The sequence below is a fragment of the Microtus pennsylvanicus genome, chromosome 20 (genome assembly GCF_037038515.1).
Source record: "Microtus pennsylvanicus isolate mMicPen1 chromosome 20, mMicPen1.hap1, whole genome shotgun sequence".
Lineage (NCBI taxonomy): Eukaryota > Metazoa > Chordata > Mammalia > Rodentia > Cricetidae > Microtus > Microtus pennsylvanicus.
In genome coordinates this window covers 35,410,402-35,482,103 of record NC_134598.1, presented here as the reverse complement: position 1 = coordinate 35,482,103, position 71,702 = coordinate 35,410,402, and the positions used below count along the sequence as shown (strand labels likewise).

Here is a 71,702-nt window from a genome sequence, read left to right as displayed (position 1 = left end):
TGCCTGGCGGGTCGGTGGCAGGCGACTGGGAGCAGAGCCCGCTGGGGCCGTGTGCTGGCACCGCTAGAGAGGGGGAGGCGCCTGCGGCGTCACCCTGCTGCTGGGACAGTGCCTGCCCAGGCGCCCTTCCTGGGCTTAGGCCTGGCACTCTCTGTCCCAACCAAGTCCAGCTTCGAAACCTCAAGCACTGCAGGCAAAGGTCTCAGACTGCTCTGGTACACCCTGGGCTGGTCTCTGGTCGCGTCTACATAGGCAGAATCAAGACTTTGGCAGTCCTCTGGTGGATTTGTCCGGAAGTCCTCTGGGTTGATGATCAAGGTCTGGAGTGCAGTAATGTCTATGGTGAAGTACCAGGATAATGGCTTCTAGTTATTGTGGTTATTCTTATTTTAGTTATTATTGGAGCCATTTATTTCAGTGTCTCACTACATAGCCAAAGCCTTGAGCTCTTCCTCCCTTAGCTTTCCCAGGACTGAGATTTTGAGTTTTGGTCACAACTTCCGGTCAGGATAATTGCTTCATAGGGTCCACAAGGATGTTCCAGAGAGATGTCCTACACATGCCTGGCTAATTAAGAGTGTTCTTGGTGGAATAGTGGTAACCACGTGCAGAAAGAATGGCCGACTTCCTAACTGAATCCCACATCTTACCTTGACTATCTCTTTGTAGAGAGGAGGTTTGGAGGAGCACAGGATGTGACCACACCAATTCTGCAATCCTTCCCATAGGCTCTACCATAGCCGGCTTATTGACCTCTGGGAGTCTCAGTTCCCTCACCTGTGCCATGCCCCTCCCCTGCCCACAGAAGCAGAGACTGGATTCCTAGACACCCATCTAGGACGTGAGTTGTGAGAGGGTGTGTAGGTCATCTTCCGGTCACAGCTACAAAATGCCTGAGATGCTCCGCCAACAGGAAAGGTTTGTGTAAGCTCACAGTTTTAGAGGTCTCAGTCTGTGATCAATCAGCCCCTTTGTTCTGAGCCAGTGCGAAATGGCGTATCATACTGAAATGCATAGAATGGCAAAACTGCTCCTAGTATGGCCAGGGGAAAGGGGAGCAAGAGAAGAGTGCCGGTTGGTTGCTGTTGTTTGTTTGTTTTGTCAACCTGACACATTCAGACTTACCCAGGAAGGCAGAATCTTCATTGAGAAAAGGCCTCCATCACATTGTCAATTCACAAGTCTGTGGGGGAATTTTTTTGATTAATGACTGATGTCGAGTGGAAGAGTCCAGCTCACCATGGGTGCTGCCACCCCTGGGCACATCCTCCTGGGGTGTGTAAGAAAAGAGGCTGAGCAAAACCACTAGGAGCAAGCCTGTAGGCAGTGCTTCTTCCTGGCCTCTGCTTCCTTTACTTCCTGGAGCTGCAGCCCTGTCTGTCTTTCATCCATTATGAACTGCAACTGTGAAGTGAAATAACCCTTTCCTTACCAAGTTGCTTTAGGTCACGGTCTTTATCATAGCAATAGGAACCCAACTACAGGGCTGTGACAGACCTGCCTGTACTGTTCTGGGAAGATTTAGGGATGGCTTTGGAACGTCAGGCTTGACAAGTCATTGAGTGTTTATAGCTTCATGCCCTGTTGTGGGAGCTTGAAAGACAGGGATGCTGGAGAAGATGGAGATGATGGAGACCTGGCTTGTAAAACTTTGCAGGGAAGCAAAGACAATTCATGAATGAGTTTGAATTAAGAATCTGTGGCTCTAGTCAGCTGGGGCTCAAATATCAGCTGTGATGAACAAGAGGCCAGAAACACCAAAGTGAACTTCTGTTTTGCCAGGACAATCCATGTTGGTCGTCTAAAGCCGGAGCTTAGAAGTCTGCTGCAGCTAAGAAGAGACCAGCATCATCGAGGAACAGGACAGCACTTGGAAACTGGGGACCAGAGGGAGCCAAGGCTGCTCACTATGCTGGCAGCTAAAGATGGTGATGCGTAAGAGCCACCCAGGCTGTGCTGGTTTTCGGGTCATGGTTGGGCACTGTACAGCAGGGCCAGAGTTTCTGAGGAGAAGCCTTTGGTGCAGCCTCACCTCCAGTGGAGACTCTGGCATGTTGACGGTATCAGTAGCATGATGTCACTGTCCAGGACAGCAGCAGCTGTGGCGTGGAATCCACCTGAGCTTATGACACAGGTTGCGTGTGCTGTGTATGGCGGAACAAGAGAAGTGGGCAGCTCAGGCTCTTTGGAGACCAGAAGATTATGAGTGAGTCCCAGACGCTGAACACTAAGCTATTTTATATTTACTAAAGTTTGGCTTTGCTCTGATTTGATTAGGATGGCAGTGCCCAGATTCTTCTTTCTTGGAGCAAGTAATTATTTAACTTACGTTTTTATTTACAGGAGTCCACAGTTGAGAGACTTTGAACTTCTAAAGGTGTTTAGGGAAGAGCACACTGGCTGTCCAGTGCCGCAGGACCAACCCTGAAAACATACATGCAAGTAGCACTACAGACTAAACAGGTTAGCATATTTGTATTTGTATGCAATAACAATTAATGAAAAAAGAGGCTATAAATTTGAATAAGAATGGGGAAGGGTATATGGAAGGGCTTAGGAGGAAGAAAGGGAAGGGAAAATTGTTGTCATTAAAGTATAATCTCAAAATAAAAAATAAAAAGATGTTAGGTTTTTTTCAAGAAAACTTGGGCTTCTAAAGTATTGAAAATTTTAAGGCTGGAACTTATAAAGCTATACTATGCTTATACGGTGTTATTGTGGGAGCTCTTGGTGATGAACAAGGAAGAAAAGGCTATGGTTTAACGAATAGTGTGTCCAGTTGACAGCAGGTCAATTGTGCTGGTTGGTTTCGTCAACTTCGCACAAACCCAGACATACCTGGCAAGAGGAACTGTGAGTTGAGAAGAGGCCGCCATCATATTGCCTGCAGACAAGTCTGTAGGGCATTTGCTTGGTTAATTATTGATATGGGAGGGCCCAGGCCACTGAGTGGTGCAGCCCTGGACAGGTGATGGGGGCGGGGGGAGAAAGCAGGCTGAGCAAGCCATGGCAGCAGGACAGTAAGCGGTGTTCCTCCACGGCCTCTTCAGTTCCTGCCTTGAATTCCTGCCTTGGCTTCCTTCTGTGGACTGTGACTCAGGCTATGTGAGCCAGAAAGACATATTGCCTCCTTAAGTTTCTTTTGGCTGTGATATTTTATCACAACAATAGAAACCCCAACTCATCCTAACTCATGCCACAGTCTCCTTCAGGCTTCCAGGGACCTTAGAAGCTCTCAAGAGGCCCTACCTATTGAAGACTCTACCATCTTCATTTTCAGAAACAATGGAAGGCCAGATAAGCGATACTTTTGTTCATATACAGCTCAGAACCCTGTGACCTCTCTCTGTGGGGATGAGGTGCGCCTCATCTCTTTGGAAAATTCCCACTTATGCTACATTTTTGGGGTGGGACATTCAATACTAAAGACTAAAAGGTTTTATTTTGTTTTAATTATACTTTTTGTTTGTTTTTTTTTTTGTTGTTGTTGTTGTTTTGAGACAAGGTTCCTCTGTGTAGCCCTGGCTGTCCTGGAACTCGCTCTATAGACCAGGCTGACCTCAAACTCAGAGATCCTTCTGCCCCTGCCTCCCAAGTGCTGGGATTAGTGTATGGCTAAACTAGGTTTCCCATGGACTATATTTTTAATATTTATTTATTTTTTAAAATATTTATTTATTTATTATGTGTACAGCATTCCTTCCATGTGTGCCCTCAAGGCAGAAGGGGGTGCCAGGTCTCATTATAGATGGCTATGAGCCACCATGTGGTTGCTGGGAATTGAACTCAGGACCTCTGGAAGAGCAGTCAGTGCTCCTAACCTCTGAGCCATCTCTCCAGCCCCCTATTTATTTATTTATTTATTATGTATACAATATTTTGTCTGTGTGCATGTCTGCAGGCCAGAAGAGGGCACCAGACCTCTTTACAGATGGTTGTGAGCAACCATGTGGTTGCCAGGAATTGAACTCAGGACCTTTGGAAGAGCAGGCAATGCTCTTAACCACTGAGCCATCTCTCCAGCCCCTGACTATTTTTTTTTTTAAATAAAGTTGTGTGTATAGTGGATCTTAAATGAGGGGCAAAGAGGGGAAAAATGCAGTTGAGTCTTGGACTCTGATTTTAGTGCCGCCATCAATTCGAATCCCTGAACTTCAGGAGAAAAGAGGGTGCAAATAGACTCAGTTGCACAACACAGGGCCTCGTTCCTGCAGGATAAGCTGCCCTACCCCGATGCTGGGGTCTATCCTGAGGGAAGATGCTCTCCTACCCAGGGAAAAGGTAAGTCCCTGAAGAAACTCTCCATGTTGGGCACCCCCTTTCTGAGGCTGCCTTGGGAAACCACTGGGCCTGCAGCAGAGGCAGCAAGGGCCCTCAGGACAGAAGACAAACCTCACTTGTGCCTTGGTTCTGCATCTTGGTCACAACAGCCCGGCTTGCACCTGCATCAAGAACTCCAGACTTCTAATGAATCAATTCACTTATTCAATATGTCTTAAAAAAGAAAAGTTGGAGAAAAAAAAAAACAAGCACCAAGTATATTTTATTGTGGCTTTTTGGATAAGGAAGAAAGGTGGGGGCGGAGTAATTTGCAGGCACCCTCACAGGGTCTTTTGAAGTTCTCCAAATAAGAAGAACTAATGCTAACTCTTTATTTTTTTTCTAAAGCCCCATTTACATTATGATTAAATACCTTCCTTGGGCAAGCATAAAGAAAGTCGTTAATCTATATAGCTCTCCAAAGAATCAATACATTCTAAACTTTTGTAGGATTTGTTACACTCTATTTTGTTGTTACAGTAGGCTCGCCCAGCTCTGTCTAGGCACATGGTTCTTCTTCTTCCCTCCCCCTCAGCACCTCCTCCAAGAATGAAAACAAAGCCAAGGTCTTTCACCATAAACAAAACCAGCTGATTCTTCACAGAGAACCCCTGAATAGCTTGAGAAGGGGGAGAAAACTTACAATAAATGGTGCATTTTTTTTCTCTGCTGGGTATAGCATTCAAGGATCAGGGCAGTATTCAAACAGAGGTCCATTTTTTTGCTCAGCAAGCGAGTTTAGAAAAGAAGCGTGGAGTCCATTCAGAGCGCCCCCGCACAATCACGGGGCTCTGTGAAGACTATCTTCCATGCCTTGTCAGACTGTTTCTGGGGACCAATTAGCGCTTTGTTGCACGGCTTCTTTTGCTGCGTCTTTGAGCAGCAGGAAAAAGCGCTCTTGAGTCTCCCCTTATTTTGACCATTTCAGTCATTACTCAGTGTAATAATTAATATGACAACTGGACGCTCCAGTTTGTATAGAAACACCTCAGCGACAGGAGCGAGTTTGCAGTGGGTGGTAACGAGCCGCACATCGGCCCCAGAAGCCACACACACAAAAAGGGAATGAATGGCGACAGAGAAAGAGAAGGAATAAAGATAAAATAGTTGGCACAACGCAGAGCGACATAAAACAGCCTGGGACAGAGAGAGGGAGGAGGAACCTGGACAATTAGAAGGGGAGGGGTAAACACCCTACGGAGGTTAACTTAGTTTGAAACTGTTTTGTGAATAGAACCATGGACGTGAGTGGCCAGATTTCAGCCCATTGCCCCCACCCCGCCCTTTTATGAACCATTTTGGAGGAGGGGGTGGGGATAGGGGCTGCTGCAATCTTTAGATTGTTCGGACTCCTAGAAAGTGCGTCCACCGGCTACCGAGCTCAGATCCCAGCAGCCCCTCGCTTAGTGTTCTAAAAAGCTGGGTCACCTTGACAGGACCAGATATACCGACCTTTTTGGGGGATGAGTTTGGGGAAAAATACATTCCAAACTTCCAGACACTGCATCAACTCTGCACAGTCTGCGTCTGCGGGACTCCGGAGCTGGGAGGGGGCTCCAGAGTTGCAACGCAGCTACCGCATGTCAGTCTTGTGCTGTGCGCCCCGGGCTGCGACCCCTATGGGACCGCATAATAAATAATTAGAACGTTTAGGTCCGTTGGCCACAGCTCATGCTAATAGGCAGATAAGAACTCACACTAAGCCAAAGCGACAGTTTGCATTTAAGACAAACAACAACAACAAACCCCACAAAAACTCCCCAAACTTAAACCCTGCTCTTTTCGCCCCAACTTGCTCCTTCTGTAATTCCTGTTCCCAAACCTTTTACTTAATTCTGATTCCTCTCACACACCTTCCCTCCCTCACCCACAGCCTCAATATCTCTTCCACCCAGAGGGGCCTCCTTGTGAAGACTGCCCAAACCTCTGAGAGTTCATTCCCAGCTGCCCTGTCCGCTGGTCATCTAGGGATGATTTTCTTTGTATGGAACACAAGCAAGCAAGGAAACCCGGGGCTTCTGTACGCCTTGGATGCTGTCCTGGTTCAAGGAGCCAGAGGAGCTTCCAGATGGGTGAAGAGCTGGGGGACAAGGAACAGGGAAGTTCCTGAACTGCTTCTACCGCCTCCCCGAAGCAGGGACGTTTTACCAAAAGTGTCTGAGGTCAGTCGTGTGTCCCCATTGTGTGGCCACGTGTCCTGTGTCCATCAGCACCTCCCCAAGCCCGGAATCAGCCTGACTCCTTGCTGTGCAGTCTGGGAATACTGTGGCTGATCAATCAGTGGACTGGGGGACATGGATACTGGCACAGAAGGCCAAGGACAAAGTTTACTGGTAATAGGTTTCAGAGGAAGCAGAAGCCAGGCCAGCCACCTAGAGAGACATCTAGCCTGCCTGATTCTGTCAGTCTTCCATGGCTTTGTAGAGCTCAAACAAGGAACAGCACCCAGCAGGATTTTCAGTCCTTTGTGGGGGTGGGGGAGAAGAGGGTGGGGGTGGGGTGGGGACAAGGGTCAGGGAGTAATTTTGAACATGGATATTCCTTAGCATGAAACCTGAAAGAGCAACAAAGACAAGATTTAAGGACTTACTCTTTGTAAAATTCAGACAGGAGTGCCAGGCACACGGAGAGCCAGAGATGTGTGTTGAATATAACACGCACCCTGAGATATGGAGCGAGGGGACACACTGGTCCTGCTAAGTACTAGAAAATACTGTTGAGTTCTAAAAGTGACTACAGCTGACACGGCCATCGATCCATCACATAACTGGCAAGTCTAGTCCCATGAATCGTCTGCGTGGAAGGAAAGACAGTCCATTGGCACAGGGCAGGACAACAAGGGACTGTCCTGATTCTCTCTCTCTCTCTCTCTCTCTCTCTCTCTCTCTCTCTCTCTCTCTCTCTCTCTCTCTCTCTCTCTCTCTCTCTCTCTCTCTCTCTCTCTCTCTCTCCTCTCTCTCTCCTCTCTTTTCATGGGTAAATGATGATGTTGTCCTCAACCTGCTGATGCTCAAATTATGGACCTTGCTAACCCTCACCATCCCAGAGACAAGGATTACTGTTAGGGACTTGGGCAAACTTTGGGACTTTGGTGCATCTTGATTAACATGCAACGGAATGAAACGCCGCTGTTGCCCACAGCCTGACTGGAGAAAAAAGACAGTCTGTGACTGGAATAGTTTCTCCGCTGAACATTTGGGGACCTGCTTGGCCTCTGTTGCGGGATATGTGGATCGCTTGCCACCTGCTGGTCGTTTGTCGAACTGCAGCAGGGATGTGTTGAAAATCTGCAGTGGGATTCATTCCACTTCGTTCAGTTCAAGTCTGTTAACTCTCTGCTCTGTAATCAGGTGTGTCCCCCCCCCCCCCCGTTCCCCACGATGGCCACAGTAGTGATATCCGAGGTGTTCTATCTGTGTGTGTGGTACACGTGTGCACACGTTTCCTCGTCTGCGTGCGTGTCCGGAAGTCAGAGGGTGATAGCCCAATACTGAACACGTTCCTCCTCAGTCACGTGTCACCTTATTTTTGACCCAGTGTCTCTCACTGAACCAGTAGCTCATCCATTTGGCGAGACTCTTTGGCCATTGAGTTCTAAATATCCCCCTCTTCCCTTCTTCCCATCACTACCATGACTGGCTTTTATTTTATTTTACTTTTGCTAATCTGAACTCAAGTCTGCATATTTGATCTGCAAGAACTTTATCCACCGAGCCATCATCTTCCCAAACACTGGAGTGCGTTTAACATTCAGGTTCTGGAGCTTCATCCCACACCCCTTCAAACAAGACCCTGGACCTTGTTCTCTCAACAAACCCCGTTTCCTATGCCAAGGATGGGACTGCCTCACCGGAGGTGCACCTCGTGGGAAGGCAGTGAAGACGGGACCTTTTCTGGTAAGAAGTGGGTATTTGTCCTGGAAGGTTGGGAACCCTGGTGGTTTTGACGGAGGGGAAATGGGTAAGTTAATACTGAGATGCTTGTCCTGCTGGGCCTAGGGAGTGGTCAGAAACCTAACTCTGTAACCAACCAATCACTGATGTGACCTAAGACCCACTCCACAGGATGTAACTCATACCTGAAGCCCTGGGACCTAGGGGACAACCACATAATATTGGTCTAAAGAAAGAAAAAAAAATGTAGTGATAAAATGACTCTGAATGACATTCTTCTGTACTCCTAGATGGGTGCCTTGTTCAGCCGCCATCAGAGATGCTTCCATGCTGCAGCAGATGGGACAAGTGCAGGCTGGTACTACAGAGAGATGGAGAGACCCTGAAGCACACAGCCCTACCTGGGATGCCCCCGTCAAATCTTTCTTTCTCTTAACCCCATGCTTATACCTGCAACATCGGTTCAATATCTTTATTAAGCCACAATTATACTCGTAAAACAAACGAACAAAAAAAAAGGTTCGTCATCCAAAAAGGAAGTCTACCCATCCCGCGACCTTATGACTAGCTTCACCCCGTTTATTTCTCACCCCGCCAATGTTTACCCTTTACCAAAGGTCCTAGTTTTGATGGTTAAATTTATGTGTCAACTTGACTGGGCGAGAGTGCCCAGAGATCCAGCTAAATGTTTTTAGCACTTGTCTCTAAGGGCGTTTCTGGATAACTTTAACATCTGAATTGTAGGTTGAGTATGGCATTACTCTCCCTTTGTTGGGACCCATCCATTCTGAAGAGGACAGACAGGGAGGAGTCCATCTCTGCTCAGCTGTTTTCTCACTTTCTGCCTCTTGCCCCCAGACTGGGGCTGAAACAAGAATTCGTGCTGCAGGAATCTCTCTGGAATAGCACCCCAACATCAATGAAACCAGAAGAGAGGAAATGTATTCGCCATGCCATAGATCCGAGTCAAGATAGTTCCTGAAAGCCCTTGGTCCTCGCTCCGTTTCCATTCTTGTGTTATACTCTCGAACCACAAGGTGGGGTAAACAAGCAAGTGAGATTTTACGGATGCACACCCGGCAGCCAGCCTTCTGTTTTTGAAGGCGTATATTATAGTGCACAGGTGTAAGTGTTTGTGGTCAGGTTGTTAAGGGCAACAGCCCATGGTTTCAGCTGTTTCTCCAGGTCTTTTTGTTCCAGGTAGCAGGTGAATTCATGCTTGGAAATGCACACGACAGCAGCACTTAAAGTAAGTCATGAAATCACTAGCTAATAATTCTTTTTCGACATTATTCTACTTCACCTGTTCCTGGATCTCCAAGTTTTCGAACTTGAGGCTGAGTGAAGTAATCCCCCAAATATAATGTCTATCAACTCATCTTCCCCCTCTTCCCCTCCCTCCCTCCTTCCCTCCCTCTCATCTATCCATCCATCTATTATCTGTTTTTCCAGTCTCCTCTTGGTTCTGATACTCAGGAGCACTCACAAGCGATACAGTTGCCAGTGACTTTATTTTGCTCAATGTCTCCCTCTGATGCTTGAAACACTTGACTGGCACAATGCATTTGGCTCTGCGGGCCTGTGATGTTTAGACTTAGATGTCAATATAACTGTATCTGAGGTCAACTAAAAGGCAAGACCTTGGGCACTCCCGTGAGGGAATTTTGTGGATCAGGTGATTTGAAGTGAGAAGAACCTACCCTACGTCTTGGTGCCGTTTTCCAGTGGCAGCCTAGATAGAAGAAGACAGAGGAAGCTTTGCCTTCATTCTCACAGGCAGATTCACATGCTTTGTTCTGTATAACTTTGTTGACATTAGAGCCCAGATTCTATGGGTTTCCAACATGGACTGAAGACCAGCGGCCCTCCACGCACCCTCTATTCTTTTCAGTACTATGCTGGAATTGCTGGGGCACCCTGCCTTGTGGGTTGAGAAGTTACCAGGTTCTTATCTTCTCTAGTGTGAGATCTCCATCATTGGACTATCCAAACCACACAGTGTAAGTCAGTCTAATAATTCCCCTTTAATATATCTATTCATTCTCTCCAATCTGTTCCTCTAAGGATATAATTTTTGGTTTTTTTGGGGCAGGGTTTCTGTGCAGTTTTGGAGCCTGTCCTGGAACTCACTCTGTAGACCAGGCTGGCCTTGAACTCACAGAGATCTATCTGCCTGCCTCTGCCTCTCGAGTCCTGGGATTAAAGGCATGTGCCACCACTGCATGGCAGGATAGGATTCTTTTAAAATATTTTAAATTCATTTTACATACTAACCACAGTTCTCCCTTTCTCCCCTCCTCCCACGGGGAGTCAACAAAGTCTGGCATATCAAGTTGAGTCAGGACCAAGTGCCCCCCCCACCCACATCAAGGCTGAGAAATGTATCGCAACATAGAGAATAGGCCCCAAGAAGCCAGTTCATGCACCCAGGATAAATGCTGGTTCCACTGCCATGGGCCCCACAGAAAGATCAAGCCACACAACTGACACCCATATTCAGAGGGCTTAGTTAGGTCCCATGCAGGCTCCCCAACTGTCAGTTCAGAGTCCATGCGCTCCCACTAGCTTGGGTCAACTGTCTCTCTGGGTTTCCCCATCATAATCTTGGCCCCTCCTTGCTCATATAATCCCTCCTCCCTATCTTTGATTGGACTCCAGGAGCTTGGCACAGTGCTTGGCTGAGGATCTCTGCATCTGCTTCCATCAGTTACTGGATGAAGGTTCTATGATGACAATTAGGGTGGTCACCAATCTGATTACAGGAGAAGGCCAGTTCAGGTACCCTCTCCATTATTGCTAGGAGTCTTAGCTGGGGTCAAAGGATATGATTCTTAAGAAAGGTATCTACATATGGATACACAACCCTCATAGCCTCTTGAATTCTCTTCCTTAGGATGCCCCGCTTCTTATTCCTTTGAACACAGCAAAAGAAAAATAAAAGAGTGTGTCTACATTTATTTAAGCGTTATTGTCAAGAGTACTCCTGGCAAAGAAATGCTGGCCAAGAGTTGAAGAAATGTGAATCGTGTAGAACAGAAGATTCCTCGAGACTGTAAAATCAGATGACTGAGAGGCCTGGGTGCTTCGGGAGCCCTTTTCACACCCGAGGTCCATGAATGATGGAATCGCATCCTCTGAACCTACGTGAAATGGATTCTTGTCTGACCTTACCAGCTGGCTCTTGGAGTCTGCGGCCTCTGGATGTGAGCAGTGGAATGGGTGAGCAGTGACGTTCAGGGGCACATGGTGTAGTTCCTCTCCCATACTCCCAACCTCATGAGCGTGGATTGTGAGAAAACAGTGAGGTTAGGGAGGAAGGGGTTGGGTGTCATAGTTTTGATATGCATACTTTATTCAATTGTGAGTTTATGAGATTCATTTTAAAGTTACAGTTTTTAGCATCAGGGTTACCAAATGCTTGAAAACTTGTTCTTGAAAGCCTGGATAAGCTGTCCCTGGTCTGCTGTGGATTATAGCGCACCAGATGCGTGGACTGGCCTTGTCCACCTAACCTCAGGTCGCACCTTTCTTTCCAGCTCCAGGCACACATTGCTTAGGTATAGTCCTGAATGTATAATCCTGAGACGTGTCCCATTTAGTTCTAATCTAGATGTTTACATGGGTGTCCCTTCTACTTGAAACCCCCTTTGCTCCCAAATCTGTGACTCTGTAACCTTCTCCTGACTCAGTTCTCAGCTCAAAGTTTCTACGTTCAATAAGTTGCCTCTTGTTTTAACAAGTCCCCCTCAAAACCTTTTATTTTTTTAAAAAAGAAAACAAACTTTTTTTCCCATTTTACATACTAATCCCAATTCCTAATCTCTCCCCTCCTTCACTTTATCCCTCATCCCTCCATCCACTCCACAGAGAGGCCAAGGCACATAGCTCCGAGAAAGAACCAAGACCCTCCCTGTTATGTCCAGGCTGAGCGTGGTATCCATCCAAAGAGAATGTGTTCCAAAAAAGCCAGTACAAGCAGCAGGGACAAATCCTGGTGCCACTGCCAGTGGCCCCGCAGTCTGCCCCAGCCATATAACTGTTACCCACACTCAGAGAGTCTAGCTTGGCCCTATGCTGGTTTTTTCCCAGTCCAGCTGGAGTTGGTGAGCTCTCATTAGCTCAGGTAAGCTGTTTTAGGGGGTGTCACCATCACGGTCTTGACCTCTTTGCTCATATTCTCACTCCTCCCACTCTTCAACTGGACATTGGGAGCTCAGCCCAATGCTCCGCTGTGGTCTCTGCTTCTGCTTCCATCAGTTGCTGGATGAAGATTCTATGGTGACATTTAAGATAACCATCAGTCTGACTAAAGGGCAAGGTCAGTTCGGGCACCTTCTCCACCATTGCTTAGGCTCCTAGCTGGGGTCATCCTTGTGGATTCCTGAGAATTTCTCTAGTGCCAGGTTTCTTGCTAGCCCCATTCTTTTTTTAAAATTAGCTCTTCTATTCTTTTTTTTTTAAAAATTAGCTCTTCTCTTTTTTTTAAATTAGCTCTTCTTAAAATTTTATTTCTTTTTGGTCATACTCAATGCTGGGTTTACTTTGCTTTTCTTGTTTTTCTTTCTAGTCTCTGTGTTTACTGTCCGTGTTCCTACTAGAAGTGAGATCAATGGGAACAATAACCTTGACAGTCCTGATCCCCACTGTCTAGAACAGTGCCTGGTAAATGTGTAGTCAACAAACATTTGCTGCGCACATGCATGAGCGGATGACCGTACCCAGTGAGCTCACTCTGGGGTCCCCGAGACGGGATGCTGATACAGTGGCTCCAGAGCTGTGCTGAACCCATGCCTATCTCCTTTTCATTCAATATACCTTTAATTAAAGGCACTTGATTTACTAATTGATTACATTAGAAGCCGACGTAATGCCTAAATTCTGCTAAGCATTCCTGGAATAGCCGGCCCTAAATATTATTCTGATAAAAAGCATGACTTCATATCTTAATCACATTAGGTTATAGGGCATTAGTCGATAATGACCCTCAAATTTCTGGACTCTCCATGTGGGGAAGAAGATTAAAAAGCAAGTTATGATAGAAATGAAACTCTGCAGAGGGAAATTCCTAATATTTGAGGGGCGACATTGAAGTGTGTCCTTTAAGTTCTGCTGAGGAAAGAACAGTTCTTTTGATAATAAATCTATCTTGTACATCTTCCTTTTGTGTCTCATCTTGTGTGGCCATGAAAGAAGCTTCCAAATAATGGGTTTAAACAAAATAGCAATTCATTCCTCTTTTTTTTCCTCTTTTCTACAAAATGCCAGGCTGGCCACTCCTAGGTTTCAACTACCATGCACTTTCTCTCTTGACCCGTCTCTTATTCTTCTTTGAAAAATATGATGGTTGACGTTCTTAAATTTATCCCATAATCCAACATGGCAACTCCTGCTCCAACAGGATTTCTTCATTGAAACCCTCAAGGAACAAAAAAAAAAAAAAAAAAAAAAAAAAAAAAAAAGGAAGGGGAAGGATATGCCTCTTACAAAACACTTTCATGTAGTTATACAGATTTCCCGCTTGGATTTCTTGGGTCACACATTTGATTTGCAGCAGTTAGCTTCAAGGAATTCTGAGACACGCCCGTTTGATTTTACAAAGAATTTCAGCGATAGCCCAAGCTCCAAGGTTCCGTTTCTGTAAGTGAGGACACAGCCTCTTTCCCTCCTATCAGCTGGCTCGGAAGTGTCTGAGCTATACAGAAGAGTGAGCTTGTTGTGTTTCTATAAAGTGGGCCTGTGGGGAATCAGTAGGCACAAATGGATTCAATTTATTACCAAAGATGTAAGAGATTCTATGGCTTTCACTGGTTCTCATCAGTTTGGCATGCTTTCAGTTAGGAGCTAAGCGTAGAGTGTGCTGGTTTGTACACACTCTGATGGTGGCAAAGAACTGAGCAACCCAATGCTCTTACCTAAAACAGACATGGTTTTTTGTTTGTTTGTTTGTGAGACGGGGCTTCTCTGTGTAACAGTCCTAGCTGTCCTGGAACTAGCTTTTGTAAATGAGACTGGTCTAAATCACAGAGATCCACCTGCCTCTGCCTCCCAGGTGCTGGGATTAAAGCCGTGCACCACCACTTCCTGGCTAACAGACATGATTTTTGAAACCTGGAATAAAGTAAGGTTTTGTTTTGTTGTGTGTGTGTGTGTGTGTGTGTGTGTGTGTGTCAAGAGGAGGGAGACATGAATATCTCAGCATACGTTTGGAGTTGGAGATGCTTTCTGTTCTTATTATACTGACCTAGAAAAAAATCTTCTAATCCAAAGGGAGAAACAATCTCCAGGACACTTAGAAAATACTGCATCAGAGAATTATTTCAAGTTCAGAATTTCCTCTTTGTAAAAGAAAAATTTAGAGAATGCTGCAATATCACACTACAAAACTTAGGAAATTCCTATTCCTTAATACCCCTGTGGCCAGATAGGTCATAGGCCCTAGAGGAGAACCCAATACTATTATTCTGTTACATAGATACAGTCTTGAAACAGCTCCCAATGTGATGGAAGAAGGACATTGGTTAATTAATAAAAAAACTGCTTGACCTGATAGGTTAGAACATAGGTGGGTGGAGTAAACAGAGCAGAATGCTGGGAGGAAGAGGAAGTGAGCTCAGATGCCATGCTGTTCCTCTGCAGAGCAGATGAGAAGAAGCAAGCTGCCAGGTCAGACATGCTGAATCTTTCCCGGTAAGACTGGTGCTACACAGATTACTAAATATGGGTTAAGGCAAGATGTGAGAATTAGCCATTAAGAGGCTAGAACTAATGTTTAAAAGACTACAATTTGTGTGTTGTTGTTTCGGGTAAAGCTAGCTGGGAGCTGGGAGCCGGAAGGCAGGAAGGCAGCTGCAGCTCCTTCTACACCAATGACCCAGAGATCAGAGCGTGGTTCAACCCAATCCAGAGAAGTTTCCCTTTTCCGTGCTGACAACCGACACACCTGATCCACGCGCGGAAGAGACGACTGAGCGCCCTGCCCCAAATAGGATGTCCGTATCAACAGCACAGGAGTAAGGAAGGGGGAGAGAGAGGAAGGGACGGAAGAGAGAAAGAAAGAGAAGAAGGGAGAAAGGGGAGAAGGCTGGAGAGCTGCAGGAAAGCCACTTGGTGGGGGAAGGGGGCAGATTGGAAGTGGGCGGGGCTTGTCTCTTAAAGGAACAGGGTACCCATGTGACAGGCCTGCAGATTACAATAGGACATTCTCAAAGAAATGTTAATTATTGTTCAAAAAAGAGAGAGAGAGAAAACATCCAATGTCAGGTGCACCTGTGGAGTTAATTTTCTGCCTCGGTGGAACTAGACATGAAAATGGGTGCTGGTTAGAGATGAAATCTTGGCCTTTATCCTGCCCTGTGATTTTTTGTTTTGTTTTGTTTTGTTTTTCGAGACAGGGTTTCTCTGTGGCTTTAGAGCCTGTCCTGGAACTAGCTCTGTAGACCAGGCTGGTCTCGAACTCACAGAGATCCGCCTGCCTCTGTCTCCCGAGTGCTGGGATTAAAGGCGTGCGCCACCATCACCCGGCTTTGCTCTGTGATTTTTTTAAAAAATCTTTTTATTTTACAGTAAACTGAAAATAAATTATATTTGCGAAAGCAAGGCTGTGGCTTAGTGGTAGCATGTGCGAGATCCTAAATTCAGTCACTGGCACCAAAATGTTAGACTTAAATATATTAAAGCGTTGCTTAAAATAAAAGATACCGTGATTTAGATTCATAATGCATAGACAATGATGAGAATTGACAGTTAATATGCTTTTTAGCAAATACACTTGATTTACTAATTGTTATATTATTAAAAATTCCAGGAATTCCTCTTTTTATGATTTTTTAAATTTTTTAAAAATTTTATTTTGCATTCCAACCACAGCTCTCCCTCTCACCCCTCCACCTGCCTCCCCTATCTCCTCCCTCCCATCAACCCAGTCCTCATCCACTCCTTCCAAAGGGTAAGGGCCAATTCTCAATTCCCCCTTTTTATCAAGGAAGAATTTAAAAGTTATTAAATTCTTAGGGATGGCCAAAGGCTACACATCCATCTCTGTAGCACCTGTCTTGGTCCCATGGCACTGAATTCATAACGGCTATTGTTTGGAATGGTTTAGATTTATCCTGATGAGTGTGGTAGGTGGGGCGTTTGCTCAGGTGGAAGGAGAGGCTATGCTGTGTCCTGTTCACCTGCGTGTGTGGCGCACACCTGGCACTCACGTGCCACGTCTGCTTCTGCTGTTTGCATACACAAGGTTCTTCCCAGAATTCCTTTGGTGTCCTGCCTATCAGTCTGGGGATGAAGCAGGGAAGCAAGCTGCCGCGAGGGCTGGTGTTGGCGCAAGCGTTGTTGTCTCTGAGGGGAACCGACTTGGTAAAGACTGTGGGCTTGTCCCAAACAATGTGGATGTCCTCTCTCTGTGAACCATGACTAAGTAGACCTCCGATATTGACTCAGCGGATGCTTGGTTTTTCTTTGAATTGAAACTTTTTGATATTTATTACTGGCGTTATATTCCATCTCACACTGTGTTAGAATAGGTTCAGGGAAAAAAGATTTGCACTTTGCCATGAATTGGTAGAAGCCAATAAGAGATAAAGAGGAAGGCTGAGAGTATCCCAAGTACCTGGAATTTAAATAATATACTCTTTAAAACTCTTAAGTGATTGAGAAGATTATTTGCAAAACCTCAAACTGAGCAGCAATATAACACACACACACACACACACACACACGCCAAATTCATTAATGGGCCTGACCTGCAATAGCACTTAGAAATGATTCATTTTAAATGTGTTTATTAGGTAAACACAGATGATTGAAAACAAATTAGCGCTCAACCGAAGACACCGGGAAAAGATTAACAAAGCAAATTCAGGCGAAGAAAGTTGTGAGGGCAGGTAGAGAACAGTCCGTGAAAGGGGGGCAACCCAGAGGAGGCCGGTGTTATGAAATGCGGACAAACATCTGGCAAGATGAAAGAAGATATAAATAAATAAAACACAGACCTTGTAGGTCTGCAAAGTGCTGGTTGTGCAAGCAGGAGGACCAAAGTTCGATCCTCACAACCCGAGTAAAGAGACAGCGAGAAATGGCATGTGTTTGTAATCCCAGTACTGGGGAGCTAGAGACAGGAGGACATGTAGGGGTTGCTAACCCACCAACCTGGCCTAATCAGAGTATCAGGATGAGGAGAGATGTAGGTGGATGTCACCTGAGAAGGAAGAGCCTGAGGTCATCCTCTGTGCACGCGCGCGCGCGCGCGCGCACACACACACACACACACACACCTATGTGTGTGTGCACTCTACCCCCAACACACCAACAGACAGTGAAATAGAGAAGGATGGGACCACATCTAGATAGATAGGAAAATTATGTTACAGGGATATGTTCCTTTCATGGAACACTTGAGAGACTGCATTAATTTCTGGGGAAAGTATAAAATGAGGAGAAAGACCATAGGAATAAGGGTCACAGTTAAATTGAAATGTAACCTTGAACTTTTCCCTGATACTATCCTTCCCACCACACACACCTCCTCATTTCAGGCCCCATGTATATGAGAAGACAAAACAGTTCTCCTCCTGAAGATGATTACCTAACATATAAAAGTGTGCAAGGCCCTACATAAAACTGTTACAATTGCTACTTCAAAATGAGACTACATACAAGCGAGGGGGTGAAAGTTCCACTTTTCCCAATAACATATGCAGAAAAATCCTACACGGGGCGTGAACTGATGGGCCAGTGAGATGGCTCGGTGGGTAAAGGCTCTTGTCGTCAAGCCGGATGGCTTGAGATTGTGGGATGCAGATGGGGTAGTTCAGGTCTGTGCCCCACGTGGGGGAATGAGAAATGAGAGCCTGTGAGCTGTCCACTGCTCTCTACACATGAACACACATGACACAAATAAATATATAAGTAAATGTAAAAATTGAAATAAATGAACTAACCATTTGCAATAGTGCATTAAAATTAATAAACCTTTCACAAAGGTTACCCTAGAATGCAAACCATTTAACATCTGGAAACTCTGTGGCTATAATCTTACCTATTTTCTTATTACTCTTTAGCCACATTAGCAGACCAGATGGTACAGATCACATACTTTTCTAAAAGTATGTAGATTCTAAAAGTCAGCTGTGTCATGCAACACTCTGTGGTGAAAACAAATGAACTTCACTCTGCAGTCTGAGGGATTTTTTAAAGTCAACGAAGGTCACAGCACAGAAGCCTGCATCAAACAGCAGCAACGGTGGTGGTTACACACAGGTGATTTTGATATCAGAGCAGATCCTCAGAGAACCAAGTTCGCATCTTGGGGCAGGACTAAGTCTTCAGAGTAGATTCCGAGCCCTACAGTACTCCTAATCTCTCGAGCGACAGCACATATCAGGGCAAACCCATCCTGCTCCCACAGGTACACACCTCACATAGAAGGAACCCGGGATGTTCTTTCATCTTGCTTTCTCAAGCCTCGTAGGTTTTGATGAAGTGCCAGGACTTATGATTAACCCAGCCTCGTGCTCATGAAGCTAAACAGAAAGAAGTCGATAAACTAGCAATGGTTGGGAAATCTTTAACCTTTAAACCCGTGGAGTCAGCTCGAAGACTGCCAAGGACAGAGCTGGGTGCCCATCTCCTACGAGGGCACTCCCGCACCCCCACTAAAGTGCTACAGGGCTCTGCGGACGCTCTGCGTGAAAACGCCTAGATCTGTGCTTTCTTCTGCACAGTCTTGGCACCCAGCACTGCTCTTGATAGTTACGCCCCATATTCCAGCCCATCACCCACAAGCTTCCTTCACCCGCAGTCTCCCGTGACGTCAGGTTTGTGTTGGTCCCTAGATAAATGCAAAGAAGTTTTGCCCATGCAAATTCTTTTGGTTTGTGTTTTTGTTTTCATTAGCTCAGGCGAGGCTTGAACTTGCTTCTGTAGCCAAAGATATCCTTGAATTTCTGGTTTTCCTGTCTATACTTTTCTAGTGCCGAGATTACAGGTGTGTACCATCACACCCAATTTTCTGAAGTGCTGGGGTATCAAACCTAGGACTTCCAGCATGCTAGGCAACTACTCTAACTAAGCCACATCCTTGCTCACAGAGCTTTTTCTGTCTTTTCTTTTTTTTTTTTTAAATTAAGAAACTGTTAGTATTTTTTTCTCTGAGAGAGCAGACAGTAAAGTATACTGTTTTGTTTTGTTTTTCAACCTAGACTTGGGGTAATTTAAAAAAATGTGAAATGGATTTAAAATTCTATTTTTAACTGATGTGCAAAGAAAAGAGAAGGGCCATGGCCGCCGTGTTCTTCTAAAAACCACGTGTTTATTTAAAAAAGGAGAGAAAGAAGATATAAGAGCCAAGGCTTTGGGCTTGAACAAAACATCGTTTGAATTCCCAGCTGTGGATTTAGGATTCCTGGGCAGCCATTGCTTTGTCTGTGTCGGAGGAGCTGCACTGTCTGCAGGACGGATGCCAGGAAGAAAGAAAGCCCTGCATGCAGATAAGGCTGCGGCAACTGCGGCCCTCATTCACGGCTGGGCTTTTATATCGCAGGCTCTTCTGATGGCCTTGCCCTCTGTAGCACCCCAGCGATGATGAGGGACAAAGTGGCATCTCTAAGACAGTCCCGAACCGAGGGACACACCCTGTTTCACATCTGCAACCTCTGGAGCGGGGGCTCTCAAACGTCCTAATGGTGCGACTCTTTAACCCAGTTTAGTTCCTCGTGTTGTGGTGGCCCCAGCCATTAAATTATTTTGTTGCTGCTTCAGAACTGCAGTTTTGCACTGCTAGGAGTCAGAGTGTAAATCTTTCTTGGAGATGGAGGTTTGCCGAAGGGGTTGTGACCCACAGGTTGAGAACCATTGCTCTAGAGGGCTTTTGGAGTCAGAGAAGGTGAAAGTCAGGAACGTGACCTTGCAACTTATTAGAGGGGATTTTAATGAGGCACCCATCAATTATTAATAATTTATTATTAATCAATAATAATAAATTAATAATTGATAATTATTTATACTTTTAGACAGAAGTTATCTTACAATATCAATATTCTCAGAATTCAGGAGAAAGCCTGTTGCACTATGGAGATTAAAAGAATCCTAAACAGCCCTAGACCCACATTTTAAAGGCAAAGAAACTGAGGTACAGGTGGAGGCAGCCGTCTGCGAGGGGGGCAGCTGTCTGCCTGATGAGGAATTAGCCCACGTGTTTTGAATTTTGAATCTTAAACTTGAAATGTTTTTCCTTCTTGGCAGATTCCTGGCTATTAGGTCAAAGAATTGTGGGAGGGGACGGGGTGGACTTCTAGCACCTTCTATTATTGGCCCGTTTTCTCTCAGTCCATTAACTTTGCTTGGGTAAATATTAAGTAGGCTTTGAGTCCTTGATGCCCCCGGCTTCTCACATCTTTCCGAAACTGACCCTCCCGTGCGTTTACGTTTTGTTTTTTCTGCTAGCAATGATTATCTTACCTCCGTTCATAACATCTTCATGACCACTTGAAGACCACGCCCCGGTACCCATCAGCTCACTCCTACCTAGATCAAGTATTTTCCTCTCCCCTGTGGCTTGGCCCTGCCTAAACTAGTTTTATTTTGCCTGACCGCTAGAGGGGTGCAGTGCCGGCAGGAAGGTCACGTGCCCCCTCTGAAGTCCCAGCGCTTAGGACACCACCAGGAACACAGAACAAATGCTCCCTAGCTGTCTGTTGTCACACTTTTAAGACGGACTTTTAAACATTATCTTCCACTTATCCCGTGTTCAATTGTGTGGCAAGAACTGTACTAATTGAACGTTTGATGCATCGTCTAATTCTTATGATCGATGCACTTGAAATCTCTTAGCAAGGCATCCCTAAGGCAGCCAGTCTGTCCTGTGTGCAGAGTCCCCAGCCCTCCTGTAAGCAGCTAAAACTGGCTGGATTCCAGCCCCAGCACTCCCGCCTTTACTCTTTAGCTACAAATGTCATCCACTGTGGTTTTCTAAAGGAAAGAATGCCAAGGAGATTGACCAGTTTGGTGGTTAATGAAAGGGAGTTGAGGGTGGAGGACATTTAAATTAGGAGCCTGGATCTATTTCTCTGCAGCCAGGGAAGCATTATCCTTAAGCATTATCAGCAGACTGTCCCTGGTTCCCTCCAGTGCAGAGAATCCTTACTCTAGGCACCCCTAAATTTCAACAATGCCAAACCTGTCTGAGCTCCAGGATACAGGTGGTCTGGGCTCTCTGCCGTCTTCTCTTGTCCAGGGCAGTCTGCCAAATGAGTCCTGCGGTGGCTGCCACACCCTCCAATGCCCCTCCCCTGGGGGCAGCCTAGGACCAGTGACCTGCAGCTGCACGTGGGCCGTGGACTAGGGTCCACACACTGCTACGTCAGGGCAACGCCCACTGACAGAGCGACCTTACAGACTGCAGTAGGGGACACCCTTTGAAGCCGCCCCTCTCTCGTCCTTCTGAGAGCCGGGTTAAAACCATTAGCCTCGCCTCCCGAGAGCAAACCTTTCAGACCCTGCTGCGGAGAGCTAGAGACCCCAATTATTGGGAGCCAGCATGTCGGCTGTGATCCTGGATCGCCCAGTCCTGAGCAGAAAGTTCTCAGACTTTGGACAGGTGAGCCTGGTGAGCCTCCGGAGCTGGGAGAGACTTGATTCGCCGATGTGAAAACAGTCTGGGGAACACTTGTATTTCCTGAGGTCACTAAGAAATAGGAATTTATGTAAAGATGATGAAAATGCCCCAGGAAGTCAACTGACAAGACCATCTTTAACGAGTGGAGGGACATCTGTCCTTTAAAGATGCAGAGAGGTTGGGGATCTGACTGCCAGAGCAGCTCCCACATCTGCGTGTCTTTAGATAACTCATTGTTTTTTTTGTTTGTTTGTTTTTTGTTTTTTGAGGCAGGGTTTCTCTGTAGCTTTGGAGCCTGTTTGTCCTGAAACTAGCTGTATGTAGTCCAGGCTGGTCTACAAGAGACCTCACAGGGATAGGTTTCCTGTGTTACCTGCTTTATCTTCTGAAAGGAAAGGGTGGGTCCTCAGTCATCTGGGGCAGCAGGCCCCGTTGCATTTCTCCAGTGATAGCCATACAACCCTTTCTTCTGGGTATGGAAATGAGAAGAAAGTAAGATGCCCCCCTTCTTTAACTTTCAGGGGATGATGTAGCATGAAGAGAATTTGGGGACTCACTCAGATGTGACGAAGGAGAAAATAAGCCGAGAGGAAAATAAATAGGAGTTAGCCCTGAGTCTGAGTATGCCTCCGGAATCCTGCTGGAGGTGGAAGGAGCCTGTCCCATCCGGTGCTGGCTGTCCTCTCCAGGAGCTCTTGCAGAAAATAGTCTTTACCGTGATTTATATACTTGACCCAGGCCAGGAATCATGGTCTGAACACTGAGATTCAGACCTTGGAGGAAATGGACTCACAGGTAGCTGCTGCGTGCAATCCTTGGGAACTGTGTCTCCTCAGGACCCTAGGAGAGAGTGGATGTCAAAGTCAGAACAATTCTGTAGCTGTCACCATGCCCTGGACCAGGGGGGACACTTTGTGAGCTCATCTTCTGTCAGGATGGAGAGCTGAGGGATGCCTGGGGTCAGACAGTTGGTATGAAGGACAGGCAGGCCGGTCCTTCATAGATCCTGGCTCTGCTCTGTTCTAGGCTCCTGTGTTGCTGGTACAGCCACTTGGCCATCTGGGGAGCTTAAGCCAGTGATGTGGGAAACTAGGGGGAGCATCTCACAGCTGTATTTATAAGACCCTTAGGTGATTGTGAATCCACAGTTTGTCTCTACCCATAACAGGGACCCTAGAAGAGGATCCAAACATGTCCTGGTTCAACCTCAGCATAAGAGGCAGTGCATCTTTCTTCGAAAATAGGAATAAAACCCCTCAGATTCTAGGGTCAAGATGAAAATTAAACAATGCCTATGCATACTTTATTACAGTTTCTAGAGCATTTGAAACTGTCAGTGTGGATTTGGCCAAAGCTGTTTGTTCAGCAGCCTGGGTCTTGAAGTGCAGGAAGGACAGACGGCAAGGCAGATGTCGTGCCTGGTGTCACTTGCTCGTGGGAAATCTTCCACAAACACAGTCAAGACACCAGGGTTGTCGCGTCTACAAAGCTATGCATAATGGAGCCATTTGGTGGGCGTGAGGAGGTTGTTTGGTGTCTATAAAATTGAGATGGGATGCTGGAACTTACGGTGTCTTCTAGCTCCGCCACGCGGCACACTTATGTGTTCTTAAAACTTTTTATTGCATTAATTTACTTGTGTGTGGGGAGATGCAGTGTATGCGACGACGTGTGTAGAGGTCAGATGACATTTTGGAGAGGCAGTTCTCTCCTCTCAGCGTATGAGTCCTTGCTATGGAAGATGTCAGGCTCGACAGCAAGCACCTTTATCGGCTGAACCGTCTTGCCAGTACTGAGTACCGTTTGCATCTTCTTAAAGCTTCCTACCCAGATAAACAGCGCATAGTTGACATAATCCTAATAAGAGGGAGATTGCAGGAAGGAGACTCTGTTCATTGAGGGCATAAAATGTGTCAAGAGTTCATCCAGATGGCATGTGCAATCAGCCTGCGGGACTGAGTGGTTTAGCATCTTCGTTCGCCAACAGGTCAAAAAGCACCCACTGTGTGCTAATTACAGCGGTGTTTTCCCTCTGGTAAAACTACTTTAGTTCAGGAGACAAATGATAAAGGAATTAATAGGATGAAAGCATAATATAGTTTCATGTAGAGACAAGAGCTGTGAAGAAAATTTAAGCAGAATAGTGGGGTCAGTGAGGAGCGCAGAGCCACCGGCAGGGACAGGACAGCCAGCGTTCTATCTAATCTGCTTCCCATGGCTGAGCACGCAGCTTCACGGCAACCTTTCCTCCCGTGAGAAAATGCTGAAATATGGAGACATAGTATATCTCTACCCCCTGACGCACAGATACACGTTCCTCAGGACCTTCGTATCTTGTTTTCAAAAGTTCTTCGGTGTGGATGTGTGCAAGGGGTTGTAACCATACATACAAAAATGTGCAAATGTGTCAGCCCCAGATCACCAGCACTGGCCCTAGGGCATCCTTGACAGACCGCATGGCTTGTGAAGGTGAAAGGGAATTCTTTCCAGTGGTAACAGAAGGCGTTTGCGTCCACTGCATGGCTAACGAGAACAGTCTGTGTTTATGCAGAGTGCATTGCTCGATGACGCAAGTTTCTCACTCCTTGATTCCCAGGTCTTTTCCGTGCATGGTTTCTTCCTAGACAGTTTTGAAGGTGATTTTGCTTATAAGCCAATCAACATGTCTGTAAGAATCAAAGAAGGCATAGTTCCCAAACCAACCAAATTACTATGAACGAGATATGTTCATGGGCCCAGGATTGGCTGGGCGAACTTGGAATTCAGATCCACGAAGGCCCACCCCATCTCACAAACTTCTCTGTGCTTCTTTTCATGTAAAGTCCTTCCTGCTTTGCAAAGAAGGAGCCATTGTGACAGTTGAGCCTGTCACTGGAAAGCAGAGTAATGGTGGCTTTGAGACCCCTCAACCTGGGTTCAAGCACAGACTTTGTACGCATTAGCTAGATTGCCTAGGAGAAGCCACTTGACCTATTTAACTTGGTGTCTTCATTTTCAAAGCAGCAGCACCTCCATTACTGCCCTTGTGAGGACCAAATGGCCGGTCCCAGGGACCATGCAAAGAGTGGTAGCTGCTGCCAATGACAACATGCATTGAGCATAAAAGGACATAGTTTGGTTCCTGTAATTGGATGTCCATACAGGAGCAGACAGGGGTACTGGCATTAATAACGGCAGTGTAGGACCATGTTAGGTCACAAATGTGAACTTGTAGACAGTTGCAGGATTATGCTATGATTTAAGAACCGTGATGGTATATATTCATTATCAGTGGTTTTCAAATTGCCTGTGGTTAAAATGTATTAACCATGGTTTTGATAAGGAAGGTCATGGGAAGAACCCTGTCAGGACAGGATCACTGGGGAGCACTCAGAGTTAGAGTCTTGGGATGGCAGAGGGAAGAACAGACAATGAATCATCTCTGGGGAAGATGGCCATGGCCTCTGGGTGCTGGACACACACAGGAGAGGGGCGGTGGAGATGGGCACCTGGGTCTCTACCACAGGTGTCTTCGACTCTGAGGTGGCATGTATCTTCAGCACCCCACTTTTTGTGGAGGTCAAGAGAGAAGTGAACTTAAAACAGGGAAGCCCTTTGTTGTTTATTATTCTGAGTCCCTGACAAAAATCTTCCTGCCACTGCCATCGGTCCCTGAGAGGATGGAATACCCACACCATTAGCTTAATTAACTTGCATACGAGAGAGTAATCGTTCTTCCCATTCTAGGGACATGATGTATATTGGGGGGTGCACGCGGAATGTTGTGAATTATCTTAAAACTTAGGAAAAATGTCTTAACAAACCCTGAAATGCCCACACTTATTCCAGTTTCTTTTGTTCCTTCACTGAAGGTACCCATTATCTGATGATAATAGTTTTATCATTTTATATATACCGTGCCAATATTCTATTTCAATAAGTTTAAACAAATGTGAGCATTTTTCTTTTTTCAACATTTGGATAGTATTTGGCCAGAGCTTGTTTTTGCTATTATTTCATAGGTGGGGGAATGAGGTAACGGGATCTGCTCCAAACGGTTCTGGTGATGAATGGATGAGAGAGGATAACACTCGCCTTTGGACCCGCAGCCTGTGAATGTCCATTTTTAATGTCTTTTCACCTTGTGTGTCCCAGTGTTTTCTTAAGGTGAATTTTTAATTTTTGGGAGCACTTGAATCTTCTGGCTTCTTGACTATGTGTCTGCTAGTCAGAATTTTGATACTGAAAGGAAGGGTGTGTTTCCCTTAATTCAGATTTCTATCTCTCCAAGATGTGGGATATAATCTGGTACTAGGTGGGTGATCATTAAAATATATTGATTTTTGCCAGTGACTAGGGGCATCGATGAGCAATTTGAGCTTCGAGCTTCTAAAGTCTACCCAGGAGTGACATCATTATTTCATTGTTCTCAACTTACTTCTTTCTGACCTCACTGCCTGCTGCTGTGTAGAATACATGGAGTTCATTTTGTTCCGAAGCTTAAGGAGGAGGAGAAGTTATTTATGCTGGCCTCTTCTTTGGCGGTTTCGAGGGAATAATTACTAAGCTGTGGAAAACGTTTTAACCAGGCGATCTAATTCCACAGGAGACCAGTTATATTGAAGACAACTCCAACCAAAATGGGGCTGTGTCTCTGCTCTTCTCACTCAAAGAAGAAGTCGGTGCCCTAGCCAAGGTCCTGCGTTTGTTTGAGGTAAGTGCTTCGTTCCTGGGTATCTTGGGCAATGCCATGATCATTAGTCTTGGTATTTTTTTCTTAAGAAAACATTTCTTAAAATTTCTTTTCCATTAGTTCTTTGAGAATTTTGTGTAAAATATTTCGATCATATTCACCCTTCCAATTTCTCCCAGATATTTTCCCTTTTCCTACCCTTGATACCCAACTTGGTTGACCTGCCAGGTCCACATGCTTAAAAAGAAACCGACTCTCCCTCTTTCCCCAGCAATCATGTGGCTGAGACTTCTGGTCGACCTCTGCTTTCTGTGCTGTGATTTTGTCTGGCTTGAGCTTGTGCTGTTGCCACTGTTGTGAGGTCACATGCACAGCCACATTGCCGTGTCTGGAGAACACTCCTCTGCTTTAGTCGTCCATTGTCCTCGGCTCTGGCAATCTTCCCACCCCTTCTGCAGTGATTCCAGAGCCTGCAGAAGATGGAGAAGGGGTTTAATACACATGCCTCATTTGGGGCTGAGAATTCTAGTCTCTTATTCTCTGTACCCTGTCTAACTGGGGGTCTCTGTTAATCACCGCCTACTAAACACAGAAACTTCTCTGATGAGAGTTCAGAGATGCCATCACCTGTGGCTATAATAATAAGTCATTGGGAGTTGGTTTACTATTGTGTCAATTTAGCTGAATAGTGGTAGGGTCTCCCCCTTCACAAGCACATCCAGATGTTTGCCTCCTAGGCGATTACAGATCAATCAACCTGATAATGAAGCACATGATACTAGATACAAATTCATGAAATCTCAGTAGCAAAACTCTGGTGCTAGGTATAAAACCCAGAGTGCTGCGCTTGCCCAGCAAGGGCTCTGAGACCGTGCCAGCTTCATCCTGTGAATCCATATTGGACATCTAGAATTACTCTAGAAACCCAAGTGTATTTAAAACAGAGAACCCGGCTTTCTAAAGTGGTGGTGGTAGTCGAGGGGAGACGAATGCCCAAGCGCAAGCAGAGGGAGTGGAGAGAACAGAATGCTGTCTCAGAGGTTTCTGCAGAATACTCCAGCATGCCTACTTAGCCTTTGGACTGGTCTATTAGGGAACCTACTAGGGAGTCACATGTTTTTCTTGAACAGTTGCCCCTTGGGACCAGGTCAGCATTAATGGATTAAATAATAATAAGTGAAGAGGCTGTTTACAGTCTAATAAACAAACTGCAAGTAATAAATTAGCTGAGCTGGTTGGAGAGCACCGTGTGTGTGTGTGTGTGTGTGTGTGTGTGTGTACACGTGTGTGTACACGTGTGTGTACACTCTCTGACTGGATTCATGCATTAGCCAACTCTCAATTCCTCCAGGGCCTTATTTTACCCATCCTGCTGAGGAGGATACAGAGCTGGACGTGCTGGTTGGTTGGTTGGAGGTTGTTGTAGACGTGCTGGTTGGTTGGTTGGAGGTTGTTGTAGAAGTGCTGGTTGATTGGTTGGAGGTTATTGTAGACGCGCTGATTGGTTGGTTGGAGGTTGTTGTAGACGCGCTGGTTGGTTGGTTGGAGGTTGTTGTTAGCGTGCATTGATTTCTTCCCTCCCCGTACCTTCAACAATTGCCGTAGGAACTCTCCATCCCAGTCCACCTTTTAAAGCTGATTAACACTTTGGTAAAGTTCACAGTCAGATGGTAGTCACTTGAAGTCGTGAGTGAAGGGAGAAAACAAATACTTGTGCCCATGTCACCACACATAGATGCCAGACACAGGTTCTCCACTTGGGTGGAAGCCATCCTTTTACCATGTGGGTGAGGAAACGGAGGCTCTGCAAGGAGATCACACAGGGAGGAGGAGTGGAGGTGAATTTGAACCCCGGGTCTCAGGCTTCCATGTCCACGGTCACTCTGGGACACCCACACTTCTGACAAACAAAATGAGCTTGGCAGACAAAGGGGAGGGTGCTGAGGTCATGGTGCTTTTGCATGTCTGTATCTGTTATTACACCTTTGTGTTCTGACAAAGGTTCTGGACATAAAAAGTGAAATCAAAAGTGGCAAATGATGAAGCAACTGGAAGAAACTGAAGTACTTTAAGACAGTATTTTCTTTAAAAAGCGTTCTAGCAAATTCTATGTCATTAGAAAAGAACTCCGACAATTCGTCTTAGACCTGGGTTTTGGAGAGCCACAGGGCACACAGGCATGTTAAGGACTGGTCAGCTTGCGGTGGGAAGACCACTGTTACACTTTGTGTATTTCTTAAACACATTTGACCTTGGCACCTTCTTTAGGGAACTCATAGTATCTTCTAGCTTTTAGTATTTTATTAAACTTATGCTGTCTTAGGTTTTCACCTTTAATGTATTGGGTGCAAGCCTTTTCCTGGGGAGATAGAGCACACATACACAACACGCCTCTACTCGGCCCACAAGAGACCAAAGTTATTGATGTGGGAGTCTTCTGTTTTGTGTTTACTTCATTGGTTAAATAAAGAAACTGCCTTGGCCCTTTAGGACAGAAAATTAGGTAGGCGGAGTAAACAGAACAGAATGCTGGGAGAAAGAAGCCAAGTCAGGCAGCTGCCATGATTCTCCCACTTCAGACAGACGCAGGTTAAGATCTTTCCTGGTAAGCCAGCTCGTGGTGCTACACAGAATATTAGAAATGGGTTAGATCAAAATGTGAGAATTAGCCAGTAAGAGGCTAGAGCTAATGGGCCAAGCAGTGTTTAAAAGAATACAGTTTCCGTGTAATTATTTCGTGGCATAACCTAACCAGGCAGCTGGGAGCCAGGAGGAATGCAGCCCACCACTTGCTCCCCACAACAAGTTATGACTACAACAAAGTCCAAGCTCGTGGACCAATGAATTTTTAATGGGGTCACTATACGAGTCTGGGCAAAGTGGCAAAGTGTTATGCAAAACTCTTGAGCCAATGCTAAAAAAAAAAAAAGCAGTTGCTTCACCAGAGTCCTCTCACGCAACCCCATATGGGTGACCACGCCCACGAGCTGCAACCCCAGAGCTCTCTGCACAACTTGCAAGACAGTCCACAGGTCTGGGACACCTACTTTTGTTGCAGCTCAGCTGTTCAGAGCTCCTCCCAGGGCAACTGTTGACAGCAGCTGTAAACCCGCAGAGCTCCTAGGAGAACCTTCTGAGTTTTCCCTTTCTCAGACTCAGGAGCCTCCTCCTTCCTCCTAGATGGAAGGTTTCAATTTGGAGAAACTGCCAACACAGCAGTCTGAATGTGTGGCACCGTGGTAAAGAACCAGATTAAAGTTAAGAGTTTCCTGTTTAGAACCAAAACCCAGGTGCTCTGTCTGAAAGAGAGATGGCTGTAAGCAAGCTGTTTAAAGTCTTGGCTTCTTTTCCTTGGTTTCAAGGTGATAGTAATAACAAACCTATTATAGGGTTCCCACAAAAATCAAACCCATTATTCTGTGAAAACTAATTAGAAGAGTAACTAACGTAGATAAGGAACTCAGTAAATGTTAGTTGTAATTATTTCTGTGTACTATATCAATGGAGTCACAGAGCCTAAAGGGTTCTAAGTTCTTGGTTATAGGAAAACTAGTACAAGAATGAGGTTTATTTGGTGCGAAGAGAGAAGGCTTGGGATGGGAATATTCACCTGTTCACCTATCTGAGGCTGCCCATGGAAGGAGACTCCTAGAAATCTTCTTAGTGCCAGAGACAAGGTGGCAGTGTTAGAAATACAGGGAGAGTATTCCAAATTGTTTACAGGTGACTTCTCTAATATGGAGGGTACTGGGAGGCTTTAGTTTCAAGTATTGCATCTGCTAAAATAGACCCCCTCAAAGGACAACATCAGAGCAAAAGTTGCGCTGTAGATACACTTATCTTCCTTAATAGAAACAAAGTGTAAAAGTCCATGTTCTCAATCTTGACCTGAGAGGGAAAAGCATTTCATAAAGGGATAATCACACATCTCCTACAGCTTTCTGATTAAATAGCCCCGCAATTTAATCCGCAATGCCATCTGGAAGCTTTCTTAGCTCAACTCCCAGTCAGAAACACGAGAGCATGCTCGCTCCTTGGAGAAAGACGGGTCTATAGGGTGTGTATAGACTCCCCTCGACTTGTCAGGATGTGGTACTTTTCATTCAGCTTCCTCATTCCATGGCAGTTAGCTCAAAGTCACCTCCCCATTCAGGAGCCACATTGGCCATCACTGGCCTTATGGGCTTCAGCTGGTAGCTACATCAGAATGCCTCTCAACGGAACCTGTATTTAAAGAGACATAGATTACTGTGTTTGTGGAGTGATGGCTAGAAATTAAGTAGATGTCTGGTAATTTGTGTTCAAACCATTAGGAACACGCTCAAACCTTCCTTTACTGACCTACAGACACCCGCTGTCCTCAGGAGATTGCTTTAAATCTCAATTCCTTACGCATTTATTTAAACATTTTCCATAACACTCTGCTTTTAGCCCCTACCAGCCCACATATCATATTTCTTAGGAAAACAGCCTTTTTTACAAGTCGTTTAGGGGTGAATCATACAGTCAGAAGCAGTCTCCTTGGGGGAAGCTGCAAAAGAACTTTTTCTTCGTGTGCCCATGACTTCCCAGGGAAGGGAGTAGACAAAGAAACAGATCGGCAAAGCTTTGAGATATAAGGTCATCTCAGATGTTCTCTGGTAGTCTCAAGTAGACTGTTTAACCAGCGGAGGTGAAAAGCTTCAGTTCTGAATTTATACTCCACCTTCATGGATACGATTGATCTTTTAGAAGCAATCGAAAGGAAACGGTCTATATTTGCCACGCGCATTTCCTTTGCCCCACCCCTAGCCAGAGATGCACTCCTCCCACACAACCATCGTTTGGCGACCTCATGCCCCTCGCTTTATGAACCAGTTACTATCTTCGGAGCAGATCCTGTTGTTAGGTCCTGTATAGATGATGGAGACCCTGAAGTGAGTGAGACAGCCAACCCCTGGGGCTGCAGAACTTACAGATGCTTTGTTACCAGGCAGCTACAATGGAATCGTTGTGGATATTTTGTTACCAGGCAGCTACAATGGACTTGTTGTGGATATTTTGTTACCAGGCAGCTACAATGGACTTGTTGTGGATATTTTTTTACCAGGCAGCTGCAATGGAATTGTTGTGGATATTTTGTTACCAGGCAGCTACAATGGACTTGTGGATATTTTGTTACCAGGCAGCTACAATGGAAACATTGTGGATATTTTGTTACCAGGCAGCTACAATGGACTTGTGGATATTTTGTTACCAGGCAGCTACAATGGACTTGTGGCTATTTTGTTACCAGGCAGCTACAATGGACTTGTTGTGGATATTTTGTTACCAGGCAGCTGCAATGGAATTGTTGTGGATATTTTGTTACCAGGCAGCTACAATGGACTTGTGGATATTTTGTTACCAGGCAGCTACAATGGACTTGGTGTGGATATTTTGCATTCTGAAAGCTGTGCTGCTTGCTTTATAGAATTTCCTTTGGTCCTACAGTCCATTGCATCATTCCCCTGCTGATGGTGTTTAGTTAGCTTACAAATTTTGGTGAAAGACTTAGAGAAGTTTTCCCCCAAGTTAGATTTCCAGTATCATTAAAAAAAATGAAGTCATGGTATCTAAATTGTTCTGTGGTTATTCCCAAAGCAAGATGCTGCCATTGCCTTCCCCTTTCCCTCCTCCCCCTTCTCCCCTCCTCTATTTCCTCCTCTTCCTCCTCTTTTTCTTCTGCTCCCTCTTCCCCTCCCCTCCTCCTCTGAGTCTCCTTCCTCTCCCCTCTCAACCTCTTCTTCTGTTCCCTCTTCCTCTCCCTTCCTTCTTCCTTGCCCCTTTCTCCTCTTTTTCTTCTGCTCCCTCTTCCCCTCCCCTCCTCCTCTGAGTCTCCTTCCTCTCCCCTCTCAACCTCTTCTTCTGTTCCCTCTTCCTCTCCCTTCCTTCTTCCTTGCCCCTTTCTCCTCTTTTTCTTCTGCTCCCTCTTCCCCGCTCCTCCTCCCCCTTCTCCTCCTCTTCCTTTTTTATTGAGATGGTATATCACTATACAGCATTAGCTGTCTTGGAACTCATTATTAGACATTATATGGCAACTGTGCTCAAGTGTGCTCACACTACACACACACACACCATGCAAATAAGTAAATATTTAAGACATGGTGTGATGGGGGCAGATATGGTATAGGTGGCTAATGTCAAATAAGAAGTATCTAGTTCATCTCTCTAGCTATGCTATAATATTTTATTCAAAGGAAAAACTCTGGGGGAGGAGTGTGTGTGTGTTCTTAGGAATTCTGATTTCTCATTTAGTCACACTAGCAAATCTGAGGATGGAATGGGATCTAGTGATGATTCTTCTTCAATTTTTCTATCCACAAACTCCTCTCATGATCCTTATAATTTTGATTGTCGAGGCTATTTCATGAAGCACACAGCCTGTGACTCCTCCTATCCCTTTTGTCCTCACTATGGCTGCGGCCACCATCACATCCCACTGGGATGTCACCAGTGACTTCTTAGCAGGACTTGGTAGTTCTGTCGGGTCTATGAGGTTCAGTTTCAAGATGGATGTCAGGTTGATCATGCTAAGATAATGAGATCATGCTAAGATAATACTCAAAACCTCATGAAGGCCCTCATTTCTTTCAGAATCAAGGGTACATTCTTTAAGATAATTTGCATAGCTGTCCTTCTCTTTGTGGTTATTCTGACTTATTAAACTTCATTTTCACTTCTTCTAGGCCAATTACTCCCCCCATGAGGTCTTCATATATATCAACTCCTTTGGGATGTGCATCTGATTTGTTTTCTTAAGAAGGCCTCATCCACAAATCTTCTTAAATTCTACAATGTACCCTAACCCTAGCCCCAGGACAGTTGATCTGCTTCATTGGCTCTGCCTTACATATGTTATCCCTGCCATTAGAAAAGAACACATAGGTTAGTTGTCTTTCATAGCTATTGCTTTCATTCCCTCCACTTGAATTTAAGATTTAAAACGAAAAGCATTTAGGTCTGTTTGGTTCATCTAGAGAGTGATTAGCACCTAGTGAGTGTTATATATATATATATATATATATATATATATATATATATATATGTATGTATATATATATATACTATATATGTATATATAATAAAAGCATTAAGTATACTTTCATGTGTAATATTAATTATATGTCTGTGTAATTACCAAATGACTTAGATGAACATATGATGATATTAATAGTAGGTCTGAGCATTGGGTTGCACCCATCAGAGTACGTGTGTGTGTTCACTTGTCAAAGACCCCCCAAAAGCTCATGGAACAGGGATCACTAAACCACCTGTGTGAAGATGGGGCAGCTGAGGGATGCAGAAGCATGAAAGTCAGTTGTCTAGCTTTTCTCTATATCTGCTCTAAGTTAGAGCTTACAGACACAGTGCTTAAGTCCTAGGGACCATATTCAAGCAAAACAATGTTGGGTCAATATTATCTATCAAGATTCTGTGGAATTTCATTGGGCAAATGGGAGACTTTCCCATGTAAATATCACTACTGCTACTATCTTAGGCCTTTGATCCCAACCCAAATCCTTTGTAGGCAATTCTAGGCTCTTTATTAGGTCCCCATGTAGTTTAGTTCGGAGGTGTGTGACTTACTGTTCCTCCCTCTTGTCGGTTGGTGCTTGGCTTTGCAGAAGGTTGAAAGCTTCCAGAACTATAAGGGCTTCCTTATATTCATGCAAAAAACAAAACAAAACACAAACAAACAAAAAAACTGCTCTTCAACTCTGGTTTGCTGTCTTGTGTTAAACTCTGGCTCTGTGTCTTGTCCTGTAGCGGTAACGAAGGTAACGAAGGCCGGCCCCTCCCACCTGTCTTTGTCTCTGCAGGAGAACGACATCAACCTGACTCACATCGAATCCCGACCCTCCCGGGTACACAAAGATGAGTACGAGTTCTTCACGTACCTGGATAAGCGCAGCGTGCCTTCTCTGGGCAGCATCATCAAGAGCCTGCGACAGGACATCGGCGCCACTGTCCATGAGTTGTCCCGAGACAAGGAGAAGAACACAGGTGAGAGCCGGAAGGCTGCTGGGACCCGAACCACACAGCACTGTTGTCATAAAAAAACCGGTGACAACTTAAAGGTGCATGTAAGGGAGAGGAAGTAAGCCCAGGAACTAGACCAAAGCCTCACATAGCATTGACACGATCATTAGTCCCTTCCCCCTTCTTCAGTGTAACTGTTTCTTGTTCTCATTGAATATGTTATGTTGAAAGACAAGATACTGTGTAGCCCAGAGTGGTTCCAAACTCACTAAGTAAGTGAACTTGCTCTTGAACTTCTGATCCTCCAGCGTCCACTTGCCAAGTGTTTGGATAATAGGTTTGTCAGTGTCCACTTGCCAAGTGTTTGGATTACAGGTGTGCTCCGCCATATCCAGGTTATACAGAACCAGGGATCAAATCCAGTGTATTGTGCATGCAACTTCTTGTGTATTTTTTTAAATTCCTGGGCTACAATCATCTGCCATAACCAAAGAGCTTTCTCCAAATTTTTACAGCATGCCAAACCTGGATCAGGTTTTCAGGTCCTGAAAGGCAGCTCCCCAAGACTCTACCAAGGGTGTCTTCCCCACGCTCTCCTCTCAGAGGTATAACTCTGACAGGAAGCCCCATCTCTGACTTGCCCTTGCCCAGAGAGGTCAGATGGGCTCAGGTCTCAGGAGGGACCCTTGTAATTCTTCCTCTTCAGATGTCTTCACCTCCTTCCTTTTGCCTCCCAGGCTGACGCCTGCCCTCTCCCGCCTTTCAGGCCACCTGCTCCCAACAGAAACTTCAGACCCTCAGGACAAAGGGCCTGCTGGGTCCTGGGGCAAGCTCTGCCTCTGCTTAGAGCAGGTGGAGGCCGAGGCAGATGGACTCTGGAGTTGGAAATCAAAGAAATTTACAGGCAGCAGGCAGGCAGGCAGGCAGGCAGGCAGGCGCCACTTGGAGAACTAGGAAGATGTACATGGGCCAGCTGGAAGGCTGCAGCCTGAGCTGGAAGCTCCAGAAGGAGCTTCTTGGAGGGGATAGAGAGAGACAGTTAAGAGCCCAGATTCTTGGACAAATACATCGCACACTTGGTGTGACTTTGAGCATATTACTAATGCTGACAACCTCCAGCTGCATCCAATGGAAGAAATAAGAATCCCTGACATTCTGTGGCTAATGAAATTATATCTCCAGGCACTGGAAATAGAGCAGAGGTTGTTTAGGGGATTCATAAATGCCCTATATTCTCGTCATTATTATCATTGCTATAAGAAGGTGGAAAAGCCACAGGAGCCGCAGCAATCCAGCTTGTACACATCCTCTCCTCATAGATTCCAGGAGCTGGAATATGACCTCAGAGGTCACGCAGCTCCACAGACCCCTAAGCTTTGGATCATGAAAATGGTGGTCGTGACTTGCCTTAAGGCAGAGAGCACATTCTGCATGGTCATAGGCAAGAGAATATTAATGACCAACTCATCTATGTCAGACACTGTGGTAGGGGCTGGAGAAAAATAAGTCAACTGCTTGTTCCTGAGTAGCTCAGTCTGGCTGAGGGGACAAGACACCCAGGTAGACATAGAAGAGGGGCTGTGGCTGTAGGAGACGGATGCCTTTATCACTTGACTCTCGGGACCCACCAGTGAGGAAGTAGAAAAGCTAACGTTTTCCTCCAGAGGCATATCCTGCAACTACTGCTGAGCCTTAGACGTTAGAAGGAACACAAAACTAATTCCTCGGGAGGCTGCTCACCTCATTGCTCAGGATGGCGGGGTGCTGGTCTTTGAAGTGTGTGTGGGTGTGTGTTTGTGTGTGGCAGTCTTCTGGGAGCAAAGGAGAAACAGCCTGTGCTCACTCTCTGAAACGTGTTGTGTGACTGTCACTTCTGCGAATAGCCGTTTCCACGTGTGGTGCAGCAGCTGCTGGAGCTGCTTGGCAGATGTGGGGGTGACCCCAGCAGGGAGGGACCGGGGACAGATCTGTAGGGAGGAGTGTGAGTTCGGAAGCTGGCTTTTGAGAGGAGCATTGCTCTGCATAGTGTCCCCTCCTGTCGGTGTCACCGGGGGAAAGATGAGAGGAAGGAGGCGCAGGAGTAGATCCGGACCTTTGATTCTTTCTCCAGACAAAATGCCCTTTTTAATGAGGGGCTCAGATCTCAGGGGCGAGGCTGACAGCAGGTTCAAGTGAGGGACCTGAACCCCTCAAAGCAATTACGCTAAACCACTCTCCCCTCTGGTCGCTAAACCGTTCAGACAGCAGCGTGGGCGACAGAGAATGAAAGTTCCTCAGTTTCTTAATTGCCAACGTTCCCCACCCGAAACAGCTTGAGGGAAGGTTAATTATGGTGACAGGTTAAAGGAGCCCCAACCTCCTCAAATGCCTCCTGGAGAAGCTCATGGGGGCTTAATAGGATTTTAATCCAGAGAGTCTTTTGAATGCTTAGTCTATTCTCCTGCTGCCGTCTCTCCTGATGACCTCAAATCCTTCTTCAACTCAACATGAAAGAGCATTAATATCGGCCATCGATCCACCTACTAATCCGTTTCCCTTTTCCTTTGAGTGTTCTGCATGACATTGCGTTTAGTGAGGGGGTAGAAAATGCCTACATGGAGACAGGTTGCAGCCAGGGGAAGCAGACAGACATGGACACAGTGTTTTGGGTAGTCAGAAGTTAGAGCATTGCCCTTTGAGAGACTTGCCCCTTTGTACATGTTTCTTAAAAGACTTTCTCCAACTTGGGGTTGTTTAACAGGATATTGTGTTGAGACAGCGAACTCAGGTTTCCATTACAACAATTATTCTGTGCAAAACAGAAAGACTAGCTGATATCTATCTATGCAGCTATGTATGTATGTATATATGTATCATCTATCTATCTATCTATCTATCTATCTATCTATCTATCTATCTATCTATCTATGGTCTATCTGTCGTCTCTCTACCACGTACTATCTCTTATTTATCTGCCTAGCCTAGACCTAAGATTATTGATAAAATCATTATTACATAAGTTTTCCCCCCACGTAGCCCAGTCCCCTGTAGATTTCTCTTTTCTTCGTCAATATTGCTGCTCTGAAGGCCATGCTGAGTAAGACAGATGTTTTAGATTCATTTCGGTTTTCTATGGCCAGTGAGAGGATCCCTTGAAAGGCTCTGACCTTCCCCTCCCAGGACCTGGCAATTGGTGCGCATGTGTGCGCGCCTACTTGTTTGTAAGAGAAGGGTGTTCAAGGGAGTACTGGTCCCCAAAGTGATAAGACTCTTCAGAAGAAAGCTGCCTAAGGCCGAGTGGCCCAGATGGTTGGAAGTTCTTTAGTCTCACCACCTGCATCTCTGCTTTTCCTGTCCCTTTCTCTGTCTCTCTGTCCAATTCTCCTCTTGTTCCCTTTCAATTGGAAATTTCCCTCCACGTATTTTCCTTTGTCCTGTGCATGCTTTTCACAACCACGGCTCTACGTGCCCAGGCTCCTACATCTGCAGGGAATCAACTCTTCAGACTGGGTAAAATACACAGTTACATCACTATTTTGTCTTCATTTAAATGCTCACTGGATGTACTGATGTTGCTGTGTGTCCTGGAAGTCAGGGAGACATCTCCTGTTTCTTCAGACTGCTCCAGTTGAGACAGACTGGCCCCATCTGGAGGGAGAAGCTCATTCAGGAGGAGAGGGGGAAATATGGGGACTCTATGCAGAATAGCTTAATGCTATTAATACTCTGCTTGTTCCCAAAATTCTGTCAATAATTCACTGGCAAAGACAAATCTGAACAAATGACCCGATGAGGCTGAGCTAGCTGGTCAGACACAGAGTTTAAGCTAAGGAAGAATCATAACATTATAAAATAAAAGAGAATTCTTCATTTGTATTCTAAATCTGTCTCTTAAAATTCTTGCTTACTTTGCTTGTCTCATTTAGTCTTTGGAATAGCTAGGGTAGCCACAGAACACTCTTCATGATTTCAGTGTTAGAAGACAAGAGAGGGAAAAGCTGGGTGGAGAATGGTTTTGTGTCCTTCCTCTTCCTGCTTGATCCCTCGTCTGTAGCTGTTGGGCCAGCTTGTTTTGAAGGTTCCCATGTCTCATTTGAAAAGTGAAGATGTTCAGTGCTAATGTGACTGTGTAGTCAGTCACATGATACAATTTTAGGAGAGGTGCCGACGCGCAGGGCTCGTGTGGTCAGTGAACTTATACCTGAATCTCTTAACAGGAGACACACAATTCTTAAGGTTTCTCAGGTCCCCTCATTCACCACATGACCATGTGCTGTTTGGTTCAGATGATTATGAGCGTTAGAAGGAACAGACGAACACCACCCTTCTTCCACGTACCATGTGTGGTCCTTAAGTTGCAGGAGGGAATACGAAGATGCAGTTGTAACTAAATGCCAACTTGTCATTCACAGTGGGTCAAGGGACCCTCATAGTGACCTGGAAAGAGTGATACGTTTAAAGTCAAGAGCTGATATTTGCTTCTCTGCTTTCTACATGGTTGTTTGTCACCTTGCCTTCCAGGGTGCATTCCCCCCCCCTCTTCTTCATCTGGGAAATATAATGAAGATCTGTTCTGTTGCTCTCTGTAGTTCATGGACAAGGTCACGCGAGATATCTTGAGGCATCTGAATGTCTGAGTTGAACTTGCTTGAGATGAACAAGCTCTTGGTCTCTGGCACGTTTGGGCCTCAATAGGGAGATACCTCTGTAATCCATCACCCCAACCATTATCAGGGCATTTGTTATACCAGTGTATGGAAAGCGGACCCTGACCAGGGTAGCAATGCGGAGGGAAGCACATTGGGGTTGACTTTACCCATTAGTTATGTGTCTGGTTTTGAGAGGGTCCTGCAAGCAGGTTCCCATTTCCAAGCCTTCCTGTGACTGGCAGAGCCACGCAGCTGTGGTTTGTTGGGAAGAGCCAGGGGCAAGAGAGCCAGGAAGCCAGCATTTCTCCTTTCCTCCCGTTCTCCTTTCCTTTCTCCTTCCATTCTCATTTCCTCGTTCTTTTCCACGTTTTCCTCCTTCCTTTCCCACCAGTGTTGACAATGCTCATTATCCAAATGATGTCTTTTGGAGGGATATTTCCATCACCTTTGAGATTTTTGCTTCATCGGATACTCTTTTCTCTTCTTGCCTAGCATGTATACATCACGTGACCCTTTCGTTGTAAACCCCACCCATGGTATGCTCTTCCTTTGATCACTGTCCCTTCTTGAACTTGACTTGACCTTTCCCACCCCTTTCTTTCTCATTCTCATTCCCCCTCTGACTTCGCTCCATCCAGGCTCTTCAGGGTTAGCAGCAGGAGGACCGGCAGACATGGTACCCGACATCATTGGTGCAACATCATTGCTGTATGACATGCTGTATGGAAATGATGGGGATGATATGGAATTCCTAAGGAGTATCATTTTGGGCACAATAAACTCAGCCTTTAAAAGTGGGACCAGGCAAGACCTGGGATTAGAGAAAGCTTTACATGTATTATGTGTGACCTAATATCAGCAGGTGGACCAGAACTCAATTTGTGAGTGACAGGTCACCTGATCTCATACTTCTATGAGCTTTAGGAAGGTAGAATTGGGTGTCTGGGAGATATAGTGGGCAGTCTGCCACTATTTAGCATTAAGAGCCGTGGAGTTTTTGGAACTGGAGAGATGGCTCACAGTTTAAAACATCGATTGCTCCTTACCAAGGAAAGGAGTTGGATGTCCAGCACCCAGGTCGGGTGACTCACCACTTCCTGTAACTCCATTTGAAAGGGAACCCAATGCCTCTGGCCTCTTCTAGCTCCAGCACTCTCTTGCACATGCCTCCCCCAGTTAAAAATTAAACTAATCTCTTAAAAAAAAGACACGTGGCCCCTTGGGAGGGTCAGTGTGAGGGTAGCTCCCGTTTAGGGAACGGCAGGAGTAAAGGGCCTTAGAGGTGATGTTGTTTACTCATAATTTCAACATTTCATTGAAATGTCTGTTCTCCACGCACTTATTTATCTGATTCTATGAAGCTGATCTTAATTAGCAAACAGAGACCATATGCTTTGCCCGTCACATCTTGACTGATACTGCTCTGCCCAGGATGTAAAGGGAACCAGCTTGTCCCCTCGGCCAGGCTTTGACTCCTTCATCCTTGCCAAGATCTTCCTCAGGGTTTTTCTTTCCCTAGAAATGAACATAGAGGTGCCTTCAAGCAGAATAAGACCCTGCAGGACTTGGCCTGCAAGATCAGACAGCTATGCTCTCTTCCTTTGCTCCTGGAACTCATACAGCTCCTGCCTCCTTACATATCTGGAGGCTGTGCCTCAGAGGAGGCGCAGGGGAGCCTGGAGTGAGGGTGAAAACACCATTCTGTCTCGGGTCTCTGAACTGGAGGATTTATTGCTCTTCCTGAGACAGGCTGGCCACAATCCTGGGTGCCTTGTCCCCTCAGCCCTGGGGCTGGTGAATGTCTGACGGAGCATGAGAACTGGGTTGTGAACTGTCTGCCTCGAACTACTGTGGGTCTAATGGGCTTGCACTGACCCACCAGGCAGGAAGTAGGCTCTCGCCTGTGGGCCCTTTCCTTTGGGAGCACTCTGGAGCCAGTGGTCCTTTGGCGTCTGGGCAGAACAGTTGACCCTGACTTAATGGGACCACAACGTGGGTGTCCAGGGTCTGCTCTCCAGCAGGCTGCTTCCTTTGGAGCCAAATCAATATTTATTAATGATCTGCACCCCTCCCGGGTGCCAGTGGCTTCACAGAGAGCCTCTGTTACGCCAGCCGGCTCAGTCATTCATTAACCCCAAGCCCAGAGCCTGTGAGGGCCTTGCAGAGGCTGACCCACCACTGGGGTATTTGGCAAGGTCATTAATGAGCTAATCTGATTTAACTTTTCAAAATGAAGGCCTGGGTCACCGGGGTCAGTGCCTATTCCCAGCATTGTGACTGAGACCCCTATGTGTGTGTGGGGGGAGGTCGTGGGGGGAGGCTGCAACTTTCTTCTCAAGAGGAGAAAGTGTGTGGAGGAGAAGGTAGGCGTTATGCGTTACCAAGGCCATCCAGGAAGGCTGGGATGGAAGACAGGAAGGACTTCTTTAAGGCCCTGTGGGGTCCTACTTTTGCTCACCCAAAGAACAAAGATAACTAGAACTGTTGGCAGATTGGTCAGGCCTGTGGGGCTGGGGGCACAAAAGTGGACTTAGGCTCTGCCCCCAGGAGCCTGAGTGACAATATTTACTTAGCCAGACAGGCACCTCCAGGCTTTGTGAAGCGGTTCAAGCGCAATGACCGTTGACACAGCCCTACCTGCTACAGATTCGTTACTTCCCATACCAGCAAAGGTGACAGGTGGCAGAATTAGTTCTTACACATTTTACAGATGAAGAGTGCGCAGCTGCTGGCTCCCCAGATTCCTGGGGAGAGAGTAACTCGCTCAGACGCACACACACGGTTTGTGCTCAGGAAGATACACTTGAGCCCAGAGTGACCTTCCAGCTACCAGGCCTGGGTGCTCAACCTTCTGAGCCTAGTGTCATCTGGAGCTGAGTGGGACCAGTATTCCTCTCTGGGCTCCCTGCCTTTGTGTCAGTTCCCAGACTGCATGTCCTTCAGACTCTGAAGAGAAAGGAAGTCATATGCCTCAAGACACTCTTGCCTCCTGTACCCAGAGCCTCCCTTAGGTCTCTTGTCTCAAGACTCAAGCCTTGTTCCAAGGCGACAGCCTGTGAACTCTTCATTGACCTGGGTCTTTCTATCCCACAAGACTCGGGATGCAGCCAATGGTCTTAAAAGCGATGCCTTGGAGGAGGTGGGGGTTTGAGTCCAGGTGGGGCAAGGCACCTGCCAACAGTGAGTCCACACCTGTCACATTCTACCCTCTGGCTTTCTCATAATCCCGAGAATAATAGTACCCAATAGTTTAAAATCCCGCATGTGTGTTGAACGCTTTTGTTAGCTTTCTTCATGGACTAATACATCGCTTGGCATTTTTAATCTCTGTCTGTAGGTGTGCGTGCGTGCGGCGTGCGCAAACGCCACACCGTGAGTGTGGAGATCAGAGGTGACCTCTGGTACTGGTTCCCTCCTTCTACTTTGGGACAGTCTCTGTTTTACCTTTGTGTACGCCAGACTAGCTGGCCCGTGAGCTCATGGCGATCCTCCCGTCTTCGCCTCCCAATTCGCTGCGGGGAGCATTGGGATCACGCATGCCTGCTAGGCTGGCTTGACACGGGTCCTGGAGTTCGAACTCTGGTCAGCCCATTTCCTGGGGGAGAGGCTTTCACACTGAGCCACCTCCCCATCTCCTGATCCTCACTTACACACTGAGGGATGTATGAGTTTTAATGGCCCTTTTGCAAATGAGAAACTAAGGAACCGCTGAGATTAGACAATTTGCTTCGAGTCCAGAAGTCGGGACCGAGCAGAGAAATCTTCTCACCCAAACCTGTGTCAGGAGTTCCCAAGCCCTTCCATTTTTCTGGCCAGGCTTTGTGTTCCAGCCATTTCTGTATGATGATGGGGCTCAAAAGTCACTGGAGGCTCCTGCCCTTGGGTGGCTGTCATGACCTTCTAATCCTGCAGTCTCAAGACCAGGCGCTGAGCGCAAAAGACTGGAGCTTACTAGGCTGTGTGCTCTTTAGATCTTAGAATACTTGTAATGGTTTCGAGTTCTCTTATTTATTTATGATTAATTAGCTAATTAGATAACTTACTTCTTTTCTGCTAAGAGGTCTGAGCGAAGCCTGGTGCGCCCAACTAGTTTGGTTTTGCTTTTAGGGAAGAATTCCTCCGAGCTGCTGGCTTTGCTGCTCTCTAGTGGTGAGTTGGGAAATAGCGGGCGTGCCTAGCTTTGAGGCCAGCATCTGTGGTGGAGGAAAAAAGTTATGGATGGAGCCTGAGACTGTAGGGACCATACTCCGAGGAGATGAACACAGCTGCCTTGCCGACTGTGGTGCATGCATCTTTCCATGCGTCCTCTGGCAAGCCTCTCACAACATTCCACCCATCTCAGAGCGCAAGAGTCACTAAGGACCTGAGCAAAAAGTAAACACATCCTGCGTAGCTTATAGGGGAAACCGAGGCCCGGTGTTAGGAAAGATTTAACGCTGGAGTCGAATGGAGACACAGCTCTTCACGCTAACATCTGGTGTCCCCCCCCCCCCCACTTCTTCCATAACTGCCGGAATGGTGAAATCTGTCGTCACAGTAAACGTGGATGGACCCTCTGTGTGTGGAGCCTAGGGCTAAGCTGTGTCATGTCTGCTGAGTCCAGTTTGTTTAACAGCAAAGGGAGATTATTTGAATCTGTTTCGTGGGTCTGGAGGACAAAACTACAGGCGTGTGTATAGTTATATAACAAAGGAAGTGGCGTGTGTACTAGTTTTTCTGGAAATTTCACTCTGCCCTTTGTGTGATGAGGAAAACAACAAAACAACATAGTTAACCTCCCTCCCTCCCTCCCTCCCCCCTCTCTCCTTCTCTCCCACACCTTCTCTTCCTCTCTCTCTCTCTCCCTCCCTCCCTCCCTCCCTCCCTCCCTCCCTCCCTCCTCTCTCTCCCTCCCTCCCCCCTCTCTCCTTCTCTCCCACACCTTCTCTTCCTCTCTCTCTCTCTCTCTCTCTCTCTCTCTCTCTCTCTCTCTCTGTGTGTGTGTGTGTGTGCATGTGTGTTTTTGGGTTTGTGTGTGTGTGTATGCATACAGGTGTGAAAACATATAATGATGTTACAGACTACAGTGGACCCCAGATAGTGAGTCCCATAAGATGATAGCGCTTAGTAAAATCAAAGACATCTGAGCTTGCATGAATACTCTCTGGATCACACAGGGAGAAACTGTGCTTTTCTCAGAATGTATTTGGTAAACGATATGTGACAAGGTCTATGTGCGTGTTTACAACTGAATAACAATACTGTTCACTATGTCCATAACTTTTCACGGGGGCATCCGTATCGACCCATTTGAGCGCTTATTGTTTTTATGAAGGGTACTCTGCAGCCTTCTTGCTTTACCACCTTATGGAAGGGACGCAGAGGCACAAGAGAGTTAGTTACTTTTCTGGGCTCTTAGACAGTACGGGCAGAGACAGGACTCAAACCCAGGCAGTCTGACCCTTTCTAGACTCACTGTCCTGCACAGATGGGACACCAGAGAAGCAGGAACAGAGGCTAGCTGTCCCAGATCCCAGGGAGCTCTGGCAGACTAGGATCGAGTCGCTGGACTGTCCAGGGACTGGAGGAACAGATGCTGTTTAAATAGCATCCTGTGGAGTAGCAGAACGGATAAGAGATAACCAGTGTGGTGAGGGCTCGGGACAGAGAATCCGCCTGCACTGCTGAAGGGATAGGAAACTGGTTCCGTCTTATGAAACTCAGTCTGTAGTTGCTCCTCATATCAGAATAGAACCAACATATGACCCAGATATACCACCTATGGGACCTTTGTGTATACATTCCAAGAATATAAAATCGGTATCTAGAAAACACATCAGTGCTTCCTTGTTCACGGTGGCACAATTAACTACAGCCAAGAGTGAAATGTTTGTAGATATGTGAGCAGATACAGAAAATGTAGGATGTGTGTGTGTGTGTGTGTGTGTGTGTGTGTGTGTGTATTTCAGTCATCATGGCTAACCTTTCTATTTGCTGCAGTATGAATGAGGGGCCTTTTGCTAAGGAAAATCAGCTCACTGAAGGAAAATAAATGCTGCAAGACCTTACCCATTCAGGGAACCTGAGAAGTCAGATTCACAAAGGCAGAGAATGGGCTTGCCAGGTGCTGGGGCAGGGGTGGGGGTGGGGTAGGAGTAGGGAGACATTGACCAAACGGTGCAGTTTCAGTTGTAAGATAAATCAACTCTGGAGATCTAACATGCAATGAATAATAATAAAACACATTGTATACTTGAAATCGATGAGAGACATCTTGTGTCCTCAACACACACACACACACACACACACACACACACATATGTGTGTGTATATATACATATGCACACATACACACAGTGGTCACTATGAAGCAATGGATGAGTTCATTACCTTGGCTGTGGCAACCATCCCCCATCACATATGTGTATCAAATCATTATTGCTAAGTACAAAGATGCTCATGTTTTGTTAATCATTTTTAATTGTGGTAAAAGGAATGAAATAGCACACCCATGGCTTCCACCTTCCTGCTCTATTTTCTTCCTCAGGAACTCCTGGCACTGATGTAGATTCATGGCTTTTTTATTACTTATTTTGTGCTGCCCCCTGCGGAGTGTGAGCTCCCCAGGGTGGCCATCAGTGCCATCACCTCTCCTGCCCGGGACAAGGAATGCAGTTGGTGCTCAATGCATGCTGGGATGTTGGAGAATCTGAGTGCCCAGGGGTTGGAAGGCGGGGCAACCAGGAAGCTGGATGCATGTTTCTGCCGACACCAGTCTTGCCTGATCTGTGAGGCAAGAGATAAATGAGCAATAACAAACAGTGGTTAAAACCCAGGAGATGGGGCTGTTAATGGTGCTCCACTCAGGGGAGAGGGACAGGTCTCATTGCCCAGGCCCTTTGGTGGCAGCATCTGAAGAAACAGGCGAGGTTTCACCGGAGACCTGATCTTTCCTTGGCACCGCTGAAGCCGACCAGGAAACAGACACCAATGCCATATTATGTCGGGAAAACACTGGGGACAGGGCGGAAAAAACAGTTCTCTCGTCTGCGGGGGGGTCCCTGCAAATGCTCCAGCCAGCAGAGATATGATCTGAGCAAGGCAAAGGGGAATCCAGTTCAACCCGGCTTAGTTAGCTGGTGTGGGCTCGCACCTCTAGAACCTGGTACGGGTCAGTTTAGTTTGTAGGTGTTTAGGTAAAGTCCAGTTCTGGAAAAAGGTTTCCGGTAACAATTATGTCAGTCTTATGTGCGCCATCCAGCTTCAGGACGCTTAAGAGCCCAGGGGAGGATTAGGTGTGCTCTCGGCCACACAGATGTCCTAGAGGTCACTAAGCTAAGAAGTACGTGCGATATCTTTCCTAGGTGTGGTGTCTACTGATTGAGGAAAAAAAAAAAAACTCGCTCAAGTTATCATTCTAGGAGGGGAAGGGTCTGGGATAAACGCAATAGCCTGGGGGATTGGGGCATAGCCTAACCCTACAGACAGCACAGGCCACCAGGCTATTAATAGCATCCACTCCTAGCCTGGAGGGTGGGACACAGGTATAAACCTCCCTTCCATCGAAGAGACAAGCCTGTGTGCTTCACATTCCTGCTTTTGCCAGTGGACGCCCGAGTGAGGACAAGGACCTTGTGCCCTCTACATATGGAGGCTCCAAAGTCTCAGCAGCCTGGCATGAGGAGTAAACCTTCTAGACCTTTCTCCCTGCCCCTCAGCGCTGCCATGTGACCAACTGCCTGGTGCCATGGCGAGGATGGGAGGAGGCTGCTTAGGTAAGGTGTGGAGGAGGACGGTCCCTGTCATGTAAGTGTCATGTAAGTGAACTAAGACAGCTTCTGTCGCCACCACCCAAAGGGAGAGGTGGTCAAGCGGCCCGTGATTTAAAGCCACAGAAATCCCAGTGTGAGAAACTAAAAGGCCAGGTCACTGTCCCTAGCAGGACGGATGGGCTGAGGTCAAGATCCAGGAACAAGCCCGGGAGGCAGCTGGGTGTGAATCCTGACTCCGTCATTCGCTGGCAGCATGTGCATGTGCATATGTGTGCATGGGCTTTGTTCATGTGCACGCGTGTGCATGCATGCATGTCTGTGCGCCTGTGTCTGTATTTTGTCAGTGTTAAATCTGAACCCACGGAACTCTAAAATGGGTCATATTGCGTTATCCCAGATACTAGCCAGAAGCCGAGGGATAATTTTGGGATAAGTCCCTCAGGCAAGGCTGTAAACACTTGAAAACCTGCTCAGCTGCTCTTCAAAACCATCCTTTGAGCACCGCGGGCACCTTGGTTAGACAGAGGTACCAAAGAGCTCGCCGCATGGAGTATTTAGAGCCGCACCTCGGGCTGGTCTGCGTTGTTGATGTGGGGAGTGGAGAGCTCCGCAGCTGGGATCCGCAGAGAACAGGCTCTGACTTCACTTTATGAGTGGGTGTCAGTCCTTGTCTCCTAGTTTGGGAGAAGCCCTTGCCGATTCTTGTTTAGGCTCTTGCTTAGATCGCCATAGAGCACTTCCTCACATTGATCACTAGATGGCAGGAGTGTTCTTTCTCATCCCACTTGAGCGGATACCCTGGGCTGTATTGCCGCCTTCATTCCTTCCTCAAGGAAACTTCCCATTAGAGGACCCACTCCACCCCAAATGCTCACCCCAGTGCCCAGCACATGGTAGGTCTTCAGGAAACATCCGCTGTCCTTTTTATTGTTGGCGTTTCCTTTTTCTCAGAGAAGGGACTGAGCACAGGGACCCTAATCATCCGAAACCAGCCTGGGGCTGCTTGCTCCAGCACTGGGCCCTTCAGCCTCCTTCGGGGGTAACAGCCACTGTCTTGGCTCGCTGCGTGGACCCTGCCGTGTCTGTCTGCTCTCATCATTAAGATGCTGTCTTAGTCCCTGCGTGACCTTAAATCAGTGATTTTGATTTTCAGATTTTTAAACTGTTCAGCTTTCCATCTGTATAAGAGAAGCTGTAATATTTGTCTTATTTGAGGAAGACTTCGAGACAAGAAACTATGTCAGAGCAGGGGCTGTGAACGGTGGTCACGATCGCTAAAGCCCTCTGTGTTCCCATAACCTCCCCCTTCCCTTCCACGTCGCCTCAGCCTCTGCACGTGCGCACTCAAGGCTCCTGCCCTCAGGCTGCTCGCGGTTCACATTTTCCTGGTTTCTGTCCTGTGTCTCTTCCTTATAAGCCACAAAGATTCGGGTGGTGTCATCTGCTCTTCCGTCCGGTCCCTCTCTAGGAAGGACATCATCGTTGCCAATACCAAACTCATGTGATCGCGTGCTCCCTCATGGTGCTGTTTTCTAAACTGAACTGTTAGCTACCCTGCTGTCGCTTCCACGGGGCTGTAGCTGAATCTGAGATCCAAAGGTGTCATGGGGTTGCCCAAGGCACTCGGGAGGGAGTCACACGGTGGGAAATTGGGTTCTAAGGGCTCATCTTTCTTTCTTTAACTTTTGTCCTATTTATATTTGGGGCTATATAATCTTTTGCTGCTAGAGGAATCGTTGGTGACGGCTGCTCTAAGTGATGGGTGGGGAGGAGACAATTCAGGCAAACCTTCAGGCCTGAGACTGAGAGCGGGCTGTGGGCTTCAGTCAGAGTGCAAGGGTCTAACATTCCAGAGGGCAGGGCTTGACTCTCTCCTGGGTTCTGTGGGCAGGGAAAGGGTCCTTCAGTGGGCTCCAGGCTTCGGTAGGGGACTGGGCTAAGACCACCTCATTCCTCATTCTTGGAGACAAAGGGTCCTGAAGAAGAATGGTCTTGGCAGGGTTTAGCCTGGCGGTCTCTTGAGGACATGTTTTAACATCAGTTTCACCAGAAAATAGAACTTATTATTTTTTAATTTTTATTTTGTTATTTATTTATTTGAGACAGGGTCTCTTATGTATAGCTTCTACTGACCTGGAACTCTCTATGTTGGCCAGGCTGGCCTTGAACTCTTAGCGATCCTCCTGTACCTGCCTCCCGAGGTTGGGGATTAAAGGTGCGCCACCACCACTACCCAGCTTAAATTTGTAGCTTTAACAGTTTAGGAGTTATGCAGAACCCCGTTTGCCGTCACCATCCATGTGACTAATTGGGGGATCGGGGAGGCCGTTAGCCACACGTCCCACAGTCCACACTCAGGACTCTGCCCTATCTGTGTTGCAGTGCCCTGGTTCCCAAGGACCATTCAAGAGCTGGACAGATTTGCCAACCAGATTCTCAGCTATGGAGCGGAACTGGATGCAGACCACCCGGTGAGCCCAGGTCTTCCCACCTTCCCACCTTCTTTCCAACGTCTCTTCCTTTCCCTTCCTCCCCCATCTCCAGCTTGGAGCAATGTAAGTTCCTACTTATGCCAGGGCAGGGAAAGTGAAGACTGAGGAGACCCTGAGATTGCACTGTCGCCGTTACCATGGTTACTACGGTTACTACTGTGGAATGGGTGTGAACCAGTGACTAGGAAAGGCTGTCCCTATATAGCCGTGTGTATTTCTAACTCTGCCTGTGCTTACTTTATGGGTGTTTAAATCAAGCCCAGCGAGGGGACAGTGACAGGAATGGAGATGGGTGGGTGGCACCATGGGCAGTGTGCCATTATGACCTTATGTTCTCCAGGCTCAGTCAGGCAGTGGACTCTTTGGCCTTTTTAACCTGGAAGCAGTTTGTATCAACTAGGTTTTAGCGTGGCTGGTGCTGGAGCATGTCTGTGTCCGTTCAGACTCTCCTCATAGCCTTGTGGGGTGTAATAACCAACAGGAGGCTCTCTCTTCCCAGAGGCAGTTTCCTATAAGAGGTCTAAGGCTTCCGTCTCACAGACTGGCCCAGAGATGTCAGGTAGCTTCTCAAATATGCTTTGTCTATTGTTGGAGCCTGGGATCCTTGGACCCTTAACCCAGTGCTCAGGGGAGTTGAGGACACAGGCTTGGCTGGCGACAAGAAACCCAATCTCCTGCATGCCAACAAATGGGGAGCCATAGGCCAGCCTTTCAAAACACGAGCAGTTGGCTCAGGCGCATGCTCCAACCTAAGTAGTAAAGCTTGTGAGCTGACGTGGTTGGCATGAGAAAGACAATGAATACGCCGGCAGAGAGAGAGAAGGAGAGAGAACGAGAGAGCATTTTATAAATAGAAACAAGGTGAATTCATCCTACCCTCTACCTTCCTAGCAGAAGAAATACTATTTTCACACTTTTCTAAAATAATGTTGGTGTCTGGGAGAGGCCCACACATGCACAGCCACACGAGTGTACACATATGTGTCTGCCTGTCACTCTGCAGGCATTGCCGACTGCAAGCCGACCTTCATCGCCACACTCCAGTGACATCTCCAAAGGGACTTCTAATGGCTCTCCCGAATCTTAGCTGTGACGTTAGAATAAATTATTCCGAGCAGAGGACAGAAGTTGTATTTAGGCATCTGACTGAAGCCTTAAACACTGTTTCACAGACATGGTGGTGAGCCCTTGTGAGCCTCGGGCAGGAGGTTTGTGACTTCCAAGACGGCCTGGGCTAGGCAGTGAGACTCTGTCTCTAAAACCAAGCTAAACTAGGCCAGACCAAAACTAGATCAAACCAAATGAAATTAAAGCAAACTGAAAACAAAGCGAAAATGTAGACTCTGGAGGGACAGGTTTTCTGTTGTCTTCCTGTAGCTGATACACTCCATTTCACGGAGCCTAGAGGTGGCAAAGGCCACACTACATGGCTCTGATGGTTTCCCTCTCTAATGAGCCTCTGCCTGGGCCTCTCAACGGTGGGCCCTGCACACAGAAACATCTTGGGAGGTTTCTTCTCACGAGGAAGGCAAGTCCAGCCTGACCCAACCTGCCGGACGCACACAGGAGAACTTTTCTTCCCTCCCCAGGCCCCATGGTCCGGCCTTGACTCTCTGTTCTTCCCTTTGGCCTCTATCCTAATCATTTGGGTGGGTGGGAGAGGCCAGTCCAGAGAGAGAGGGACATGTCCTTCCCTTTAGTCTCATGTTCCCTCAGAAGCCAAAGCCGGCCTTCAGACTCTCTGGAGTTCATTTCTCTTTGCTAACCCAGGCCACAGCTTTGGCTCCCCAGCCTCTCCTTGTCAAGAATTTTATCGCCAAAACAGAACTTATCAGGTACACCGTCCCCCTGTAGAGGAGGCGCCAGGCTCTCTCTGTTCCTTCTGTCTTTCATCAGATGCTGGGAACTAGGGCCAAGCATAGAGCAAACCCACGGATGTCTCCCTGCAGCTGCCAGCCCCCCCTCCCCCCGGGCCTGGCCTCAAGGTGTGAGCTGCAAGCAGACACCAGCCTAGCAGTGGAGGGGTTGTTCTTCTTCAAGGACCCCCTGTTCTGCTCTGTCCCTTGCAGTCAGTGTGATCCCTTCCTCCCCTGACCCCCTGCCCTTGGCAGGATGCATTTGTGTTTGACCTAGTACTTCGGAGTCTCCCAAACAGTTACTTTGTGACAGAAACCCTTCCACTAAATGGGTCTTCTCTTATGTTCCCAATGTCCTCATGCCCTTCCCCCCTTTTCTGCTTCAGATCCCAAATCTCAATTTGCCAACATGGTTAGGCTTGGAAAATCTTAATGAAAATGCTGTGCTTTATTTTTATTTATTTATTTTTTACACTTCAGGACCCTTCAGCAAATGGCCTAATGGGGCTTCACTTTCTACCATTCCGATAGCAAAACAGAACTAGACACTCTTCAGAGTGCTTGCTGGTGTGAACATCTTCCACTATTTTGGATGGCTAGAGAGAGACACAGACTACTCTCTGTTAAGACTGGCTAGTCCAGATGACAACTGTCAAATTCGAGCTGCTATTCTGACCTCAAATATGAAGATATATAGGTTAAGTGTCTATTGTTTAGTCCAGTAGAGATGGTCCTCCCACGGCAAGCTGACGGGGCTTGGGAATTAAACCAAAGGACCGGGTTTTTTGCTTAGAATACACAAGGGCACTCATATTTCCTCAGTATAATTGGACCTTATGTTAATTGCAAGGTCTTAGGTTCCTAAAGTCTGGTGTCATGGTATACACATATAATCCCAACGCACAGTATCCGGAGGCAGGATGATTGCAGAAGCCAGCCTGAACTACAGAGTAAGACCCTGTCTCAGAAACCAACAGCAGATATAAAAAAGCTCCCAAGTTCCTTATTTGATTTTTATGATTTATTTTATTTCTATGTATGCATAGGTGTGTGGGTGTGTGTCAGTGTCACATGGCACATGGGTGCACATGCCCATGGAGCCCAGCAGAGGGTGTGCTATCCCCCAGAGTTGGACTTACAGATGGACATGAAGCCTATTTATGTGGGTGCTGGGAACCAAACCTGAGCCCTCTGGAAGAGCTGCGAGAGCTCTGAGCTGAGTTAAGATGCTCAGCCATCTCTCCAGCCCCCTATTTCTAATGAATGATTTCAACCCAGTCAGTGTTTCAGGGAAAACAGCTTGTGCTTTGTAACCGCCCTGTCATAGAGTCTTTAACCGAGTAATATTTTCTTCAGTTGGGATTTGGGTGTGGTAATTTTAGTTTACCAGTGTGGTGCTTTTGAGATTTTCTTATTTCTCAGAACCCATCCTGAAATCTCGCATTCCTGTCTTTTCTCCAGTTTTTTTTTCCTCCCTCTCTTTCTCCCCTCTCCTCCCTCCCTCTCCTGTTTTTTCTTTCGATGTCAGTAATTCTGTCAGTAATGCTCCTGTGTTCCATGTTCTCAGGTAAAATTAATTTATATAAATTTTCCAAACATTTTTAAACTGCTGGTTGACACTGATTGATATATATATAATATATATGGACATTATATAACACATATATTATATATATATCCAATAAACCAAAGAAAACAGGCAGCATTTGGAAAGCAGGGGCTATCGACCTTCTTCAAAAGCTTCTTTAAACCTTGCCTGTGATGCAAGCCTTAGTTTTCAAGCCATTCAGCTCATGGTTTGGAGACAAATAATAGCGAATTAAAGTGGTTTCTGGAAGAGCCTGTTGGGAAACGTCTGCAGGGAACAAAGACGAGTTCCATGGCAGTGGACCAGTGTCTTGACTTCAGACCACAGTGAACTTTTCTGTAAAGCACCCTCCTCATCCGCTGGGACACTTCCAGCTCCTGATGTGCCCCCACTCCACCCTAAACAAAGACACACTCGGCCCCCTCTGCACACTTGGGAACGAGCTGCGTGGCACCCTGGGAAGACTGCCTGCCAGTCAGCCTCTGAGGAGTCGCTCGTCATCCTCCTGTGCGGGGTGGCTCGCTCAGTCAACGGAGCGCCTGCCAGGTCAGAAAGGTTCACGGTTACTGAGGTGTCATAAGAAGAGCAGAGGGCTGGGTGATCCAAAGCCTGGCTTCGCCATTATGGATCCACTTCCCTGAGTCTCTCGTTGATTCTGGAAATCAGCCTGACGTTATACCAAAACTGCCACAGCTGTAGACACCTGGGAAATGCCATTTTCAACAATTGCCAGCAGGGCATGGTGGCACAGGCTTGTAATCCTAGTTCTTGGGAGGCTGAGGCAGGAGAGTTGAGGCCAGTTTGGGCTATCTGGAAATATTTTATTTCAAGAAAATAAAATGCAAAACATTAAATTGCCCTAGCAGTAAGGGTATACCCATTTGTTCACAGGAAGTGAGGAGGAGCCTCCGTATTCATTTCCGTAGTGACTAGTATTTTTTTTTAATAGAAACTGTGGAGATAGCTCAGTTAGAAAAGAACAGATGTTCAGATATGATGACCCAAGTTCAGCCCCCAGCATCCATGTAAAGAGCTGGGCATGGTGTCACATGCCTAGCTCATAACGCTAGGTGGCGGTTTCCTGAGGACTGACACTCAAGTCTCTCTCTCTCTCTCTCTCTCTCTCTCTCTCTCTCTCTCACACACACACACACACACACACACACACACACACACACACACACACACACAGAGAGAGAGAGAGAGAGAGAGAGAGAGAGAGAGAGAGAGAGAGAGAGAGAGAGAGAGAGGAGAGATGCATGCACATGAGGAGGCATTACTAAACACACACCACTCAGAAACTGGTTGAATATTTTATGCCTTCAACACAGACATCTAACTTGGCGTGATCCAGTTGGCTTAGAAACTGGGAATGGTGTGGATGACATTTCTTTAAGAACAGAGTCTATCCATAGATATAGGAATGTCAGGCTGGCGACGATTTCACTGCATTGAAGGTGTGGCTAAGTGTGCGTCTCTCTCAACCATGGGAAAACCTCCTCTGTATTTAACTGAGACTGTGTGTTAGAGTATCATCAAGGAAAGGAGTGTGAACCATCATAGCGGAAAGGCTTCCAAGCAGACTGTTGATAGAGGTGTCATGTGGGTGGAATTTTTTGTCGGGACCACTGGCTTTACAAGAAAGGACATGGAGACTGATTATTAATTATAAATGCTCAGCTGATAGCTTAGACTTATTACTAACTAGCTCTTACAACTTAACCCATATTTCTTATCTATGTTTTACCATGTAGTGGTACCTTTTTTCAGCATGTCAAATTCATCTTGCCTCTCTCCGAATCCTGGTGACCCCACCCTTCATTATCCCAGGGCTCTCCCTCAACCACAAGTCTTGCCCAAACTCTTCCTGCCTAACCATTGGCCATTGGCTCTTTATTAAACCAATGAGAGCAACACATCTTCACAGTGTACAATTCTACAACAGCGCCAGGCCTCTCCCTCTGCAGACCTGAGTCATCAAGTCTCTTCTTTCTCCTAGGGCTTTAAAGATCCTGTGTACCGGGAAAGACGAAAGCAGTTTGCTGACATAGCCTACAACTACCGCCAGTAAGTCTCCCTGTTGGACAACCGAGAGAAGAACATACCCCTAGCCCGTGCTCTAGATTGGCAACAATCAGCCCAGAACACCCTGCTTTGTGTGTGTGTGAAAGAGCTTGTATGTGTGTGTATGTGTGTTTGTATGTGTTTGTATATGTGTGTATATGCGTGTTTAAGCTCTCTTGTAATAATGGTTTAAAAAATTGCCTCTAGGTCAAACAGAAGTATCCACTGCTGTAGCCCAGCTCTCTCCCAAGCTTGCTAGCTCAGTGTTCATTGTCTGGAATGACTGGAGAGGCTTCCATCCTGAATGGGGCAGCCTATGGTCTCCACATTAGGCCAGGAGGAAAAGAGCTGGCCATTCCAGCGAATTGCTATCCCAGGAGCCTTTGCACCAGCGACACTCCTACGTTCTACTGATCTAGCGTACAGTTTTGTAGGGCAACTGTCAGATGGGATTTTTATTTCCTGCTCAGGATTCTATCATTTTAATCGAGAGAAAATGGCCATATCAAATGTGTGTTTGGGAACATACTGACGTTGCTGTCGTGAGTCCCAGGAACTATGTAAATTGTGACTTGGGGAACTTGTGTTTTGAGGACAGCAGTTTCTGAGGTAAGGGAAAAGAAAAGACATGCATAAAAAGAAGCTCCAGAGCTGTCCCAGAAACTAAGGTACCAGGACATCAGCGACAGAAGAAAATGCTGGGGCCTTGTGGGGTGAAAGCAAATCTACCTGTGGATGGAGAAACATCCAGAGCATTGCTTTCTCCGAATGACTCTGGGAGGGGAAAGATCCAGAGCTGTGTGGCCTTAGTCAATTAAAGTCCATGTGGACCTGGCTTCTGTTTAGCAGAAATTAGGGAACATGGTGACCTTTCTCTGTCCTCACCTTTGTCCCACTAAGTCAGTACAGGCAAGAACTCTTCTTCATAGTCAATTTGGTTACCATCTCTTTGCTGAGTATTTGGGGTTTTGCTAAATTCCATGCCCCCCACATAAATAGTATTATAATAAACCCTCATTTTTTTTTCAGATGAGGAAATAGAGGCTAAAAGAAGTCAAATAACTAGGAGGTGACAAAGGCAGGCTTTAACTTTATCTGTCCCTAGAATTAATCTCACCATTTCCACAGTGTCTAGTAACCCTGGGCCTAAGCAGGTTCAGAACCGGGGATCTCTTTCTGTCTCTCCAGCCCGCACCCTAAGACTGTTCTTGTTTCAGGCTTGGCCTTCCCTTCTCAGAGGTGGGTTCCGTGTGATGCTCCAGCTCAGTTAGAAGCTCTCGCTCTTTCCCACAAAGTCAGCCAAAGTTCTGTGATTGGGTCTTATCGTTCGTGACTAGACGTGGACCCCTGTGTCAGCCAATCACGGTGGTCAGGATAAAGAGACGATGACTGGACAACCCTGACCACAGTCCCAGCTGTAAATGTGGCCCTGAGTGTCCCCTTCCTCAGATGCCACAGGCTGAAAGAGACAGCACAAGAAGTGTGGGGTCACTGGCTTTGTTTGGTTTTTATTGTTTTCAGCACACAGCTTAGAAGCTGCCAAACTAATGACTCTTAAATTGCAGTTCCCATCAGTCACCTGAGGGGGCGCTATTAAGATCCATCTGTCCTTGACTTTCTGGGCTCCAGTGTATCAGCACAATGGGGCAGGGTCTCATGTCGGCGCTTTGACAAATGTGGCACATAGAAGCGTACCTTATACCTTAGCATGCTTCTTTGTTCCTCCATCTCAATATTTATAGATTTCTTACCTTCGGTCTAAAACTTGGTTAACTGACAAATCTGTGACTTACACACCTTAAGATATGTAGCTATATACGCTGTGGTACCTTAGCCTACATTTAAATAGCTCTAACTTCCCAGGAACAGAAACATCAAGCTTAGCAAATGCAACCTGCCCGGACAAGTTTTGAACACGCCCCCTAGCTAGTAAATCCAGGTTAGCCATAGCAGAATTGCTTTCGCTCAGTGTGGGGGTCTCCGTTAGAAACAGATGCGCTGTCTGCGTATCACTCCGTCCACACTGCTGTATACCTGTGTATACTGCTGTATATGTCGCCTGTGTCGTCTCTGAAGGCACATTTCTACCCTGAACAGACTGTGAGGGAGCAGAAAGGCCAAATGGTTTCCCAGAGTGATAGCAATTCCTCAACCAACCATGGTTTCCTGTGGGGACCAACATGATAGTGGTTTTGCTCTTGCAAACAATGCTGGTTGGTGGCAGCGTCTCACAAATGGTGAAGCCCGACTCTCTCTTGTGAGCTTACTTCCCCGCTGGATACACCTGTCCATGCTTGTATTCTAGTGGGCAGCCCATCCCTCGGGTGGACTACACAGAGGAAGAGAAGAAGACCTGGGGGACAGTGTTCAGGACCCTGAAGTCCTTGTATAAAACGCATGCCTGCTACGAGCACAACCACATCTTCCCACTTCTGGAAAAGTACTGTGGGTTCCGTGAAGACAACATCCCCCAGCTGGAAGATGTATCCCAGTTCCTGCAGTGTAAGTCCTCAGCAGGGTCAAGTCCTGCAGGCAGTGGCCGGGGAGGGGGTTGGCGGGGAGGAAGCAAAGGCTGTTGGGAGTAGTGGTGTGAGGGAGCCTGCAGGCTGAGTCTCCCAAGGAAAATCCAGCTGCATCGTCTCCTGCCTTCTGTCTCACCTCCATTATCCATCTTCTTCCACCCAAGCAAAAACGGCACATAGCTGTCTCTGAAAGGATTTTTTCTCAGACCCAAAACTGAGGTGCCCAGGCAGTGTTTCCCCTGGAGTGCCCACTGTTAGGAAATGGCTGTCATGCCAAGTCAAGGAGAAAGTATGCTTTTCTTGTGGACCAGTGCCAAGAGTCCCTCGCTCTGAGTCTATTCATCTGGGATGTATCCTGCCTTTGACCTTTTCTGGTTGTGTAAATCTGCCTTCACGTGGTTCACCTGCCAGACACTGTCGCCCTCTTGGCATCCATCACAGAGAAATCACAAGAATGGAATGAGATCTTGCATGTGAAGGCACTTGGCATGATGCTGGGTTCACTGTCAGCGTTTGGTGAATCTGAGGGTTAACGTGACCTGATTGCTCGGCAGTGCACTGTCGGAGGGGTAAGCCCCTGCAGAGCCTTCCCAAAGGGAGATAGGTTTCTCCTTCTGACAATGGGATGCTCATTCAGTAAAGCCCCAACAGTCGACCAGTTTCAACTGAACACATACGTATGCAAGGTAGGAGAAGGAGACGTGGGGGGATGGGCCACAGTCACATACAAAGGAATAATTATTCTCTGCATCAGAGCCTCGAAGAGATAGGGAATGGGCCAAAATAAGTATATTTAATAAAATAAGTAAAATAAGCAGGGAGGGAGCTTAGAACTAGGACAGATGAGGCCATCTTCCAGATCTCTCCCCATGTCTAGGATAAAGCAAGGAGCAAGAGTTTGAACTAGAGTGATTATCAACCTGAAAGTGTAGGGTGAAGGGAGAGAGAGCCGGTCCTAAAGATGATCTCCCATTTACTGCTGGATGCTGAGCCCATGGTAAGAATGATGTTAGCATCAATGCTAGCTGTTGCCAGGTTATACAATTGCAGTCAAAAGGCTTTGAAGCCCTGAGACCTGTGACTCTGGACTGAGAGCTTTAACCTATGCCTCAACTTCCCCATCTTTAAAGTAGGGGTGATAAAGTGTCTTCCTCGCAGTTCTTGCAAGGGGCAGCTTGTGCCTGGCATGTACTGTAGTTATGGTCATCAGTAGTGCCGCCTTCTGCTCCCAGGGAAGAGAGGATTGAGGAGCAGGTGTAGGAAGGAGAGGACGGTTGGCAGTTGGGAGCTTTATAGAAGAGTTATTTGGAGGATGTGGTGTAGATGGGTGCTCAAAAACTTCCCAATACTTTAGCTCTTGATTAGGGAAACATCTACCAGTTCTCAGTGCCCCCTACATTGTAGAGCTAAGAGAAACCCATATGCACTGCTTTACAGATGGGGGGGGGGGATGAGAGAGAGCCAGAGATGGAGACACACACACACACACACACACACACACACACACAGAGAGAGAGAGAGAGAGAGACAGAGAGAGAGAGTTAAATTGAATGCAGTAGATTTCTCGTAGCTTTTCCTCCCAGGATGGCCTGTGTGTGGTACGGTTCTGGAAGAGATTCTGGAAGTCTCATTGCATGCTCTACTCCTAATGCTGATCTTACATCTCCTTGCTACTGCAGAAACATGAGAAGTAATGGAAAAGTATTTGATCCTGATAAGCAGTAACCACGGAGAAATTTGCTGAATGTTTGTAAGGGACTAGGCTCTGCTAAGTAATTTTTAGTCGTTACTGTTTCGATGCTCAGTATATCCCTCAGTAGGACTCACCTAAATTTTGGAGGTGAGAAAACTGAATCTCAGCAACGGGAGTTTACTTGACCCAACACAGCCAAGGGGGCAGAGACTGGAAGCCAAGTCTCCTTGGTAGAAAGTCCACACCCTGGGGCATTGCTTCTCTGCTGGGAGTTACGTAGCCTTTCTGGCTTCACGCTAGGCATTGAGTTTTAGGTTCTTCTGCTTTCCAGCTTGTACCGGGTTCCGCCTCCGACCTGTTGCTGGCTTACTGTCCTCTCGTGATTTCTTGAATGGCCTGGCCTTCCGAGTCTTCCACTGCACACAGTACATCAGACATGGATCTAAGCCCATGTACACACCTGAACCGTGAGTCTCATTCTCCCGTTACCACTGCCCAGCACAGTGGGTCCTAGTCCTACCTGCTAAGAATGCTGAACAGGTTCATTGCAGGCTGGTCCGCACGGTTTGTTGCCTGCTTTGTTTGATCATAGTTCTAAGAGAAATTCATACCCTGGGATTTTTTTTTCTTGGTCCAGATAGATGAAATTTGGACTCATAGATCTGGCCATTCTGTGAACCAAGGATTAGGATTCCCTTGCGTAGCAGGAAAAGAGGTTCCATTGAGCCGCAAATTCAGACCACTGGAGGAAGTTCCAAATAGGACAGGCGCGAGAGTAGTCGAGTGATCTCAGCATCTCTGAAATACGCATTTAGATGGTTCCAGTTCCTTGCTTGGATTATGTCTTGGCCAGAAGGAGAGAATGGGTGGCCACTGTGCTCTCTGCTTGGGCTTCTAGCCACCTCATTAGTCACAGAGAAGTTTATCCAAAGAGATCAGTATGACACCCCAAATTGTTTCCTTCTTATGACGTTAATGGCTGCCGATTAGAAAGGACTTCTAGCTGTCAACCTGTTACTGTTTTAGATAAATGTAGCCTTTCTTTTTTGACTATTGGCCTACTCTTGGCCAAGAAAAGAACAACTCCTTTGTTAAAAAAAGTTCTTACTGGAAAATCTGGGCACATTATCCCTCTCCAGGTAGGTGAGTAGCAAGGAGACATGGGCTGGGAGGACTCTGAACTGCGTCTCACTCCTTACACAGTTACCTGAGAAGAGACCTATGGGGATGCTGGCTTCCTGTCTCCCAGGACTCTTAGTAGCTCTGACTTTTCTTTCTTTTATACCCTTTTTTTTCTTTTCTTTCATACTTTATTTCAAGAGATCCTTTGCTCAGCACAGGGCTTATTCTTTAGAGTGAAGTCCCACGTGTCAATGAGCTGTTTCTTCCTGTCCATTCTCCATATAAGATCCCTGAGTCTAACTTGGTTTCACTAGTCCCTCCACTGAATGCTGTGTTTTCTGTTTTAGTGACATCTGTCATGAACTGTTGGGACATGTGCCTTTGTTTTCAGATCGCAGCTTTGCCCAGTTTTCACAGGTAAGGAAAAAAGACATAGTTCTAGGGATTGATTGGAATGAATCTGTCCCTGCCTGACAAAGGGGCTGTCACATGCTCTGTGAGAGTGGAAACAAGGTATCGTTCCACATGCTCTGTGAGAGTGGAAACAAGGTATCGTTCCACATGCTCTGTGAGAGTGGAAACAAGGTATCGTTCCACATGCTCCGAGAGAGTGGAAACAAGGTATCATTCCACGAACCCACAGGAGACCGAGAAGGGTGTGTGGTTCTGTGGACCAAGCTGAACCCTCATTCCCAGAATTGCGGCCTGGGTCTGGTGACTGATCGTCCTCTGAGGTGCCTGTGCCCAACTGGCTAATCTCAGTGATCAGCTGTCCGTTAGAACCTCCTCACAGATGAAAGAATCTCTCATCTCTATGCAGACGTCGCCTCAGCTGCTGTCCCTCCAGTACTGAGATTCGGCACTTTCCATCTTGTCGGGTGGTCATCTGTATGTGTGATAACGTTGGCCAAGAATCCAGTGTCAATGATCTTATGTATAACTGGCTAGAGAAAGGAAGAAAGATAAAAAAAAAATCCAAATGTCCCATTGCCACTGTCAAAACGGTACCATGGCTTTGATTCATCTTTTAGAGTAATGGTAAAGCTCAAAATTGTTTTCTGATGAGTTAAAAAAATTCTAATTCTCTCTCATCATTGGGGGGGGGATCTCACAATTGTGTGTGTGTAGAGGGCATCTAGGGAGATGGCGTCGCAGTTAAGAGTATATTTCTCTTGCAGAGGATCATAGCTTTTGTTCAAGCACCCACATCAGGCAACTAATAGCCACCCTTAACTCTAGCTCTAAGAGAAATGATGACCGTGGTCTCTGCAGGCGTCTGCATTCATGTGAACACACCCCACAGAGACACAAGGCATCCAAATAATTTTTAAAAGCTATAAAACTATTTTAAAACAGAGTTGAGTAGCCGGGATTATGGAAGATTGGAAGATGGCTCCCAGGTGCTTATGGGCTCAACCCAGAGCTTTGGTGAACGGGAGCTGTGTGAACTGGGGCAAGTTGAGAAGCCAGCCTGTGCCTCAGTTTCCACGGATTTGAATCAGTAAAATCCCCCCTTTATTAGTCTTCATCCTCACTAAAAAGAATGATAAATCAAAGGATGGCTCATGAGCGAATGCTGCTTCAAGCAGGAGTTAGAGAGTTCTGACACTGTGCGTGAATCCTCATGCATTCCCATTAGCTGCAGCAAGTGTTTACGCTGTTCAGCACTGAAGCTGCCACTTGACGTCTCAAACAAATCCAATAAAAAGGTTCAGCTGATTCCTCACTACTCGGAAGACATAGGCTCCCCAAACGAAAACACTTGCTGTTTCCACGTGAGGTCAGGAGAATTATGGAGCCCGGAAACCATTGGACCTCAGAAGTGGGAGTGTCTGGCTGAACTTTGACTATGGAAGTGTTATTGCCAATAGTGTAGTTACGGCTGCCAAGATGGTGTTGATTGCTCAAGGCAGTTCTAAAAGGGACTGGTTACTATGACAGGAGAATTAGAAGCTTTCTCCTTGGAGAATAGGAAGCTTAAATTCTTGACCCCAGAGATAGTCTGTGTAGCTGTAGAGCAGATGGCAACCTTCCTTAAATCATTTGCATTTTGGGCAGCCCTGGAGAGGAGTGGACAGTTAACGTCAACAGACATTGTTGGATCATCTGCTTGACGCTCTCAACTTTGACGTGGAAGGTCCCAAGGCAGAGAGTTGTTCTGTGAGAACATTTTGTTTTGATTTAAAGGCAACAGTTTCTTACCACTGTAGAGCAGTATGGGGGTGACGAGGGAGTGCAGAGGGATATTGGGGTCCCCCTATAAGCCAAGATCTTGACTTACAAAGAACAATGACAAGATATTGGGTGCCGTGGCACACACCTCTAATTTGAGCATTTGGAAGAAGGAAGATAAGAAATCCAAGCCTACCCTTGCCTGTACAGTCAGCTTGTGGCTAGCCTGGGATAATGAGACCCTAACTTTGAAAATGATATCAAAAGAAAAAAGGGCAGGGATACGATCTTAGTTTATCAATGGATTCTGTTATACTCAGCCTATCTAGGAATAGAGATTTAGGAGAAATGAGGTGGTAGAGCCAGGCTAGGGGCAATCAACTTGAATGGATAAGCATACATGGGCAGCCCGTATATGGCAATTCTGTTGAACTTGTCCATATTGGGTTTCATGGTCTAAGTTGATAAGGACAACTGACCAGGTCTCTTCCTCAAGAGGGCACCAGATCTCATTACAGATGGTTGTGAGCCATCATGTGGTTGCTGAGAATCGAACTCAGGACCTTTGGAAGGGTAGGCAGTGCTCTTAACCTCTGAGCCATCTAGTTTATCCTACACCAGACAACACTTTTTGTGGGGGCAGTGTAGGTCAGCCTCCGGGTGGGATCCAGAGAGGCTGCATTGATATAGAGCACGTAGCCTCTTTCTTCAAGAAAGACAAAATCCTTCATCCTCCTCCCGGCCCACACCAATTCCTTTAGTGAGTTTAACCAGTCCTGTGGCTGTGAATACTATCTCTAATAAAATTACGGACATTTGTGTCCTTGGCTTAGACGTCAAGGCCAAATTCAGTCTTACATATGGCCCATCAACTCAGCATCTCTGCTCCACTGGACACTGATTAGACATCACTATATTCCTGTCCAGAGGTGAACTCTGAGTCTTCTTCAGAGCTTCTGCACCCTAGGTTTCCTTGGATGAACCCATGGCAACTCCGTTCTTTGACTTGCTCAAACCAAGAAAACCTCTGGGGGTTAATGTGCTCACCAGTCTCGTTCCTCTCTCGCTCTCTGTAGCTCCCTTGTTGGCATCTCTGCTCCTGAGGTCTGTACCTTCATGCTATGTGGCCCAGTCAGGGTCTAAAAATATGCAGGGTCAATCTGAACCCCTCAGATGGCGCTTAGTCAGGCATTGCCTGCCCATGATTGGGTGCCAGGTTGGCTTTGAGGGTTAAGTCTTAATATGGGTTGTGCCAGTGACACTCTTTCTCTCCACCAGGAAATCGGGCTTGCTTCTCTGGGTGCGCCCGATGACTACATCGAGAAACTGGCCACAGTAAGTCTTTCCTGTCCTTGGAGGGGTTATGGGAATGCTTCAGGCTGGGGCCTTCAGATCACTGAAGATTTCCTCTCTCCCTGGCAGCTAGGGCATTTGAAATCATGATAAGAACGTGCCAAATTACAGTCACATGAATGAGATGTCACATTTTGATTATTTTTAAGGGGCTGAATTTTTAAGTGAGCATGCTTATAGATATTTCTACATACCTGTTAAATAGGATCTCCTTGGAAACACCAACCAGCTGTTCTAATGGTCCTGAAAATCTATTGGGCCATAATGTGCCAGGGACTGGCTGGATTTGAATATTTACCTCTCTATTCCCACACTAGAAGGTCTTTAGGGTCTTCCTCAGACAGAGGGTAAAAATGGGTCTTGGCTTCACATTCTTGCCAAACATTGTCCTCTTACCATAGAAGCGGGGACCATGCACACAGGTGCTATGGAGTCACCAGGTCGGCACCGTTGGCAATTTCCTGCCTTCCATTTTCCAGTTTCAATATATCTTAGGAATTTCTCGTTCCAGTGTTTGCCACAGGCAGAAAAGTAGAAGGCATAGAGACGTTCCCGCCACACAGAAAAGAACTAGTTGGGAACGTCTAGCACATTCTAACATGTCTTATCACGTCATGGTTTATCTACCCCTGATTCAACAGGTGATGAGAGAGGAAGACATGAGATGCAGACGTGATGCTATGGCCCCCCCTCCCCCGATTCAGAGACTGTATCTGTGCAGACTCCTACCTACCGGATATGTCCTGGTACTTTGGGTACCCGATGCCTTGCTCATCCCTGATAAGCATCTTTTGCTTGCTTGCTTTCTCTTCCAGATTTACTGGTTTACTGTGGAGTTTGGGCTCTGCAAGGAGGGAGACTCCATTAAGGCATACGGCGCCGGGCTCCTGTCATCCTTTGGCGAATTACAAGTATGAGTTTAACGGACACCAAGCATGGATGCTTAGAAGCAGGGACACGGGGGAGCATCCTCATCCTTGAGGCTTCGCTGAAGTGCGATTGGATGTGCTTAGAGCTGCGCTTTCTCAGGCAGTCGATGCCTTAGCAGCTATGATCTGGGCACACCTGTGTGTTAGAGGTAGAAATTCAAGCACAAGTCTCCAGGACTCTGTGAAGGAGAGGCCTCCTGAGCCTAAGCCGACCTGGACATGCAACTTTGTAAATATGCAAACATATGCCAAGAAATATGGTCGGCGCTCCCAGTGTCCGTTGAGTTCCTTACTATGAAGTGTTTGCAGTGAGTTCTTTCTAGCTAACTGTAGGTTTTTCATGAGCTATGGAGAGCCGATCCAGTACATGCTAGACAGCTCAGTTTACTGGATTTGCACTGGGCTAGGGAAACAGAGAGGAACTTTGCAGATGGATGATGGGATGGAGGTGGGAACTTCTCTCTGGGTCCCTGCAGTACTGTCTGTCAGAGAAGCCGAAGCTGCTGCCCCTGGACCTGGAGAAGACGGCCTCGCAGGAGTACAGTGTCACAGAGTTCCAGCCCTTGTACTACGTGGCAGAGAGTTTCAATGACGCCAAGGAGAAAGTGAGGTGAGATTCCAGAAAGAAGGCCCGCGACTGCCTGTTCCAACTGAGGTCTATTCAGTGAGGGGGTGCTCCGTAAGAAGAGAGGGGAAGACACTTGGTCCAGTCATAATCAGAGATGTGCGTCTCATGACACAAGGCACTCACTCACTAAGCTGAAGTTGCTTTCAGAGAGGGCAAGTGGAAGCAGACTTTGTGAGTCACAAGTCATGTAGTAGCATGTGTGATGACCCTCTGAGCTGGGGACTGTCACTAACCTGATCTTAGAGAACAATAAGGAATGTGAGGAACAGAGGAGAAAAAAGCCTACTGCTCATGATCCCAAGGGCTGTAACTGACAAGAAAGGAAGCCAGACAGCACGACTTTGGGACTTAGGATGCTGCTCTTGCCAAACCTGGGGCAACTTACTGCCTGTCCTGATAATTGTCATTTTCAGCACAGTAGCTCTCACTTTCATCATAGGCTAACCTAGACATAATAGCTAAGGCGTCTTTCGAGCGTCTTGTTAGTTATACTGATTGATGTCCCTCATAAAGACCACCCCTGGGAGATTCCTACAGACTTGGGAGTCATGCGTAGGGAAGGCAGGGAAGCACCCAGATGAGAACCAGGCTGCCTGGGTTCCTTCACGGCACTGCAACTGACATTGATGGCCCACGTCCTGTTTACCAAGGTTCAGCCTCTGTGTTTGTAAACTAGAGGTAACCACAGTACTTAATTCTTAGGGCTGGGGTAAAGGGTTACTTAGTGATATTTTTAAGGGGTTTAGAACAGTTAGAATTTAATATGGTCCTAGGTTCATTTCAGACACCTAATCCATGCCACTATAGTTGTTTTAGTCAATTGACCAGAGCTGTGTTTCTTTTTGCAGTGATTGTCAAGTACCCTTTGATATTTTTTTAAAGTAGTACTCTGTAGCTAGGTTTCATTTTCTCAGTTTCCTTATTGAATAAGTCATTGCCTATTGCGCTTTTACACATGCATACAAAGGCTTCTCCAGCTGCCCTCGCTCAGTTGTATTTCACATCTCTGCCCCAGCTTCTGAGCTGCTGTTCTAGGGAGTTCCAGAGCTTATAGCAAAGTAAAGGCACTCGGAGCCCCTTCAGCATAACCTCTCTCTAAATGGTACCCTTCACTTAGGCCCTTGATTTTGGTTTCAGGGCCTTTGCTGCCACCATCCCCCGGCCCTTCTCAGTTCGCTATGACCCCTACACTCAAAGGGTTGAGGTCCTGGACAACACTCAGCAGTTGAAGATTTTGGCTGATTCCATCAATAGTAAGTACCTCTCAGCCTCTTGGTACCTCACTACCTTCTCTCCTCGGATAGAGGCTATCTCTTCTGACCTTTCCTATGGAGACAAAAGAAACATCTCCATAAATGTCATAGGTTCGCTGGAGGGGAAGGGCTGTGTAAACTGCCTAACCTGTCCCTTTGCCTTTGACCTCCTGGCATCCACTCCCATCTCTCACCACTTTCCCACCTTCTCGCGTGCAGCCCGACACTCCCAGGTTTTCCCTCGTTATTTGCCCTTTGGCTTCTTCTCTTCTCTATGGCAGTGGATATCACCCTGCCTGGAATCTCAACTGAGAACTAAGTTCTGTCTGCTTCCTTGGCTGTCCACTCCCCAGCCCCTCTACTGCTGTCGGCTTGCTGCTCTTCCTTGGTGGTGGATGTTATAACAGTTACTGTAGTAACATTGCCGGGCTCCCTTGTTCATACCTGCTTCACTGTGGCCCCCGAAATCACCCTCTAGCAACACGGACCAGCTTCTGGTCCCTGCACACTCACCTGACTTTTGCCAATGGCATCCTTTCTGCTTCAAACACTCTTCTTCCAGACCTATGTGAGGTGTCCAAAGCCAGTCCATCTCCCATGTGTAGCACAGACATCTCTTCTTGTAGGACGTCTTTGTATTCTTGTAGATCTTCCTTCCAGAGGATTTCACCATTTTAGAATCACTTAGTGCCTCTGTTCTCAATTAGACCCGAGCATAGCTAAATATCAGGCTCTTTGTCAAGTCTCTAGAACCTAGCCTTACTCATAAGGATTATATTCGATACTTTAGTGTAGATGGAGGCTGCTCGTTCACTCCCAGCTTCCCAACCCCAAAATAATCACACAGCAACTATGTTATTTAAATCACTGCTTGGCCAGTCATATAAGCATATTGCTAGCTAGCCCTTATATCTTAAATTAACCCATTTCTATTAATCTGTGTATTGTCACATGGCTGTGGCTTACCAGGCAGAGTTCCAATATCTGTCTCTTCCAGCAGCTACATGTCGTCTCACTGATTCCACCTACTTTCTCCCAGCATTCAGCTCAGTTTCCCCAGCTAGCTCTATTATGTCCTATCACAGACCAAAGCAACTTCTTTATTCATTAACCAATAAAAGCAACCCATCTACGGAAGGACTTCCCACACCACGTATGAGCTTTTGAATGAATGGGTGAGGAATGCCTGCAGGAAACCACCAAAAGATGTTTCTATAATTAAATCATATTTCTGTAAGAGCAGAAGAAACTTTGTATGCACCACTAAAACACTGGAATTCATAATACGTAATGGCCTCATATATAAGCCCAGCTGTTTCAGGCAGAGTGTGTGCATCTGTGTGTCCAGAACCAAAACTGCACTCAAGTGGCGTCATATGACACAGGCTAGCACTACAAAACTACCCTGGACTCATTATGGATCTAATTTATAATTAGGTTTTTATTGCCATTATCAGTATAGTGGGCATGGTGGCAGGCAGGCAGGCACAGTGCTGGAGAAGTAGCCGAGAGTTCTATATCCAGATCCACAGGCAGTAGGAAAAGAGAGTAAGCCATTGGGCTTGGCTTGGGGTTCTGAAACCTCAAAACCCACTCCTAGTGACACACTTCCTCCAACAATGCCACGCCCACTCCCACAGGCCACACCTTCTAATTCTTCTCAAGTAGGGCCACTCCCTAATGACCACTCATTCAAATATTTGAGCCTATGGGGGCCATCCCTATTCAAATCATCCCAAGTGCTGAAAAAAAAAGATAGCCCTGAGTTGTAGTACCAAGCTAAATTTCCTCAATTTGTGCAGGAGGCTTTGGACCTCCGATGATTCTGACATGGGGGACTTAAATGAACCCCACTCCTTTAGGTTTAACAGCTTGGAGTCTTGAAGCTGTTATGGATAGATGTGTCAAAAAGAGCACACAGCCCTGGGCATTTTCTTGGTGAGCCTGTTGCTTAAACAAACCCCTTTAGCTCCAGGAAACAACTTGTGAAGGGTGGGGGCAGATCATGTAGACAACTCTAGAACTCATTACACACTAGACCCAGCCTAGTGCTGACAACTCTAGAACTCATTACACACTAGACCAGCCTAGTGCTGTCTCTGAAGTTCAGGGTGGTCCACCCCAGCGACCCTACTGGGCTTCGCATCTATTAACAAGTGACTCACCTATGTGCCGTTCTTCTTCGCAGGTGAGGTTGGAATCCTCTGCAGTGCCCTGCAGAAGATAAAGTCATGAACAGGAAATGACGTCACGGGTGGAACTTGGGAGATCAACCAAAAAATCTGTTGATAGACATATAATGACTGCTTCTTTCCATCTGACAAGAAAAACCTTGATTTGAAATGTTGGCTTTTATTACTTCTTACACAGTGGGCATCACCAATTAAATCTAACTTCTCTTAAATGAAAGTATATTAAAACCTACCAGGGGTCATCTAACTTCTCTTAAATGAAAATATATTAAAACCTACCAGGGGTCAATCTTTCAGAGTCATCTTTATGATTTAGACATCTTATACCTTTAGTTTAAAGTGTAATTTCTCACCTCCTTTCAATATTCATTAAAATTTGTTACCCTTAGGCTTTTTTTTTTTTTTGATTTTGGAGACAGGGTTTCTCTGTAGCTTTTGGTTCCTGTCCTGGAACTAGCTCTTGTAGACCAGGCTGGCCTCAAACTCACAGAGATCCACCTGCCTCTGCCTCCCAAGTGCTGGGATTAAAGGCATGTGCCACCACCACCTCGCACCCTTAGGCTTTATCTGTTTGTTTTTATCTCCCAGGTAAGCCCTAATGGAATGAATATACACACACACACACACACACACACACACACACACACACACACACACACGTATATAGATGGCTAAGTGTAAAGCTGTCCTCAGGGATAAATCATTTGGTTCAGTACAGATCTCGTTCTATGTTCATTCACTATGGCTCTGAGAACGGTTTCATTATTCTGCCTGTGTAAATCTCCTCTGATTTGAGACTTCTCAAGATAGTTATAAGCAATAAAGCTTTAAATCATTATATAAAACATTATGTGTGCTTTATTTATGTATAGTGTATGGACCTGCCTACCCCATCCCCCTCCCATAGCTGCTGACGTCATTTTCATGTTACTTCTCAAGTACATTTGAGAAATAATTTGAAGGCACTTGTCATCTGGCAGATATTAGCTGGGGATAATAGAGTAAACATTGGAAGAATAGCTGGACACATTTAAAAATAGCAAATCCACTAGAAAAGTGAGGCTTTTATTTATGCTGGAGAGAAATGTCAATGTTACGAAATTTTAAAGCTTCAAATGCTTTTGGAATTAAATATTTTTCTCACTGCCTTAGAAATCCATTAGCTGGGAAATCTTGGGACACAAACTTGAGACTCAGGGACCCAGCCCACTGCATGTGATCTTTATGATCACTGAAGTCAGTTATGGGGCTTCAATAGACTTTGGTTTTTATTGGTTATGAATTTTTCATGAATACATGTAACATATGAGATGCAATGTGGGCTGTCTTTGTCTTTTAGGATGTGATTTAAAGTTCTTACACAGCGCACAATTGATTTTTGAAGCAGTTACGTTTTAGGGGATTTTTGTGGTGTTTCTTCAAGGCTACGTCTCAGACCAGCTGTAGTATCAGCATTAACCTGGAGCCCCCTCCTCTCTCTTCCCATTTAGAACCACTGGGCAAGATGCTCAGCAGCATCCCCAGGTTACCCTTTCCTTCACATTCGCTTATTTATTTATTTATTTATTTTATTGGGGTCTGTGTGCATATGCCATGTATACATGCATGTGTGTGCAGTGTCTACATGTGCAGATGTGTGTGCCTGTGGTTATTCATCTGAAGGTCAGAAATCAGTGTTGGATATCTCCCTCTGATATTCTCCACCTTATTCTTTGAGGCAGAGTCTCTCATTGAGCCTGGAGCCCAGTGTTGGTGTAGAATGGATAGCCAAGTACCCATGATCCTCTGGTCTCCAGTCTTCTGTGCTGGATTACACGTGGGTGCAGTTGCTCCTGACCTTTTGCTTGAGTGGGATCACAACTAAAGTCCTCATGCTTGCACTGCAAGATCTTTACTCACCAAGACATCTCTCTACCCAGCAATCCAGGATGACAGAAATGGAAGAAAGCAGGCACTGATAGAGAGATGCTCTGTGTTCAGGGATTGCAAGAACTAATATTGTTCAAAAGTCCATCTCAGGTTGTGTTTTCCTCCTCCCCAGCCAAACTATATGGGTAGCACAAATGGACTTGGTGCCGGGACTGAAAAGAATAACCAGAACTTGAAGTTTGGAGGGGTAGGGGAGGAGGTGGAGCTAGATCAGGAAGAAGTCATGGAGAGGGGGTAAATGTGATTATAGCACATTGCATGAAATCAATAAAAAATTAATTTGAAATGCTCATCTAATCATAAGTGATTAGCGGATGTAATGAAATTCTTGTCCAACCCCATTGATCTTTTAGCAGAATTAGAAAAATAAATCCTACAACACACCCAGACTCCTCAAAGCCCATTATTAGCTAAGGAAACCTTGAAGAAAAAGAATAACACTCGAGGCATTACACCACTTGATCTCATAACGACCTATAATCAAAACACCAGGGTATTATCATGTAAAGAAGACATCTAGAAAAGTGGGATAGAATAGAGGGTCCAGCAATAAATCTACATTTATGATCAGTTGATTGACAAATGTGCCACAGATATTCTAAGGTGGGGAAAAACAAACTTCTAAAACTAGTAGTGGAGAAGCTAAATATGGATATGCAAAGGAATACAGTTAGGCTTTTAGTTCATATCTTATAGGAAAAGCAATTAAAAATGTAACAATACAATTAACAGAGTGGAAAGGCAACCTGTGGAATAGAAATATTTTTAAAACATACGAATGTGTGTGTGTTCCTATGTGTATATATATGCATATATTATAGCCAAAATACATAAAGAGCTAAACTGAAAGGCAAGAAAAGAATCTGACTACACAGCATATAAAGGACCAAGTGCTGCAGCTCCAGAGTCCATCCAGAGGTTGCAGAAGGTGGGGCAGACCAGGGCCTTAAACACCCACTGGGCAATGCTGGCCAGGACCATGGACAGCTCCCACTCCCTGGTTCTTGTACTAGAAATCAATCTTAGGTT

At 46.3% G+C, this 71,702-nt stretch overlaps 1 protein-coding gene across 1 annotated transcript; it reads left to right on the top strand.

Moving 5' to 3' along the window:
* The first annotated feature begins 21,610 nt into the window (after positions 1-21,610).
* Positions 21,611-68,976, top strand: Pah (phenylalanine hydroxylase). Its single transcript, XM_075954190.1, has 13 exons — positions 21,611-21,810; positions 26,414-26,521; positions 34,342-34,525; positions 49,263-49,351; positions 54,816-54,883; positions 57,186-57,382; positions 59,427-59,562; positions 60,565-60,634; positions 63,668-63,724; positions 64,558-64,653; positions 65,148-65,281; positions 66,437-66,552; positions 68,741-68,976. The coding sequence occupies exons 1-13, from the start codon at positions 21,751-21,753 to the stop codon at positions 68,785-68,787; spliced, it is 1,362 nt and encodes a 453-aa protein (XP_075810305.1). The 5' UTR covers positions 21,611-21,750; the 3' UTR covers positions 68,788-68,976.
* Positions 68,977-71,702: the final 2,726 nt, after the last annotated feature.

Coding starts and splice junctions, on each gene's coding strand:
- Pah (XM_075954190.1), top strand. CDS start 21,751: ATGTCGGCTGTGATCCTGGATCGCCCAGTCCTGAGCAGAAAGTTCTCA. Junction 49,352..54,815: donor AACTGGATGCAGACCACCCG/GTGAGCCCAGGT, acceptor TCTTTCTCCTAG/GGCTTTAAAGATCCTGTGTA. Junction 60,635..63,667: donor GCTTTGCCCAGTTTTCACAG/GTAAGGAAAAAA, acceptor TCTCTCCACCAG/GAAATCGGGCTTGCTTCTCT.